This window comes from Cydia strobilella, chromosome 1 (assembly GCF_947568885.1).
Source record: "Cydia strobilella chromosome 1, ilCydStro3.1, whole genome shotgun sequence".
NCBI classification, from domain to species: Eukaryota; Metazoa; Arthropoda; class Insecta; order Lepidoptera; family Tortricidae; genus Cydia; species Cydia strobilella.
The window spans coordinates 18,821,438-18,882,385 of NC_086041.1; the positions used below are offsets into that span (position 1 = coordinate 18,821,438).

The following is a 60,948-nucleotide window of genomic DNA, read 5'->3' on the forward strand; positions in this document are numbered from 1 at the left end:
CTCGATAACGTGTGTTAGCATTGTTATGGCAGGTGTCCGGACTTCTTTTCAATAGCCCAATCTCATTGTCCACCCAAACTTCAATCCATAGACCGGTATACTGTTCACTTTTTCTACAATAGTCCCAATGCCTGCTGCGACCGGTTCATGGGTGTCTATTGTTGCACCTGTGAACGGGTTCCAGCAGGCTTTCTACATGACATTAAAGCTCTCCAAGGGGCCTCTACGTGTTGGATCTATATCCCCACGCAAGCCTATCAAAAGACCGGGATTTATAGGCCCGTGAAATCCGAGGAGATACAAATATAAGCATAGAGTAATAAATTAATAAGCCTGCAGTATTTGAAATGTCCGTAATATGTACAATTCCAAAATACGGGTACCACGGATGTTGCGCCACAAAATCTCGTATGTCAAGGTGTTTCGGCAGAAAACGCCCTGGCAGACTTATATATTCCTGAAGAGAAGGTTCATATCTACCGACTGGAATTGGTTTCATGCTGGTATCAGATGGGTTAATTTAGGGGTCCCGATGGTCACCTTTGAGAGCGTATGCCAAGCACTTCCGGCAGGAATCATACTGGCAGATTTCGCTTTTCTGTATCTACCAGTAAATTTCTAACTGATGCCATAACTATTATTGCGGTATCAGATGGGTTAAATGACCCCCCCTTTTTCGCACCGGAAGTGGCTACCTTTTTTGTACTTTCGGCTAGTTCCGCCGTGGCAGACTATCAAATTCGGACTTAGCATCACTTTTATGGGAAACCATTGTGCATCTCATCGCGGTATCACGTTGGTTCGAAACTTTACTGCCGGCTCTTCTACCATAATATTTAAAATGACAGTTTTTTATGTGACATATGTAATTTATTTTATTTTATTTTATTTTACTTTTGACTAATGTACCATAATTCTCTCATTTTTTTTTCAATTTAATTTCATTGACATTGTTTTATTATGATAGTGTTTTAATGATTGCATGTTAGTAATTAGCAAATGTACCTTATTGTACCATTATGTAAATATTTTGCATGTTGATGTTGTGTCGACTGAATACTGTGTCCAACTATTTTATAAGATCTGATTGTTACGTATTCAAGCAAATAAATATTCTATTCTATTCTATTCATTAATTAAGGGCCCTCCACACTCGTGCGCGAATCGCGGCGCGAAGCCGCGAACGCGAGTGTGGAGTCTAGTTCGCTAATCAGCTAAATCGACTCCACACTCGCGTTCGGGGCTTCGCGTTGCGTAGTCTGGAACGGGCTTTAGATTTCTATCAGTGAGCTTCATGAGGCACCTTTTCATTGTATAATACTTACTTACCCAGACTTTTTCAAGGGGATCAAAACTGTTTTGTGTTCAACACTTATTAGCTCTTCAGATGTTGTAACTACTAATAATGTAGATTTTGCTCCACTACTTATTTCAAAAATCGCATCGACTTTGTCGGTAACAGTAGGCCGAGCACATGATTGACGCGACAGTATCTCGCCGCGACATAGACTACCCGTCCTTTACTAACTGTATGAATTAAAGGGGGACGGGTAGTCTATGTCGCGGCGAGATACTCTCGCGCCAATCATGTGCTAGCCCGGCAGGGCGGCCAGAACGATCCGATCCGATCTTCATCTTTGACACCAACATTCCCGGACTGAAAACGCTTGAACCAATTTTGTGCTACTCTTACTGGCACTAATTAATTTTTTTCGCAACGTGTTGATATTTCCCTTTTTAGGGTTCCGTACCGCAAGGGTAAAAACGGGAACCTATTACTAAGACTTCTCTATCCGTCTGTCTGTCTGTCTGTCACCAGGCTGTATCTCATTAACCGTGATAGCTAGAGTATGTAGGTATTTCTTTTGCCGCTATAACAACAAATACTAAAAAGTACGGAACCCTCGGTGGGCGAGTCCGACTCGCACTTGTCCGGTTTTTTACTTATGTAAATTTACTAATCGTAGTATGTAATTATCTAGTAATCGTATAATTAAAACCTGACAAAACAGTTATGGTATAGGTACTTTCATTTAAACAACAATCATTTACACAGTGTAAAAAGTAGCCTTTGATGTTTTATTTGCGTAAATGCCGACACCGCATCGCACAAGAACACAGTAGGCTTGTCACAGACCTTTACACAACTGCAAAAAATAATGTGACAAGATAAGAATAAGACACACTAGCCCTGTAAGTAGTACCGAGCTACTAACAATGGCGATGGCGATGCAGCTCGGGTGCGCGCGACCCACCCCTCGCCCCTCGCACTTCTTCGAATGACTGACATTTGTATGTATTTTTTTTTTTTAATCTTTATTTATTTATAGAGGGTTTTAAGTTGGTTTTAAGTTTTAAACAAATGCCACCCTCATAGTGGCTCTCTAAAAAAACTACAACAGACTAACTTTCACTATTTCTAAGTTGAATGATGTCTTTGACCATATTATAAAGAAGCCCAGCCTCTTCTGAGGCTGGACAAGCCAGGATACTATTGACCCTGCCGAGGTCATAGCACCTGACATTAAGCAGTCGACGCTGCGCAGCACCTCGGCGACATTCCATTGTAACATGAAACACGTCTTCAACTACTCCGCATAAATTACATTTGGGCGAGTCAACTTTACGCATCATAAACGCATAGCTATTTAAAGGAATGTGGCCAGATCGCAATCTAAGAGCAACAATTAAATTCTGCCTGTTCATCCTACAGAAAGAGAACCATGGAGCACGAGGGAGTGTGGGTTGGATCGTTTTATACCATATGCCCTTTGTGCGAGATCTTTCGTCAAAATATTCGGACCACATGTCAAAGCACATATTTTGACCTTAAACAGAACATCAGAAAACCAAGGAACATTATGGCAATTGTCACCCATTTCGGTTGCTTCCCTAGCCAACCGATCCACCACCTCGTTCCCCACAACACCGCAGTGGGAGGGAATCCACTGTAAAATAACTTTCTTTTTGGCAGCGCAGAGTTTAAGTATTAGACGAATTATTGTGTAAGCTACTGGAATGCCCCTAAAGACGTAAGTACAGCGGTTCAAATGTTGAAGAGTGCATTTTGAATCCGTTAAAATTACAAATTTATTATGACTGTTGATGCTGTCAATATATGATAGTGACTCTGCAATTGCGATCATTTCAATAGCCATTATCGAAATATTGTCCTTAATGTGTAGTTTAATTACTTCTCCGGTTTGCCAATCTAAGAACGCTGCTCCACTACCAATATCTGTTTTAGATCCGTCTGTAAATATCTTATAATACTCATGATAAGTGTCTGTAAGCATTGAATTGCATATACTTCGTAACTGAGAACCGTCGTACTTACGTTTAGCTTTATCGATTTTATCAACATTTGATATTAGACAGTTACTTAAATCTATATTAGTAACCCAGGTATCGAGTGAAAACATTTCTAACTGGTTACTACAGTATACCGGGGTGTCCTTAAACTCGTTAAATACAAGTCCAAGTAACGGTTTGGTTTTGTTACGCCAGTAAAGGTAATCAAAAGAGTTTTTCAAATCCGTCAGAAGTCCTGGTAGGGAATTTGTACATAGAGATTTAGATTTTAACAACATTTTACCTGCAAGATACCGTCTCCGAATTGCTAGCGGAGGTAAACTCAGTTCTGATTCCATCACATGGATAGGCGTACTTTTTATAAACCCTCCTATTATTCGTAAGCAAGTGTTTTGTAGTGTGTCTAACCTAGCTAAATTAGTTGCAGCGCTGTTTCCATATAAAAAACTTGCATAATCTAGCCTACTTCTTATCATTGCTATGTACAGACGCCTTAAATGAACTTGGTGCACTCCCCATCCCCGCTCCCGCTAACACTTTAAATGTATTTATAAATTTAATAACTTTAACTTTAATTTCATTTATGTGTTTCCCCCATCGCCAGCCTCGGTCAAGCCAAAGGCCCAAGTATTTAACGGTATCCACAACTTTTAGTACTTGGTTGTTAATATTAATAGAAATGTTATCTTTTTTAAACCCCCTTTTAAACAAACAAACTTTACTTTTACTCTGAGAAATCTCTAGACCTATGTCTAAAAATAAAGTCTGTATCTTATCTAAAGCCTGCTGGATTCTAACTTCTCCCTCAGCAGGGTTTTTACAATGGCAATAAAGAACGTAATCATCAGCATATTGTGAAATGAATATCTCCTTCTCAAGGATTTTACAGATCTTCATAGTGGCTATGTTAAATAGTAATGGCGATAGCGGGTCCCCTTGGGCTAAACCGCGACCTGTCGATCTTTCTATAACTAAATCATCTAATTGTATTTTGAGGTATCTATGCTTCAAAAAATTCCAAAGGTAGTTGCATACTCTACGTCCTACTTTTAGTGAGTCCAGAGTAGAAATTAGCACTGTATTATCAATATTATTGTAGGCACTGTCAATATCTAAAAAGCAACCCAAAGTTGATGATCCTTTTGCGAAGCCAATTTGAATCCTAGTAACTAGGACACTTAAATTATCTAAGCATGATTTACATTTCCTAAACCCCATAGTATTTTCGGAGAACTCCTTATTACGCTCTAGAAGCCACTCGATTCTATGGTTGATAATTGCGTGAAAGATTTTGCATACACACGACATTAATGAAATAGGTCGTAATGATGATATTTGGCTCGGATCTCTGCCCGGTTTTGGAATAGGAATAATACCAATATCTTTCCATTGATTAGGGACAAATCCGTTAACGAAAAAGTTATTATATAGACACAACAATATCTTTTTGCCATTTTCTGGAAGATGTCTAATCATAGAGTATGAAATGTCATCACACCCAGGGGAGGTATCCTTGAGTTTAATGCACTTATTTAACTCCTGCATAGAGATATCAATATCAATGGGAGACTCATAATCCAAAAGCAACGGTGAAGATGGGACGGCGTAATCTGGAGACAGTGAACATAGTAGTTCCTCAGCTAGTACTGGGTCAATGTACTGTCTAGGAGCTCTGTAGCCCTTCATCCAGGCCATTTTCCTCCACATCTCACTCGAAGTAGTACTTGCATCGACTGAAGAGCATAGATCTTGCCAACCCTTTCGAATAGCTTCACACAGATCATTATGGGCCTTAGAAGTCTTGTCTCGTAAAACATCTAGATTACCTGGAGTAGGATTCCTACGAAACCTGGTTAACGCCAGCCTGCGTTTGGCTATAGCTTCCGATAGCTTTTGGTTCCAATAGGGTTTTGGCTTAAATGCTGACTTTACGTTATTATTAAATGTATGATATGGGATATGTATATCTGCTACTTGATTAATGAGATGAATAAATTGATTATAATTTTCTTGATGGTCACTACAGATCGTAAAATTTTTAAAGTGTTCTTGTAAACCTTCTTTATATTTTTGCCAATTAGCCTTTTTGAAATTTCTTTTCTTAACAGGGATGCTGAAATTGCATTGTTGTTTAGTTGAAAGTTTAACAAAAAAGTGATCACTACCTAATGTTTCATTAACTATTGACCAATTAAGGTCTAGAGCTATATCTGTGCTGGCCAAACTAATATCGGGAGAGGACTTTTGCAACACGCCGTCGGATAACCTCATCCAAGTCGTTTCTCCGCTGTTAAGTGTTAACAAGTCACTGTCCAAAATAGAATTATAAATTTGATTACCTCTTGGATCCGTCTTACACGACCAACTAGAGTGATGCCCGTTAAAGTCGCCAAGGACTAAGGTTTTCGGCTCACAATGACTAAAGACTTCATCCCAATCCGTTTGACTTGTATTTATTTTGCTAGGACAATAAATTGCAACAATGTTTTCAATTACTCGGCATTTTAAAAGCTTAACCTTCAGGAACTCGATACCTGCATTACCAATGACAACATTTGAAATTAGACATTGAATCGAGTTGTGTACGAGAATCATTACACCCCCGTAACCATCATGTCTATCCTTCCTGTAAACCTGATAACCATGAATTCTAACGCTATAATCTTTAGATAACCATGTTTCACTTACCACAGCAATATGAACTTTTTGTAATCTTAACAATTCTTGAAACGATTTAAGCTTGCCTAACAGACTCTGGGCATTCCATTGGATAATATTTAAACTAATGGAATTACTAGAACTAGCCATAATTAACAAACTGTAAAAAACCTTTAACTATACTTGAGTCTGAAAAAAATCCTGCCGCCAGAATCACCAGCCATTCCACACATAATTTAATAACGCCTTGAATTTTATCTTGGATACTTATACTATTTAGGAAAATCACCTCCTTTACCCGTCTTAACAGCTCGTTAAATGTCGTTTTCCGATCGTTCTCGTTCTCGTGAGGTCCATTGACATTGTCACTTTGAGCGTTAATTTCTGCATTCCACTCTATCTTGGGAGGGTCAACAGCGGTTTTCTTCCTTTTCTCGTTTTTAGTTTTAATTTTAATTTTTTGTTCTGACGATCCAGGCTTGGAAGTACCAGGTACTGGATCCTGAACTTGATGATTCAGAATAGGATTGACTCTTCCTTCTGAAAGAACATTACTGTACGATAAAATACATGGCGATTTATCAGAGCCTGGTGGAGGGCTATGCTTGACTGGAGGGAATGAGTGACTATTCATGTACGGATTTTCTTCCTCCAGTGGTCTTGGTATAGGGGCTGCGTAAAGGCTCAATGCCTTTCTGTATGTACAGTTGAATTCGGACATCAACTCCCGTAGCTTCCTCTCTTTCTGGTATACTGGGCAGATCTTCGCCATCGATATGTGGTTACCACGGCAGTTGACGCACACGAAAGTTGCAGTTACGCAGTTGGGATGATCGCCTCCGCATTTAGGGCACATAAATAATTTTGATGTACAATTTCTAACGCTATGACCAATTTTCCAGCATTTGAAACATTGGGTCACAGGGTGAACATAGGGCTCTACTTTAATTCGTAAGTCATCTACGTAAACGAAAGGTGGCAGCTTCGAGCACTTGAAGGATAGCCGTGCCACCTCACTCGGGCACCAATGGCCATCGCCTTTATCTCGACGGTTTAATCTTTTGACTGAAATGACTGTCTCAGTGCAAGACACTAACTTTAGTATATCTTCCTCGCAAAGATCAAGGTCTACGTTTCTGATGATGCCATAGCTCAGTCCAATCTCCATTGGTCTGTGTAAAACCCAACCTTGTTTAATAATGTTTTCACATTGAAATATTTGGTCCATATTTTCCTTGTCAATAAACTCCAGCCGAATTTTATAAGGGTTTAAATATTTTATTGCACAAATACCTTTAATGTCATTTTCTTTTAAAAAACGAGCCATGGCAAATTGTTTGGGTAGTTTTTCTTTATTCGAGATATACACCTGAAGGTTAGCTTTGTCGCTGTCATCTTGAGCCATTGTGATGTTTCTCTCCTTTTTTCTTTTCCTTTCCACTGTATTCCACTCTGGCTCTCCATCTTCACTCCCATTTTCCTTTTCTCTATGTCTTTTAATAGTTTGCCTGCTCATCTCCATCTCCATCAAATGTTCTTCATCATCACTTTTGTAATACTCGGAATCATCATGGGAATCAGTCGGCAGTCTTACCTCCTGTCCCTGTGCCATATTTTTAATTTTGAGGCTATACGACGAATTAGACTTTGTCTTTGGGAATTTATCTGGCAAAATATTACTAGACGTAGCGTCTTGCCATTTCAGTGTTTGGCCGAGGGCCAACTCAGAGTCCTGAGAATCAGTATCAGTATGTGGTAAACTAGAAAATGAGTTGCTAAGGGCAATACCCGCTTCCTTGTTATTTCCAGCAATCTTGCCATCTGTTTTAGACTTATATTCGCTAATGGGGATGCGGGATCTGGTCTTAAGGTCAATATCCGGCCTACATCTGCGGGCTGAAATATCGCGGCAGATATCATTCCTGACAGTTACAAACGCAGCGGGAGACGGCGGGGTCAGAACTGGAGGGTCTGTTGACCCTCCAGGATCGCCGAGGGAATCATTCTCCATTTATAAAATTTTAGGTTCAGTAATGTATGTATTAGCGTCGGCACTTTTTTTCCGAAAATTTGCAAATTAAGGATGAGCTTTTGTATTAGGTACGTTTTTTAAAAGCTTGAATTATTTTAATTCGTAACGGAAGTAGAGTTATACCAAGAAAAGTCTGCAAAGATTTGGACAGCACACGCAGTGCCAGTGTTATTTTATACGTCATAATTTAATAGAAGCTTGGCGTTTAAAAAAATACTTTTCTTGGTTTGACTCTCTTGGTGTGCACTCTGCACCTTTTCCCGGTAGTAGTAGTGTTAGCCCAGGCCCCAGTATCTGTATAAGGGAGTCGATCTACGGAAATAGAGTTAGTGGTCTTAAAATATGATGAGATTTTACCTACTTTTATGCACTAGCTATAGAGATAAGATTAAGATCTATTTTATACTTAGCCTGCTTATCCATAACAACAAACTTCTACTTACTGGAACCATGGATGGTTTCAATTTGCAATTTGTTAACCGCTTGGCCTAGTAGTAGCAAGCATCTACTGACTGAGACTCTAAAATCCCGGAGAGCTACACAACGACAAATCCACCTTCACTAGGTGGTGCCACTACTCATTGCAGCATTTGATCGATCGATTGAATTCGTTGCTCCTCCTTAGCCAGCATATTTGTTGTCTGTACATGGCACGGATTTAGATTTTAATAAACCGGATGGAGTACACGGGCCAAAAAGTGTGTCCACATGAGAAGTCAAAGTGGGCGGTTGCATCTCTTTCTAATTAGGGTGACCATAAGTCTGTGGGATATTAGGATAAGTTGGAATGTATAGTTTGGCCAAGATCTTTTTTCGTTCATGCATAGGAAGTCAGAGAGAATGGATATAGTTTTTTTCTCCTCTGTAAAACGCTTCACAAAACCTTACTTAATTTAGTCGTTATAAAAGCTGTTACTGATGACAGACAGACTGACAGACGGACAGCGGAGTCTTAGTTATAGGGTCCCGTTTTTACCCTCTGGGTACGGAACCCTAAAAATGGTAACTTTTTTTCATTTGTAGTCTGCCTCTTTCGCACTCATGGTATGTTCATATACGTAATGGCTTCTCTTTTGCACACTTCAGCTATTCTTTAAGCGTCATCGTAGTTAATTGCACCATTTTTTTTTATTTGCCGCCTTCGTGTACTGACGGAAATGTGTGTTCAACTTATAATAATATATAAATAATAATAATAAAAATGTTATTTATTTAGGTATCAACCCATTACATTAAGAATAATTATTATTATACTTATATAGAATATTATGTATAAATGTGTCTGTAATATTTAAATTTTGGCAATTATATAGCTCTCATTACGTGCACAAATAAATCATTTATCTATCTATCTATCTATCTATCTATCTATCAACTAAATAATTAAACATGCCAAAATAAAGATATACTTATTTAGGTAAACTTATTTTTACATTAAGTAAGTACGTAGGTAATAAGAACTGTAAGGCCGATTCACATCGTGCCGACATCATAGTCACCCTAATGAGTTTGACAATGTTTTCTTGTATTTTTATCGTAAACTTTAATAGTTGAGGCTTACCTGTGAAAAGATATACCACAATCAACAAAACTTTCACTTCTGCAACCTTTCACACAACATCTTTTACCCATTTTATACTTTATTTCGCAAATAAATCTTGAGCGCCGCCATTCATGTATTTTGAAAATTTCTTTGTCAAGTTGGGGATACCAATTAATATTCAAAGTTACTACAATGTCTACCATATTAAAATTAATGTATTTTTTGTTGTGCACATGCTTGGTTAAATCAGTTAATAATATTGACATTATAACTATTTACAAATTACGTAAAAGATATCAGAACCGCACTCTGAATATAGCACTTAAATAATATAAGAAGGTATTTAATTTTAGTAGTTATTGATATAAATACTACCTAAATGGTATGTTTTTAACATTGGCAACATGTGCGAGTGGGACACCGCGACCCACTTTTGCTATCTCATGTGGACCGTTTTCTCTAGTCTGGTACGAACACCTTTCTGGCTCGGTGATAAGGTTCAATTTAGTCTGGCAAAAAAAGTGACAGCTCGCTCCTGTTTAGGGTATCACTTCATGGTACATGGAGACTGTATAAAGGAGCCAAATCTCTATTTATGAAAAGTGTCCATCAAAAAACAGTAATTAGGCGGCGCCACCATACACCGAAATACTACCAAAAACAACCTGCGTAATTTGGTCGGGTTATTTGTTGCCTTATATGGTTCATGTTATACTCATGTCCCAGAGCCTAACTAGCGCCACCGGAGAGATTAGGAACTATTATTTAAAGCTGAAAGCGATCACTTTTGCAACAATTCTGCCATAAGAGATTGGCATCCTTTCTATACCATCCATAGTCTGTAGAACCCTTAAGTTTGTGTGTGTGAAATCGGTCGGCTAAGTACAATTCTGCGTTTTGATTTGTTGCTAAAATATACTTTGGCCGCTATGACCGCTCTATAGTATATATTTTCGACAGAGGGGAACGCTTAATGGCTACTGAGCTACTGCGTTTGGTTATAATATCCTCCTAGATGGCATACGATTTCTCGCCCCAAAACGTGCTTGAAACTCGCACCATGTAAACGGACCTTAAAAGACGCGTTCAGAATTCGTAAGTAAATTTATGTTTTTATAGTTTGTCAAGGGACCGTCTCATTTCAAACATAGACAGAGAGAATTATACTATCTTTGTCTTACACTAGTACAAAAGAAAAGGTTAAGTATAATTTTCCTGATTGTTACTGACTGACAAATTGGTTTGACCAACTATATTTTAATGTTCAACTTTTTGCTAACTTATTGGGGTTATATTCAATTTGTGTCAAAATTATTTTTTGTGGCTTTTCAATTATATTATAAAATGTAGTTAAATTAAACTTTAACAGTGTTCTTAAACTGATCGCTATGAAAATAATAAGTCAGAATTAATGACGTTTCGTAATCGTAAATAGTTTTGAACGTCTAAGCTAGTGGATGTAACGTAGACCAAATATAGAAAATTATTGTAAATGTTTATTTATTCCATCATCGTATTCAAATAGCTATCGAAATGTTTTCCAGTGGATGTGTGTTAACAATATTGGTGCTTTATTCATGGTAAGAATTTAGTTTTAGAAGCTAGTATTTTGCATGCTATTTGGTATTCGTGAAAGTAACCCAATCTTTACAATTTTAGCTTTGATTTTGCACATCTAAGAAAATCGGGCTACAAGGACAATACGGATCATCATTGGGACGTGCTAATTTTTACTCAACGGTGGCCAACAACTGCGTGTGAGGACTGGAAAGAAAAGAGTCCTTCACATAAATGTACAATGCCAAGCGTTCCAAATTCGTTTTCTATCCATGGGGTTTGGCCGACAAAATACAATACTTTGGGACCCTTTTTCTGCAATCGCTCTGCACATTTTGATCCTGACGCAGTTAAATCCATTGAAATTGAACTAACAGATGCATGGACCAATATTGAATATGGTAAATACTATTATTATAAAAAAAAGGGTTTGTTTTGTTGATTCACTTGCTTTTGTTTCGCCTTGCTGGTCAGTCATGCCAAATCCACATTGTTTCTGGTTATTGGGACCGTGCACGACGACAGCGCCACACAGCGGTTGCAACTATATTGTATTGTATTCATTTAATTCAAGCAACATGGCTCATAAAAGCTTTGAAACATAAAAATCTATTAAAATTAAAATACAAACTTAAAAATTAAAATATGTATTACTAAAATATTAATTAAGTTACTGGAAACATGTCAAAAATAAAAGACTATAGGCCCATATTTTGTTACAACTATTAAGCGAGAAGTAAGTAAATTGTAATAATTTCAGTGAAACTGCTGAACGGATTTTTATACAGTTTTTACCAATGAATAGTGATTCTTGAGGAAGGTTGAGGCGTATAATTTGTTAAGGTTTCGTGTAAATTGGTTGGAATATGACAATATTTGCTGATGAAGTCGGAAAGAGCTGGCTAAGAGCTTTAATTGAAAACGCTGCCCAATATGTTTGAGTGGTGGTTTTACACAATGTATGGTGGAATTGTCTTTCATTGGTCTACAAAAAAGTCCCCGATTTTAAGGATAACTTACTATACCCATTCTTATCTCCTACAAAAGGTTTCATAATATGTGGTATTTGCAAAGCTATTTACACGGATATGGTATTAACCTTTTAAACGCTGTGTCAAACACAAAAGCTGTCATCCGGATGCCACATCACCAAAGTGTCAAAACTGAAATTGAACTTTATGCATATACATGTAGGTCTATGTTGCTCTGTGGTCTATGACCAATTAATTGGTCTTTGGCGTTGAACCTATGGTGCATATATATCGGTCATTGGCGGCCAAAATGTTCATAATTATCAAATTAAATATGTTAGTTATATTAAGCATTTCATACAGATTACAATCGTTTCTTACACCATACAATTTAAATGAATATCTCAGGAGTAATCGTAAATTAAAGTTCCATTTTGAGCCATATAACTTGTATGAAATGTTAAAGACGCTAACTTCCGTTAGTTGCCTATTTTACCACCATAAGCGCTGCAATCACTTTACTTATAAGGAGAGAGAGAGCTTTGAGAGGTCATCAGTATAAGCTGGTGTCTCACAGGTCCTACAATAATCCTCATAGACACTTCTTGAGCAACAGAGTGGTCAACGCTTGGAACAAACTCCCAGGGGATGTAGTAGCGGCCCAAAGTGTCAATGAGTTTAAGAATAAATTAGATAAGCACAAAGCAAATTCTACTCAACACTGAGAACTTGGTTTATGACTCTGGATACAGGCATTATCAGTTGTTTAAACTGCCTGCCTGCATTACAAATAATAATAATAATAATAATAATATGCAATAAATAACTGAATTCTTACCCCCACCATGCACTTCGCAGGATGCCAATAGAAAAATATAACTTTAGTTGCTACAGCAGTCAAATACATAGCTTTAATTTTAAAATATTAATACATTAAGATTTAATTTAACTAATTATTTTAGGCACATCTACATACTCCCTATGGGCTCATGAATGGACCAAGCATGGTACCTGTGCTGCCGAGGTACTCGAGAACTTCAATACAGAACTTAAATACTTCACCAGGGGCCTGGAATTCTACAGAACCTACAATTTAACTAACATACTCGGTGAAGCAGACATTGTACCATCTGTGAACAAGGGTTATGACGTAGTTGATATAGTTAATGCAATTAGGGTTCACCTTGGTGTGAATCCAGTAGTGGAATGCAGAAAAGAGAAAGGTATAAGCAGCTTATTCGAAATACGTATCTGTTTCACCAAGGAATTGAAGCTTGTTGACTGTGATGGTGTGGTACATGGAACAAGTGACAATGTACTCACAAACTGTGACCGAACCCAGAAAGTCCTATTTTTGCCATACAGTACCACCTCTGGTCTTGTACAGTGGTATAAACTGATAACTTGGTTGCAATGGTTCACTCTATAATTTGTTTCTTTAATTTGGAGATGTAGTTTGCACAGCAAAACTGTTTACAGTTTGCCTGGCACAGCTACACTAGAAAGAACTGTTGCCTGCAGTATTTCTGGACTGATACAACCTTCAAAACTGCCTTCAAACTTTCAAGAAAAGAGCAGTATGCTTCTTAAAGGCTGGCAACACACAACCCCTCTGGTGTTGTCCAATGGCAACGGTAATGGCTTACCATCAGGCAATTTGTCGGCTTGTTTTCCACCTATATCATAAAAAAAGTCATAGATTCAGAGACTGAGGAACTGGAAGCCTATGCAGTGCCAGGCACCTGGTATGGGAGTCGAGCGAGGCTCACAGTTCCTTCCTCATAGTTTGTGTGCGAACTGTACATTTGTTTCATGATAAATTGAAATACATATCACTTTCTAAATCCAAGGCATCACAAAAACTGAATCATTATCATGTTTCATGTCAAATAATTATGATAAACTTTCAGTTTATGTTAGGTTTAATGTTATTTATGTTAAAAGATTAATTTAAATGTCGGAAGGTTAACAACAATATGACAAATGCTGTTATTTATTATTTTATTTATTTATGTAAATTGTATTTTTTTTTTGTCAAACATGAACTATAATCAATAGCAGAGTACCTATTTTTAGCTACAAAGATAGAATTGCACTTATAATTGCCAACTAATACTCATCTTAACTAATCAATTCAAACAGTCGATTACTAATTAGACAACATATTTCAATTTATTGCTGCAAATGGCACATTTTTGCAACATAAATTATTAATAGCAAACATAATTTATGTCATGTTTTATGTTATAGCTGAAGCTGATAAACTGACTACAATAATCGTTATAGATTTTTAAGTAGTATGTAAGAATACTAGTCTGTTTATAGATTGTATGGTTTTTCTGCTTCTTGCTTCAGGTGGTATTCCACCACAATGAGGGCTATCGTTTTTTTGCTCACCAGTTGGCGCCTCTGTTGATGGTGGTCCAAAAGACTATAGAACAGCTGTCAGTCATTGAAGTGACAAGTGACATTTGACATTTCGAACTATGGAAAAGACCACCATCTACACTAGCACCCCTAGCGGCGAATTCATACGCGTTAGCCCTCATTATGTATTTGTTTATTCTGGGACACTCCAAATGGGTTAATGTCTTTTTTTTTTTAAGTTAAAACGGCAATTAACATAAATTATTTATTTCAAGTCTAAGAAGTTTGCATTTACAACACTAGAGCAAGTGGTTCCAACTTTTTCAATTCTGGTACCTGAATGACCTACCTATCAGAGAAACAGATTTTACCCCAAATTACCAACCTTGCAAACTACAGCACGCACAGCTGTTTTTGAACCCCCGCGGGGGTAAATAAACGCAACAAATTTTTGGTTTTCAAGGTCATGTCGCTTTGCTACAGTCTCATTTAAATTAACACTGAAATGATTGTAATAATTCAATAACTTTTGTCTATTTTTATTAATAATAAATAATTATTTTTAAATGTGTTGTTTTATTTTATGTGTAGCGGCTAGTAAATATAGAAGACAATCGCCAAACAAATTACTTACATTCAAAGCACGTTCCTCAATAAGGGCTACCGTTTTTGTGCTCACCAGTTGGCGCCACTGTAGATGTAGGTCCAGAAAAACAGGTAATAATGACTACAATTTTAAATAGCGTACCTACAACTACATACTATAATATATGTAAGTATAGAAACTACGTCCTTTGAGTAACGATTAACTACGCTCTCTTGAATGACCGTGACTGGAAGACACAAGCCGCCGTGAGTCTATGAATAGGTCACTTTCAATGACATGTGGCCTATGGGCCTTTGAGTCAATCGCATTGCGAATGTTAACGGTAATTATTATTACATAGTTGATTTAAAAGGCATATGTATCTATCGCGGGGTAAAATAAACCAACTGATTGCATAAAATTAAATAGCTATTTATAAGTCCCTGCCACGGCACGGCTGACATGAATCTCACGACTCTACTTTAAAACGCATCAAATCGTTTAGGATGTAAGGCGTGAAAAAATATAAACATATGTACATATATGCGTCAAAATTCTTTTCGTTGTCTTGTTTCTGACCATTCTGTCACGCTTCTATTTTTTCTTTTATCAAATAAATAAAAAAACTTCATAGTGGAGAGGCCAAGTTGAATAAAAGCAACTTTCGTAGGACTGAAGCTTTATACCGACAAGTGGTATTATTGGAATCAGCATGGTCTACCAGGGACCGGCCCGCTATCCCTTATCGGGGTTTTATAAGGGTATTGCATAAGGCTTAACTCACCATACCCTTTGCCAGACGAAACCCTTTGTTTTGCTTTTAAAAACCCTTATATAAAGCTACCACATTTGAGTAATCGGTAGCCCAAATACCCTTACAAAACCCTTATCATTCGCTCACCAACACCTTGCATATTGCTTATAAGGGTTAGCCTTATAAAGGGCTTCCCTTTTAGCATATAAGCGTGCTAATTTAAGTCGTCTACTTTGTTCATAAAACACACATTACTTCGAAATCGAGCGATCTTCGGCGGCGACGGCGGCGTTCTTTGACTATGCACGTATTTTCTTTCCTTTTCATACACTACCGTAGATATATACTAATCCGTCTCTTTCACGCAAAGGGAAACCTTTATAAAATGCGCTTAAAGATAAGGGTAACCCTTATTAAGAGCTAGCCTTATTTTTGGTTAGCTTTTCGGTAAGGGTTAGTCAAAGGTAAGGGTATGAATGGGCTTGCCGTTCAAAAGGGAAAGTCTTTCAATGTGTTAGCCGTGTTTGTGTCGCCCATTGAAAGGGTTTTATCGCGGAAAGGGTTGTCCGGTCCCTGGTCTCTACTGATTATCAAAATGCATGTTTTTCTACTCGTCGAGTATAATCTGTGTATTACAACTTCACATGCAACACTACAACCTTACTCTTTTCAACGTCGGATAGTCTATGGCACTGCCGACTCGAGCATAAGAATTTTATCGATACGGTTTAGTCAATTATGAGCGCCGACCGAGCACAGTGGAAGAGAAGGATAAGGAGGGCCGACCCCAAGTAGATGGGAAAAGGTCGCAACAAAAGAAGAAGAAGGTTTAATCAATTATAAAAATTTTGAAAATAGAACTTCATACATTTCGAGGAGACTCGATTCAATGCATCTGCTTTGTGATTGGTTGGCCAACAAAAACATTTTATGTTGTAGTAGAAACAATTTCTTCATAAGTCAGAAACGCGCATGTGACACCCTTCATATAGCAACATCCATACCCTACGAAAACCACTTAGCGTTGCTTGTTAGTCTCCATAGGCTACTGTGGCCAAAATCGAGACAAAAACTGTCTTTAAATTGAATTTAGCGCGGAGCAGGTACCAGGGCCTCATGAGTTACGAGGAGGTGTCGTTGACCAACCCGCCGGGGGCGCCGGGCCCGGCGGCCGGGGCATCGGTATGAACTGTATGAAGGTATCGCGGGCTGCGGCAGCTTGCGTATCTTAGCTGTATACTTTTGGTTTGTTTACCTATATGATTCTACTAGTTGAAAGTATTATTTTTTTGTCTCGTAGAAAAAGTATTGTATACAATAGTGATATAATCAAGGTTTTCAATCTCGTACCTTAACTTAAGCAACTCAGCAAGCTTCGTTGCTTAAACACGGTACTCGACTGAAAAGCTCTCTATTATATCACGATTGTATAAAATACTATTTCGCTTTCTAAAGTGGTGGAATGCGTTTTTATGACGTCATAAAGTCGGCAGTACAAAGTTTTTAACTTTTTAGGGTACCGTACCTCAAAAGGAAAAAACGGAACCCTTATAGGATTACTCGTGCGTCTGTCTGTCTGTCCGTCTGTCACAGCCTTTTTTCTCGGAAACTACTGAACCAATTAAGTTGAAATTTGGTATACATATGTAAGTTTGTGACCCAAAGACGGACATGTCACGTAAACAAATGATTTTTAAACACGGGGGGTCACTTTTGGGGGGTAAATGAGAAAATTAAAAAATAAAGTTTTTCAAATCAAACTACATGGCGTTACATATCAAATAAAAGAGCTCATCGTGAGAATCTCAAATATATTTTTTTATAATTTTAAGATAAACAGTTTAGAAGTTAATATTGTCTTCGGTTACCGCGACAGTTACTCATGAAATAAAACTATGAAAACGGATTATATCGCGTATATTGAATTTATAATACATCCCGACGTTTCGAACCCTTTACAGCGTTCGTGGTCAACGGGTGACTGAGGAAAAATTACAAAGTGCAAAAATACCCACATACTAAAAATAATGAACAATCATAGACTATAAACTTTAAGGCTGGTTGTACATGCAAAATCGGTTCATAAGGCTAGTTATACACCACAATCATTTTCAAATAAAGATATATATATACACGCGAAAAAAACTAAGTCGGCTCCAACCCTACACCACGGACCCGAGAAGATTTAATAAAATCCCAATATAGAAGTTATTCAAGAAAATAGGCAAAAAATGACCCCCCCCCCCCTTTATCTCCAAAACTACTGGGTCAAAAAAATTGAAAAAATACACAAAATAGATCTTTACCTATAGATCACAGGAAAACCTATTGGAAAAGTGCAGTCAAGCGTGAGTCGGACATAATTACTTAGTTTTTGATCCGACCCGTGGCTTTTTAAAGACATTTAACATACACATACATAAAAAATGAATTGTTTAAATTGTGTAATGTACGGAACCCTTGGAACGCGAGTCCGACTCGCACTTGGCCGGTTTTTTCTTTTAAACATACCATGTGGGGTACCAAATGAAAGGGCTTTGTGAGTAGATTACAAATACCTATATAACGTAGTCTAACATTTTCACTACTTGGCCATCACTCCCGGATACCTCGGGAGAGATGGCCAATTGTAAAAAAAAATTTAAACATTTTTTCAAGCTGATCTCAATAGAAATATTTTTTATTTGTTTCATTTTCGAAAGCCAATTGATCAAAGTTTATGACGAAATAAAGATTTATTTAATGACGTGTAAACTTATTTTTCTTATCGCGTCTAAAATAACTATAGCCAACTACCCCGGACTTACCCTAAGTTACCGCCTACATACATAAATACTCAAGTTTATGTGTTTAGTAGATAAGTAGAAGTGGTAATGCTTATTATTAACAATCCAAACATGCAATGCATGCAAAACAATGCAAACATGCTTATAATTAACGCAACTTTGTAGTAGGCATTAAATTATGTTTTATTACAAAAAAATACATTGATTAAGATTAGAAACAAGACACTTTATTTACTAGTCATAGTAATAATAAACCACCATTATCTTAGTTCATATAATCCCGAATTAATACAAATGCTTTTATAAATATAAAATGAGAATGATTGTATTTAGTCATTTTATGGACCTCGAGAGACTATAATCACCGCAGATGGTACCAGTCCTGGAAGCAAAGGAAATTAGATCATTAGTTTTTATTGAACTCTGTAGCATTGCGGATATTTAAAAAACGGACAAGTGCGAGTCGGACTCACGCACGAAGGGTTCCGTACCATTACGCTCAAAAAAGGTAAAAAATCACGTTTGTTGTATGGGAGCCCCACTTAAATATTTATTTTATTCTGTTTTTAGTATTTGTTGTTATAGCGGCAACAGAAATACATCTGTGAAAATTTCAACTGTGTAGCTATCACGGTTCATGAGATACAGCCTGGTGACAGATGGACAGACAGTGGAGTCTTAGTAATAGGGACCCGTTTTTACCCATTGGGTACGGAACCCTAAAAAACAAGTGCGAGTCGGACTCGCCCACCGAGGGTTCCGTGCAAATTTAACTTATTTTTCTTTTTATTTCAATCTTTAAATTTTTTTACAAATTTAGTTTTGACATTTTTCCCTGTACTTGTAGTGTAAGACGATATTACCATGTAAAATAAGTAAAGAAAGAGTGGTAACTTCATACATCAGCTTTCTTACGAAAACGCGCCTTATTTCGTAGTCGACATTTAGCGTCAAGTAGCGGAATTCTCAGTACTGCTACACGACACTAGATGTCGAATGTGTTGCGAATGACGAAAAGTGTATTGCTCAACAATTTATAACTCAGATTCAGATTATTTATTGGTAAAAATAATACAATTTTTTACACGTCATATTTCCACGTGCTTTAAGATTAGACTTAAATGTACGATAGATATAATTAAATACAATTTCAATATGTCAGTTATTGGTTCAAGTTAATAATCATAGAATAATGTTATAAATTAATAATTAAATTACAAAATTTCAGTGTCATCGATTCGATTAAATTACAAACAAAAGATGCATGCAACAAATATCCACTACTTAATACTGCAAATTATCACTTAGGTTTTCAAATTCATTTATATCGTAACAAGCACATTTAATTAGTAACGCCTTTAATTTATTTTTGAAAATTGTGTAACTGCCTGCATTTCTTATGTCAATTGGAATTTTATTGTATATTTTGGGCCCAAAGACGCTGAGAGATGCTCGGGCCTTGGCCAACCGTTGCCGCGGGGGCGCAAGTAGATTTAGCGCGCGACGCTCATCGCTTCTAACACCGTAAGCTGAGTAGTTGTGCGTATTTGCTCTAACGTATAGGCACAGGGCGGACACGCTATACATCAAAAATTACTTGCGTTTCTATGTGTGAACGGCACGTCTGTACACGCCTCATGCGTCAAAGTGTGAGTAAGTTGCTTAAAAATAGTACTGAGCGGCCGGCAAACGGCCGTCAATCTGTTGTCGCGGGGCGAGGTAATTCGAGTCGGGGCGGGGCGGTGCGTGGCCGTTCTGTATGATAATACTATTACTTATTCTGTGGTATAAGTCAAAGTCAATATAATCTTTATTCAAATAGGCCTAGCAACAAGCACTTTTAAATTGTCAAGTTTTAAATATTACCTTAATCTAAATATCAGAGCAATTTATTGATGCAGTTATTATTATTCTTAAAAACATTGAATTATTATAGATATGTCAAACTTAATATCGTCAAACACCAAAATTGTATAAAAAATACTAGTCTAGAAACTTTCTAGAATAAAAATCTAAATGTCAAAAAATACAGATTACCTAATATAGGTATTCATTGAATTATCAATTTCATCATTATTAACACAATAATAAATAATTAATTATTTTCAATCACAATCCCACGGTGTTTCATTATTCATGTAGTCTTGTGTGCTATAATAGGCTTTAGAGATAAGTTTACGTTTTACATATTTTTTAAATTTATTAACAGATAATTCAGTGATGATATTTGGAAGTTTATTATAAAATCTTACACAGTTACCCATGAATGATTTTTTAATTTTATGGAGCCGAGTGAAGGTTACTGCAAGCTTATGCTTATTTCTAGTATTAATGTTATGTATGTCACAGTTTCTCTTAAAACTGGCAATGTTTTTATGTACATACAGAATATTCTCATAAATATATTGACAGTGCACTGTCATTATGTCAATTTCCTTAAATTTATCTCTAAGTGAGTCTCCATGGTTCATTTTATATATTGCTCGAATAGCCCTCTTCTGCAGAACAAAAATGGTATTTATCTCTGAAGCAGTAAAATACCATATGACATAACGCTATGGAAGTAACTAAAATATACTAATCGAGCTGTTTTCACATCAGTTAACTGACGGATTTTGCTCACTGCAAAAGCTGCAGAACTCAGTCTATTCGAAAGAGTATCAATATGGGGACCCCATTGGAGTTTAGAATCTAAAGTTATACCAAGAAAAACTGTACTATCAACCAATTCCAATTCCTCGTCCTTCACAATGACACTTGTTTGCACATGCCTTACGTTACTACTAGTGACAAACTTAATACATTTAGTCTTTTTCTCATTTAACAATAAGTTATTAACATTGAACCAATTTACTACTTCTTAAATAGCATCGTTTACATCACTGTAAGCTTGCTGCTGTCGTTTGACTTTGAAAATAAGTGAGGTATCGTCTGCAAACAATACTATATCATGGTGGGTCTTTACAAGGTATGGCAGGTCATTAATGTAGATAAGGAACAGGAACGGCCCCAATATTGATCCCTGCGGTACACCCATAGAGACCAATGACCCCGGTGATCGTTGTCCATTCACATCGACCCTTTGTATTCTACCGTGTAAGTAGGACTTAATTAAATTCAGTGCCGATCCTCTTACTCCATAAAAGTGCAGTTTCCTGATCAATGTTTCATGACAGACGCAATCGAAGGCCTTAGATAAATCACAGAAGATACCCAAAGCATCATGCGACTCCTCCCAGGCATCGAAGATCTGTTTAATTAGCTCAACACCAGTGTCGGTTGTTGAGCGACCCCGTGTAAAACCAAATTATAGGCAAGCGGTCAGTATGTATACACTGGGCAGCGTCAAGATTTTGTGGTGTCTAAACAGGTCCCTAGCCGGGTGATCGGCCGTTTTTCTAGCAATGATTCGTAATGCTCGCTTTTGTAGTTTAAATGGTCTATCTCGATCAGCGGATGTGGCCCATAGATAAGGTATCCTTGTATGAGGATAGAGTGAAAATATCCAAAATATGCTTTTTTGAGATTGTCAGTAGACAACGTCGGGGCAAGCCTAGACAGAGCAAAGCACGCCGAGGCCAGTTTATTACATAATTGGTCTATGTTGGGAGTCCAGGTCAGCCCTGAGTCGATAATAAAGCCGAGGTACTTAGTCTCCTTGACCTGTGGGACCATGACGTTATTTATTGATATGTCAAGTTGAGTGTTATCATTATTATTTTTTAGTTTAAAGTGTATTATGTTAGTTTTGTCAACGTTGAGTAACATCCCGTTAGCGGAAAACCATCTAGACATTTTAAGCATTATCATGGATAACGTGGATTTTAATTGATCAATGTTGTCAGCGTTAACAATGATGCACGTGTCGTCGGCGAACATTACGTACTCCGGATCATCGCAGGCAGATGTGATGTCGTTCATTAACACTAAAAACAGGTTATTGCCCGTTGAGGAGCCCTGGGGAACGGAGCTACTGCCTATAGGTTCCATTTCCGACCTCGCATTGAGGACACACGTGCATTGTCTACGATTTTTCAAAAACGAGGCTATAGTATTATAGAAACTGCCAGTAAATCCGTAGCGTGACAACTTGTCTAGGAGAAGGGCGTGATTAATCATCTCGAAGGCACGCGACAAGTCGCAGAATACGGCTGCGACTTGTCGCCCGTCTTCGAGGTGCTGGAGAACGCGCGCCACCACGTTGCGCGCGGCGTCAACCGTCGAGCGCCCGGGCTGGTAGGCGTACTGTTGGCGGTTCAATAGTTGGTTACATGTCATATGTTTTATTATTCTATTACATAGCAGACCTTCAAAAAGTTTCGACACTACTGGAATTAGCGATATAGGCCTATAACACTTAGGTGAGTGCATGTCGCCTTTACTCTTATAAATGGGGTGAACTTTTATTTGTTTCAGGGCATCAGGGTAGACTCCAGCGATAACGCATCTATTAAATAGTAGTAAAAGCAATGAGATTACGCTCGGGGGCAAACTATCTATAATACGAGTCGTCATGTCATTTATGTCCTTTGACTCTTTGCGCTTTGTCCTTTTACATACTAGTAAGATTTCGAGCGCGGTGCGATTACATGGGGTGGCATTGTTTACGTTTGCTTCAAGATAAAACCGGTTTAGCCGTGCGGCGGCGTCGGCGGCACGCGCATCTGTGCTGTCACCATTGTCACCAGCTGATTTGTTAACGAGAACGTCAATTGCGGTGCAAGCAGTTTTTTTGTTATTGCATGTTTCCATTGATATAACGCGCCATACCCTACGACACATATTATCCTTACTGCCAGCTGAGATCAATTTGTTGACGTAGCCGCAACGTGCTACTAATATTAAAAGCAGAAGGAGTTGAAAATAGAGTACCGGTTACTCTGGCTGGTTATAATATTAGCTGAAATTCGTTGAGCATTAGACTTTTTGTTTGCCGCGTCATCTATTGTGGAGTAGCAGTACTGAGAGTTCCGCTACTTGTCGACTACGAAATAAAGCGCGCGCACTGATGTATGGAGTTACCACTCTTTCTTTACTTATATTTCTCTATGATATTACTTGCCAAAATTCATAGTTCTAGGTCAACAGGAAGTACCTACCCTATAAATTTTGATTCCCTTGAGAGTGTTGAAATAGACGTTTTTTGCGGCATAAACGGCATATTTTTTTTACGTTAACTTAGAAGTTTAATTATTTTACGGCTCAAGGGATCGTAGACTTGAGTATATGGTTTTAATTCCAACTTGATACCTCCACGCGTTCCCGAGATAAATTAAAGGGTCTTGACAGACAGACGGACGGACACAGAGCAAAACAAACGCAAAGCCGGCAAGCTTACGTTTTATTTTATCACACCGTTTATTTTACGGTCATTTCCCGCCATCATTATCAACAGGTCTCGGTATATCAAGCATTTGCTTCAATTTTTATTTCTTTCAATATGTAGTATATTTAGTATTTACATAATACATTGCAACTTGCAAGTTACTAAGAAACTTGTAAAAGAAAGACCATAATATATCGCGTCTTACCTAGTGACTCGAGCGGTTTCTCATAGTCTTCGGGCGTAAATATTTTCTTGGGGAAAGTGGTCATGAGCTTGAAGCTGTCGTCTGCGGCGTACCCCTGTGAGTTCATCTGTAGGTACAGCCTGCAACATGTACAAACTTAATGTTCATTGAAATGACTTAGTGCTCTTCCCTTTATAAGTTTTTTTATTTGTGATGTATAAAGGCAAAAACTGTATCTCAATTGAACGTCATCATAAGTTCAAAACATACTAGGTATACCCCGATTTTACAGTTCAAAGTTTATTATTGTATACATATAAGCTGTATATAAGAATCAGGTTACATTGCAGGTCGAATATACAATTACACATTCAGTTACACTGAGACTTTACCTTTTCAGGTGTGCATACATTTGCAACATATATATTTACATATTTATCTAAATACTACAAATACTTATGAGTAACTTAAATAGTCATTACGGCCGTTCCATCGGTTCGCCGCTGTCTCTGTCACATTTCGCAAGAAAGAACGGGAAAGATCATGCGCGCCAAGTGTCAATTTTGATCGAATTTTGTCGATTTTTATTTATTTTAAAAACGTTACCCTACAATATCGAAATTCGAAAGCTATGAAATTATTATTTAAGTTAAGATTGTTTTTTCTTCTTTTTTGTTTATAGTATCACATAATAAATAACCGAGTAAAGTTGGATTAAAAGTCCGAGTTAGAGGTTACTTTGGGAATTAATTGTATCGAGCGAAGTGTCATAATTCGTGTATCGGAAGTTAGTATATTAAAGATAATATAGTCAAGAACTACATATATTTTTTCCACGTCTACGAATATCAACGCCTGGGTATGGGTAAAAACATTTTTCTACGAGCCACATTTTTGTGTTTGACTTGAATAGTTTGACATCGGTAACTTGTTATAAATTGTGATACACATAATATAGCATTATTTTTAGCATTAGAAAAAAGGTAAACAATCTTGACGTGTCTTTAATAGAAAAACGTTTTTTAAAAATCCGTAACTATTAATTTTTACTTATGAAAGAAAATAATGTAAATGATCGTATTTGATATATAATTGTTGCATATTAGCCGTGACTTATTTTTCAAAACTGATATTCAACAAAAAGACACGTCAAGTTTGTTTACCTTTTTTCTAATACTAAAAAAACGAGGTATAGGTAAACAAAACAGACACAGAAAGTACATATCTGTCATAAATTTAATATCGTACAATGTTGTAACAGAAATCTAATTATTTTAATACTTTTGCAGCGCTTTTGTTATCTAGTAAGTACAGCGAGCTGCAAAATTCACACATTTTGGTCCCATATTATGAATAAATTCATTAATAAAGTGGCCATGCAATTTTGCCATCTTTCTCTTCCATCCATAATCTCCTATTATACAAGTCTACAATAGGAATAAACTTGACTGTATGCGCGCCTGCTCGTAGCTCGGGCGCGGCACGGACGCGGCCGGCGCTTCCTCCGGGACTGGCTGTCCTATTGCTGTAGTTTATACTATGGCTGTAGTCTACAACTCTACAGTGAGAGCAACTTACTTGACGGCGGCGAGCTGCTCCTTGGCGCCGAAGGTGTGCGCGAGCGCCGAGCCGTCGGGCAGGCGCAGCTGTATGCGCGCCTGCTCGTAGCTCGGGCGCGGCACGGACGCGGCCGGCGCGGCCGCCGGTGACGGCGCCGGCGCCGGTGCCGGTGCCGCCTCCGGGATAGGCTGCCCTGATGCTGCTAGTCTGAAATGAGAACAAACAAACACTGGTTGAAAGATCTACCAGAAAAATATTTTTTTTAAAAAAAAATGGATGAACCAGCAGTTTTTGAAAAATCTGCGCTTTTTTGGATCGTAATATGGTTTCCAAAAGTTATGAATAGCAATCTTGAGGCCTTTCTCTAGTAAATTAACTGCGACCGAAAACAACCTATTCAGTACTACCCCTTCCTCCAGTACTGTGAAGAAAATTGATATGGCAGTAGGTACTCTTTATGTATAGTTGTCTTATAGGGGTCCCTTTGTTTGACATAATTATTAAGTCATAATGTAATGATTGTCATATTATCGTTAGTCATAATTCTGAAATCGTTAACTTTAGGATTTTCCTCGGGTTATCCTATCTATAGTTAGGTTAGGTTAGGTATGTTTTATGGCAATCCTGAAAAGCTAACTACAACTAAACCTAAAAAAGACAAATTTAATTCAATTTCGACCCCATCAACGAACCCCATTAAATTTTGATTTCACTTACCTAGATACCCAAATTCAACCAATAAAGCACTGCAATCTCCTCGGCATAGTCATTGACGAGAATATCAATTGGAAAATGCATATAGATAAAATTAGCTTGAAAATATCATGCTTTGCTCTGCACTCAGAAATATTTAAAAAACCACAGGTTTAAAAACGGCTCTTAGTGCATCATGCATTTACACAGACATGGCTCCAATACGGGATCAATTTGTGGGGTAATAGCACAAATAGTACAGATTTATTCATATTACAAAAAAGGTGTATTAGAATATTAAGTAATATAAAAAACCAAGAAAGTTGCCGACCCTACTTTAAAAAAATTAATATTTTAACTCTACCATAACTCTATATATTAGAAACATGTAAATTTGTAAGAAAACATCCTGACCTATATTTAAAAGCTAAAGATCGTCATAATACTTGTACCTTAAATTTAAGACACCAAAATAAAATAGCCCTTCTCGCCAGTAACTTACAAATAAGTAATAATAGCCCCTATAATATGTCGATAAGAATTTTCAATAGTCTCCCAAAGGAAATAGCGGGAGAGCAAAAATATGATAAATTTGTTAACGTTTTTATTCTATACAAGAATATTTTGATTGTAATAAATACCATAAATAGACATATAAGTAATACTTACATAGAACTTAGGTAGGTATATCTTTTGTGTAATGTTATCTCTGTGTTTAATTTAAGTACATATGTGTTAGTTTAGAGTAGGTAGATAAAATTGCAATACCCTTACAGGGTGTCATGTTGTGATACATTATCGATTAAGAACATCTGTAATACCAATGTGAAAGCAATTAATATATTATATTACGCGTTTCTGAGAAAAACCAAATTATGAGTAATGACATAATATGACAATCATTACATTATGACTTTCAATAATTATGTCAAACAATAGAGACCCTCATGAAATAAAACTATGAAAACGGATTATATCGCGTATATTGAATTTATAATACATCCCGACGTTTCGAACTCTTTACTCTTTCTTCGTTTTTTTTTTTTTTTTTTTTTTTTTTTATCGCGTATATATATATATCTTTACTTGAAAAATAATTATAGTGTATAACTAGCCTTATGAACCGATTTTGCATGTACAACCAGCCTTAAAGTTTGTAGTCTATGATTGTTCATTATTTTAGTATGTGGGTATTTTTGCATTTTGTAATTTTTCCTCAGTCACCCGTTGACCACGAACGCTGTAAAGAGTTCGAAACGTCGGGATGTATTATAAATTCAATATACGCGATATAATCCGTTTTCATAGTTTTATTTCATGAGTAACTATCGCGGTAACCGAAGACAATAGAGACCCTGTCTTATTACTATTGCACTTTATACAAACTTAAAACTTAGATAACTTTTTTCGGTTTATACAATTTATACAAATGTATATGTAATGTTATATTTTATTTTATATTATCCTTTATTTCAGACAGTAAAGTAAATTTCATATTTTTACATTTCTTACATATTTTATTGCTGTCTGTGTGCCACTTATTGGCAAAAGGCCTCCTCCACTCTTCTCCATTCCTCTCTATCTTTGGCAACTCTCGTCCATGTGCTTCCTGCTATGGCTTTGATGTCGTCCACCCATCTTGTAAATGGTCTACCTCTTTTTCTTTTCTTATGGCCTGTGAACCAGTTCATTATCGATTTCGACCATTTTTCTTTGCCTCTAATTGTATGTCCTGGCCATTTCCATTTCAACTTTTTTATTGTTTTTGTGACATCTTTTGTTTTGGCAAGTTTCTTGCTTCCTAATGTGTGTTTTAGTGAGAGCCCAGGTTTGGCAGCCGTAAGTGAGTACAGGAAGTATGCTTGTATCAAAGAGTTTCCGCTTGATAGTTACATTGATATCTTTAATTTTCATTATTTCCTTTAGGCTCCAATGTCTTCCAAGCATTTCCAATACGTCTATCTATTTCTTTTGAGGTTAGATCTACCGGAGAGATTATCTGGCCTAAATAGATGTACTCATTGACATATCCGATTTGGTTATTATTGATGAGAATAGGTTCTTGCTTGTCGTTAGTCATAGCCTTGGTCTTTAGTGTGTTCATAACCAATCCCACCTTCTCACTTTCTCTAACCAGGTCATTCAGCATTGTTTGCAACCCTTCGCTTGATGATGAGAGTATTATCAGGTCATCTGCAAATCTCAAATAGTGCTAAGACGGGCGTACCGGACTAGGGTCGCCGAGGCATGGTCGATCATGTCAAGTTTTTCGTCAAGCGGTTTGCCGTACGCCCGGTAAGAACGAACTATGAGTGTGAGCGAGAAAGAGATATGCGGATCGGACCAAGGTCGCGGTCCGGTTCACCCGTCCATTAGCACTAGGTATTATATTAGAATACTTATACATATACAATTTTGTACCTACCTTTTTTGAATTTTCAATTCAAAAGGGCCTAGATAAATTCTTAAGTAATGAATGTGAGCTTACTTCCGAGCCTGCTTGTCTGCTTCTATCTGTGCCCGCACGCGTTCGCGCGCCTTTTGGTCCTCTATCTTCTCGCGCCGGCGTTGCTCTACCAGCTTCTGCATTTCCTGCTCCTGCAGGCGCAACCTCGCATCCTGCATGTCTTTGCCGGACTTGATGCGCAGTCGCTCGCGCTCTAGTGTTTCAGCCTACAATAAAGACAAGTAAAATACAATGGCTAGATTCTAGAATTGCACAGGTGTGGTACTAGACTAAGTACCATGAAAATAGTCATTATTATACATAGATGGTTCACAATGTCAAAGTTAAAGTGACAAGATGGTTGAATACTTTATCTTATGCTGAGACGGAAAAACTGACAACGAAGGCTTAACCTACCCACATAATACAAACCTGCAAACATGCACACACTCCTTTTTGGCACACTCACCACCACCCACACAAACACACGCTCACACCCAAACTTGAATATCATGTTTAGATCTTTTAGTTTAGTTTCTGTATTCTTTAGCTTGTATTGTAGTAATTACTTTTAGTATTAAGATATGTATAATAACATTAATAACGTGGACATAATTGTCAATCGCTCTCGCAGACTTCCAAGATACAGGCTCAGCCTAGTTTGGAGTCTGACTGACGGATATATCGATACACATGTAAACAACTTTTATGATAATAAACTATTTGTATTTGTATTTTTGTATTTGTAGATAAATTATTATACATAAATAGTCATTGTATATCTTCCTAAGGCCCAGCCATACAATAATTAAACCCAAAATTTGACAGACAAATTTGAAGGTTTTGGTTTGGGTGAAAATTAAACAAAACAAAAGCTACTCTATTCCAATTGAAAATGGTTTGAATTTCATCAAACTTAATAAGTACTATCAGTGGCGGAATTGCAGTCTTGGCTGCCTTAGGCCCCCGGCCCCGTAGTAGCCGCCCCTTTCCTCCTCACGAAGATATAACACGTTTTTTTTATTTTATATATAAGCCTATTTTGGTGTCCCACTGCTGGGCAAAGGCCTCCCCTCGTTTTCTCCACTCGACCCTGTCATCGCCATTTTCCCATCATTTGGGGTAGAATGCGTCCAAGTCGTCCCGACATCTCCTTTTTGGTCTGCCTGAACCCCGGCCTGCACCGTCTATGGTGCTCCGTGGGTCCCACTCAGTAACCATTTTGGCCCACCTTTCCGGGTGCATGCGACAGACATGTCCCGCCCAGTCCCACTTAAGCTTAGCGGTCTTGACGCCTACATCTGCAACTCTAGTTCTGGAGCGTAGTTCTGTGTTTCTGATTCGATCAGTTCTACGAACACCTAATACTACGCTCCATAGCTCGCTGGCAAACCTTGAGTTTCGATTTTAGGGCCTCAGTTAATGACCAAGTTTGTGCACCGTAAGTTAGGATGGGCAGGATGCATATGTCAAGGAGTTTGCGCTTAAGACACAAGGGAAGGTCACCCTTCATTAGCGCTTTCATGGACCAGAAGCTCTTCCAGGCGTTCTCGATACGTCTATCGATTTCGATAGACCGCCTGTTCTCGAAGGATGCTATCTGGCCCAAGTAAACTCGTCGACATATTGTATATCCTGCCCATCTACTACTATACTATGTTTAGCTTGATTGGTCATCAACTGAGTTTTCGCTCTATTCATTGTAAGTCCAACAATAACACTTGTTACAAGCTCAAATATTTACGTCCCCTGTAGTGTACAATATAATAATTCATTACTTACCTATCTAATTTTCTATTTTAATTATAAGATGAGATATATAAAATTTTCATAATGGTGAATAGTTATCACAAATAAAATGTGAAGATAGTTCATTGAACCACTGGAGGGCTTTGTCACTTTTTCTTTATTATATGACATCCATTACAGTTTATAATTTATATATAGTAGTGTGACTACTTAAAAAACACAAATCAGAATATTTAATAAAATAATTTGATTTGTTTCCAAAATTGAGTATAGATGGCAGCACCAGTCTCTCTCGCTATATCGTAATTCCGTAAGGAATTCGTATAGAAGGTACAAGTGTTACTGCTTGCCCTTAGAGTTAGTCATAGTCGAGAAATTCGGACGGGTATCACCGTGGCGGGGTGGCCTAGGGGTTCATGGCGTTAGCCGCGACAGCTAAAGCCGCCGGTTCGAATCTGGCCTTCACCACTGGAGGGCTTCGTCACTTTTTCTTTATTATATGACATTTATTACATTTTATAATTTATATATAGTAGTGTGACTACTTAAAAAACACAAATCAGAATATAAAATATACCTTATCCCTTTCCTCTCTTTCCTTTCTCTTCTGTTTCATTCGCTCCTCGAGTAGTGCAAGTTGGGCCTTCTTCTCTTCTTCCGTGAGGGGTTTTTTTTCCTCAGTGGACTCTGAGAAACTGCTATGATTGGTCTTCGCCGCATGGAACTCCATTTCGTCCTGATTCTTAAAAAGTTTCCCGCATTCATCACATTTAAAAGACTTCGCCTCAGCCGCCAGGGCTTCAGACGCCGGCGGGGCCTCTTTGGCCGTCGCCGGTTCGGCGGCAGTCGCTTCTGGCTGTGAACTCGAGCCAATCGTATGTCCAACGCTTTCCACAGGGTCATCAGCATGTGCTAGCAGCCACTCCATAGCCGGCTCAACACCCTTGAAGTTAGTAACCGCTAAAGCCTTCTCCCTAGAACACAACAAGCTCCTTGTATTAGTCTGCAAATAATAACCTATTTGAAGTAGGTCGTGTCATACGCCTTAACTTACGCTCTTTCTTTTGGGAAGCCCATCTCCATAAGGGTTTGTATTTCTGCCATATTTGTGCCCGAAGATTAACAATACATAAAATAAACTGAATCCCTTTTTATCAGCTGTTTTCAGAATTCGTTTCTAACAAATCCGACTCCGACTATGTCCGGACTGTCATTATGCAACAGATAAAATATATTCTTTGAGACATGAAGATTGTCAAGTTAATTTAAGATCCAAATAAAAACACTTAAAAATCGTTCAAGTAATGTCAATAAAACTCGTAACCAAAATGGGAAATACATAAAATAATACCTACTGAAACGTTTTTACTTTATTTTACTCTAATTTCAAACAATAATTATGATTTGAAGTAGTGTGAAGTGAAACTGAACGTGTTTTGAAACACCGATCCTCAGAATCATGGAGACTATATAAAGGACCCAAATCTCTATGTATGAAAAGTCCATCAAAAAACAGTAATTAGGCGGCGCCACCATACACCGAAATACTACCAAAAACAACCTACGTAATTTGGTCGGGTTATTTGTTGCCTTATATGCATGGAGACTATATAAAGGAGCCAAATCTCTATGTACGAAAAGTGTCCATCAAAACACAGTAATTAGGCGGCGCCACCATACACCGAAATACTACCAAAAACAACCTACGTAATTTGGTCGGGTTATTTGTTGCCTTATATGGTTCATGTCATACTCATGTCCCAGAGCCTAACTAGCGCCACCGGAGAGATTTACAGTGCTTTTTTTATTTATTCCAAATATTAAATCAAAAGTCAAAATTGGGCCGAACCGACATCAAGAGAGGAACAAATATGGCTTGTGACCAGTGCCGGCCCGAGTCCTTGGCAAAAGTCCTTGGTCAGGGTAGAGCGAAATCGGGTTTTGGCGCCCTTCGTTGAAGCTTTTTACCCAAAAGCAAAACGAACCGTATTTTGGGCCCGCGTGACACTCGCGTCTTTTAAAACTTTTTTTTTTCTCATTTCTTGCTATCCGGCGCCTAGAGCGGCCGCTCCACTCGCTCTACCCTAGATCCGGCCCTGCTTGTGACAAGCATGAGTGACGTCACAAGCGTCACAAGAACTGTAGATCCGTTTTGGCGCGAAAGTTTAAATTGTCATTGTCAGTTTGTAACAGCAATTTTTGACTACAAATTACAGTATTTTATGCTGGCACCACACTTCGCCATATTTGGCAAATATTCGTGTTGCATCTCTTTCCTTTTAGTCATACTTGTTATGGCCATTTTTTGCCCGGATGCTGCACTTCATGATAAAAGCAAGCCGCTTTGCACAGTGCTAGTAGGGACCAAACTGAGTGATTTGACCCGCAGCAGCGCAAGTTTCACTCCTTAGGAACAGAGATGGCGCCACTTCTTTAAAAAATATTTCAAAAAATTCTACAAGCTAAACCAATGAACCGATTTAAATGTTTAATATCTCAAATGAAAGCTCATTATATACATTACTTTTAAAAAAATACTCAAAAAATATATACTGATTACTTTCGACAAAAAACGGCATCTTAAGTTTTTTTTTTTACTCGATTGATAGTTTTTACTTGGTTTCTCAAAAAAAATGTATGAAACATGAATAGCTTAATGCATGTATATATTACTGAATCAATAACAAGTATTATAAAAAAAAACCCGACACCGATACCTCTCATACTTCACGAAATATAAAAGTTTGAATGTGAGTGTAAATTTCTTCAAAATATATTTCAAAAAATTCTACAAGCTTAACTATTTGACCGATTTCAATGTTTAATATCTCAAATAAAAGCTCATTATATACATTACTTATAAAAAAATACTCATAAAACATATACTGAACCCTTTTGGCAAAAAACGGCATCTTAAGTTTTTTTTCTTACTCGATTGATAGTTTTTACTTGATTTCTTTAAAAAAAAAATATGGAACATGAATAGTTTAATAGATATATATATAGTACTGAGTATATAAAAGTATTACAAAAAAACCCGACACCGATACCTTTCATTCTTCACGAAATATTTAAGTTCAATTATGCACGTTCTTACAAATAAATCCTTTAAAAAAAATCTTCAACCGCAGTAAGTGCACTGATTTTAATATGAAATGTGTCATATGAAAAGAAATCACCCAATTTATTTTAATAAATAAAAAAAATATAAATAAAAACTGAATAAAGTTTTTTCCTGGTGGTAAATTACAAAAAAAAAAATATAACAAATCTAAAATTAGGAATTATTTTTATTTAAAGTGACTACATTTGTAAACAAAAAACTTAAATGTCCTCTTCGGGTTCATATTTCATATTTATTTATTGCAACCATGGTTTTATAGGTATTACAAATTCTTGGTAGTTCCACATGGACCCCGTGGGGGCATACCAATATTACATGCATACTTAGGATCTAATCTTAAATCTATGTGTATAATATAAAAGTAGGTCAATCTAGTAGTTTTTATACATATAAGCCGAATTGAATCAGATAATTTTCAGATAATTGTCAGTGTATTAAATACAAAAATAAACGGGCAACTAATTATTATTAGGTGATGTCAAATTATATGGTTCACCGGTAGATGTAAAACTGAAAAAGAATAGTCGTTTTGAAGTACTCGTACCATTCCAATACTACAAAATCACTGATCATACATGAACTGGTTGCTGTAGATTACTGTTGAATTATTTTTGTGCCTAGTTGATAACCATTAAACCTATAATTTTGTGCCAGACCTATAATTAGTGGTCAGCATGCAAAATAACCCTGGATTGAAAATTACATTAACTTACTTTTGATTTGTACAGCCACATTTGCATGATTTACACTGGGCTGTGCATGGCCAGCTGACGCGACGACACCCACAATGCATAGTTTCGCAGCCAGATTTGCAGCCACAATGGTCCAAGAGGCTTAATTGAGACCAAATCGCTGTAACTGCCGATCATTCCGGAGTCCAACTCTCTTTTTCCTCAGTCCATCCCCGAAAAGATGTACATGGTATGGAAACTTCTGGTTTCAGAGCGTTTCCCCATATATGACCCTCTTGATAAGCTGCTCGAAGTGCATGTTTATAGAGAGCAGCTGATGTAGGTGGCAGGGTTGGCAGGTTCTAATTTCTCGGCTAAATCAGATTTGTTCCCTGAACGACGCCCTCCATTGACTGACAACGAAGGTGGACAAATTTGGTTTTCGTACTGGAAGAATTCGTTCAGATCAAGCTGCCTTTCTCTGGCCACTATAAAAAGACGGGAAAATAGGAGTATGACAACTTTTAAGTTTTTGATTTTGTCAGTTGTCAGGTGTGTAACTACATATTTTAATTTTAGTATAAAGTTACCCTAGATTTGTGTTATTGTTTGGCCAAACGGAACACATAAACGTAAATGAAGTTCACAAATATTTGTTTGCTTCAAAAAACAAGCTTGTGACAAGCCTGCCACCTACATCAGCTGCTCTCTATAAACATGCACTTCGAGCGGCTTACCAAGCGGGCCATATATGGGGAAACGCTATGAAACCAGAAGTTTCCATACCATGTCCATCTTCTTGGGGATGGACTGAGGAAAAAGAGAGTTGGACTCCGGAATGGTCGGCAGTTACAGCGATTTGGTCGCAATTAAGCCTCTTGGACCATTGTGGCTGCAAATCTGGCTGCGAAACTATGCGTTGTGAGTGTCGTCGCGTCAGCTTACCATGCACAGCCCAGTGTAAATCATGCAAAGGTGGCTGTACAAATCAAAAGTAAGTTAATGTAATTTTCAATCCAGAGTTATTTTGCATGCTGACCACTGATTATAGGTCTGGCACAAAATTATAGGTTTAATGGTAATCAACTAGGCACAAAAATAATTCAACAGTAAATCTACAGCAACCTTTTCATGTATGATCGGTGATTTTGTAGTATTTAAATGGTACGAGTACTTCTCAAAACGACTTTTTTTTTCAGTTCTACATCTACCGGTGAACCCGAAGAGGACATTTAAGTTTTTTGTTTACAAATGTAGTCACTTTAAATAAAAATAATTCCTAATTTTAGATTTGTTATATTTTTTTGTAATTCAGCACCAGGAAAAAACTTTATTCAGTTTTTATTTTTTTATTTATTAAAATAAATTGGGTGATTTATTTTCATATGACACATTTCATATTAAAATCAGTGCACTTAATGCGGTTGAAGATTTTTTTTAAAGGATTTATTTGTAAGAACGTGCAATTTCGTGAAGAATGAAAGGTATCGGTGTCGGGTTTTTTTGTAATAGATTTATATACTCAGTACTATATATATATTTATTAAACTATTCATGTTCCATAATATTTTTTTAAAGAAATCAAGTAAAAACTATCAATCGAGTAAGAAAAAAAACTTAAGATGCCGTTTTTTGCCAAAAGGGTTCAGTATATGTTTTATGAGTATTTTTTTATAAGTAATGTATATAATGAGCTTTTATTTGAGATATTAAACATTGAAATCGGTCAAATAGTTAAGCTTGTAGATTTTTTTGAAATATATTTTGAAGAAATTTACACTCACATTCAAACTTTTATATTTCGTGAAGTATGAGAGGTATCGATGTCGGGTTTTTTTATAATACTTGTTATTGATTCAGTAATATATACATGCATTAAGCTATTCATGTTTCATACATTTTTTTTGAGAAACCAAGTAAAAACTATCAATCGAGTAAAAAAAAAAACTTAAGATGCCGTTTTTTGTCGAAAGTAATCAGTATATATTTTTTAAGTATTTTTTTAAAAGTAATGTATATAATGAGCTTTCATTTGAGATATTAAACATTTAAATCGGTTCATTGGTTTAGCTTGTAGAATTTTTTGAAATATTTTTTAAAGAAGTGGCGCCATCTCTGTTCCTAAGGGGTGAAACTTGCGCTGCTGCGGGTCAAATCACTCAGTTTGGTCCCTACTAGCACTGTGCAAAGCGGCTTGCTTTTATCATGAAGTGCAGCATTTTGTTCATAACAAGTATGACTATTTGACATACAAAAGGGATGCAACACGAATATTTGCTAAATACAGCGAGGTGTGGTGCTGTGCTGGCATTCATTTTGGTTAGGTCTATTCTATAGCTGGTCAAGCAAATCTTAACAGCAGAAAAAGGCGGCAAATTTAAAAAATGTAGGCGCGAAGGGATATGCCATAGAAAATTTGAATTTCGCGCCTTTTTCTACTGACAAACGTTTGTCAAGGGACTGTCTCATTTCAAACATAGACAGAGAGAATCATACTACCTTTGTCTTACACTAGTACTAGCACCCAAAAGAAAAGGATGAGTATAGTTTTCTTTGTTCCTATTTACTGACAAGATTTGCTTGACTATATACATCGCTATACATGCAATTCTTTCAAATGAAACCAAAAATGAAAATATTGCATCCCTCAGAATAATGACTAAAGCATAGAAGTCGGGCAAAAATGCTTCGCAAATATGTATACCCGTACTTTACTTCCTTACGAATTAGATAATGTGCCGAAAAGAGATGCATATATGCTTGTTATTTCTCATTTACGTACGGTGTCATAAGTTTGATAATTTGCTAGGGATGTAACTGTGTCGACTTTTTATATCGATAAATTATGCATAAGTTTATGTGCCGTGTAAAATAATAATCACGAAATTGGCAAATTGATAATAGTCTGGCTAATGAAAGTTGAACCTGAAAAAACGCGGCAATTTCAAGAAATCTGTAGCAGGCGGCTCGTTGAAATGAAATGAAATGAAATGCGTGGAATACAAGGATTGCATAACTTTTACACTTTTTATAATTTTCATATTCTAAAAATCATTAAAAAGTATAAAAATTATGCAATCCTTGGAATCAAAGAGCCGCCTGATATGAGGATTAATGCATGTACCTAATATAGCTTTTATCTCATTTGCAGTCTACCACTCAGAACCGTCTAACTATACCTCTCGTTTTTTTATCATTAGAAAGAAGGCAAGCGATCTTAACGTGTCGTTTTATCGAAAAACACTGAAAATAAGTCACAACAAATATACGATCATTTACATACTTTTGCTTTCATAAGTAAAATATTGTTATATAGGTATTTATAAAAAAACTTGTCAATAAAAGACACGTGGAAATGGTTTACCGTTTTTTCTAATGCTAAAAGACTAAGTATAGTTTCTAGTCATGTCCAGTCAGCTGCAGAGAAAAGGCACCCCCCTGCATACAAAGTTCTGTAAATTAGTATGGACGTGGGGTACCTTTTCTCTGCAGCTGACTGTACCAAATAGGAAATAATAATAAAAAACGTTCGTGTAATATTTTTTTTATATTTAATAATAGGGAATATTACGCGAAACTTGGCGTAGGTGGCGCCAATATCACAATCCTGAGGGTCTATCGCGAAACAAGAAAATCGAACTTTCGTTATCTAACATCTCTGTCACTCTTGCGTATTCGAGCGATAAAGAGGCAGCTAGATAACGAAATTTCGGATTCGAGTTTTCCGGTAGGTCCCCTGAAAACTTGACAAAAACCTGTTAAAGGTACAGTATGAATAAGTTACTCTACAGTGCACTAAAAAAGCTAGTGCTGCACTCTGGTGGCAGAACATTGCAGTAATATCCCCTATTCCTCGTCCTTTGGAAATCTGAAATAAAAAGTTGAGTTTTGTGACCAACAATATTAATAAAAGGAACATTCATCAATGATCATTAATGTCTTTTTTATTAGGGTTCCTTACCCAAAGGGTAAAAACGGGACCCTATTACTAATACTTCGCTGTCCGTCTGTCTGTCACCAGGCTGTATCTCATGAACCGTGATAGCTAGACAGTTGAAATTTTCACAGATGATGTATTTCTGTTGCCGCTATAACAACAAATACTAAAAAGTACGGTCCCCTTGGTGCGCGCGTCCGACCCGCACTTGACCGGTTTTTAGTATTAAACTATAGTCTGGCAAACACAATCTGTCAGTAAGTAAGAACAAAGAAAACTATAGGTACAGTCGAAGGCAAAAATATCGATCCAGACAAATGGCTTAAAAATATGTGAACACGATTTTATTGTCTGAGCGTACACATATTTTTGACTTTGGGAATGTATATATATTTATGCCCTTGACTGTACTCATCAATTAAAATGAGACAGTCCTGGGCCAAACTATTAGATAGCTGTAAATGTCGATAGGTTATTGATCTGAGGTCGATACATCACTATGCCAAAAATATAACCTTTCATACTTAGCAGAAAAGTTCGAAAATATATGCAAAAATCTATATAGACTTGAATGCAAGTAATAATTACATAAACAACATATCGATTTCTATGTTTAGGGTCAGGTCCTATAAATAAATTTCTTCAAAATTGAACAAAACTCACCGATTAAAGGTTATCGGTTCGTGCGTATTTTCTTTTCTTCCTGTATGCTATTTACAGCCCTCGATCACACAAGACATTATCACAAAGGGAACTTCAAACCATTACAAATAAAAACTCAGCACGTTTTCCAACAATCTTTCAGGAATAGCAAAAATATAATTAAAATAAACCAAGATGACCGCTGAAACATCCCGAAATATTTCAACTAAAATAATACGACTATGTCAAGTTGTTACAGTTGACACCTACCTGTGAAATAACGAACATATATTTTATTTGGCTGGATTATATTATAGAACCACATAGGACCATTTGACATTTCCCTCAGTTTATCTTATGACAATACTGAAAAAAACGAAAGAACTTGCGGATTGTTGTCTCACTCACTCATAGACAAAAAGTAATAACGTGTTGTGAATACGATATCTTTTACCAAGCTTTTATTTTTGCCCGGCTTCTTTGCTTTAGTCATTATTCTGAGTTGCATCCTGTCTATTATGACGTAGTTACTGGCAAGTAAACCATGTACTGTTGACAGATTGTCATGGCGGTAAAATAAAATAAAGTTGTGTTATTGCAATATTATTTTATTAGAATTTAACATGACGAGTATCAAAAAAACCAGTCGTATTCAAAGTAGCGACCCCGGGAAAGTTCTAGACTTAATTATAAGTTTGGAAGATGACGCTTGTTCTGAATTGCAAACTAAAATAAATACTTACGTATGTATACGTCTATATTTTATTTAACCGAGTCCAAATAACCCACTGCGGCGTAAGGTCACCCTTCGTACATATTGGCTCCGCATCGTATCAATTCTTATCAGAGGCGCACAATTAGAGTAGGTATCCGTAGACCGACTGACATGCCCGAGCGTTAATTAGCGGATCTCCGATTGCTTTCGTTTGAGAGATTTTTCGTGTAGGGCTGACGTAAAAGGTGATAGACTATTACAAATAAAACATTCTAATTTTGATCGTTCTGTATTATATAATAGCTGGAAAACTGGAGAGGGATGATCAGCACCCCTCTGAATTTTAGACCAACTTTTTTAAATTATTTACAGGATACAAATCCGTGATGTCCAAAAACAAAAAGTCGTATGCTTATTTTAAAGACTATCAACTCTAAGTACTAGGAATAAAGTAGAATTTTACTAATGCTCAGAGGATATAATAAGATAGAGCGGTACTGTCATAGTACATTTTGTAACCACAGTAAATACACTGCCATCTATCGACACACTTTAAAACTAAAAATGAAGATTTATAAAAATACGATAAAATGTATTTAAATATGGATAAATGATTTTTTTTATTTGCATTAATTATTTTTATGATTTTGACCCATGTTCTTTCACTGATATGCGTTAAAATTGTTAAATAACAAACGAAACCGTCAGCGCCCTCTATAAAGCCAAAGGTAGTGGCGCCATCTGAACGAGAATCAAATTTTCGTGATTTTCGAGGCACGTTTTTTCCTTAGACTGTTTCCATCTATTACGGAGTTACCTATATCAAAGATAGATATGACTGTAATATATGGATACAGTATAAGGAAAAAACGTGCCTCGAAAATCAAGAAAATTTGATTCTCGTTCAGAGGGCGCTACTAGCTTTGGCCTACTGTCATATAGATGGCGTTGACGGTTTCGTTTATTATTTAACAATTTTAACGCATATCAGTGAAAGAAAATGGGTCAAAATCATAAAAATAATTAATGCAAATAAAAAAAATCATTTATCCATATTTAAATACATTTTAGCGTATTTTTTTATTTTTAGTTTTAAAGTGTGTCGACAGATGGCAGTGATTTTACTGGGGTTATTTACTATGACAGTACCGCTCTAGTATAAGTTACTCTATGCCTATATCTATCTTTGCTAATGCTGTAATGCATCACGCAATATATGCTAAAATTAAGACAGCCCAAAAAAATTTGGGACGATAGAATAAAACTTTAAAGAATGCGGAGCAAATCTTTCACGGTGAAAGATTTGCTCCTTTCACCGTCCTCCATTTGTAAACCACTGACATTTTCAAAACGGCGCCATAACAGAACGTGAAGTTAGTGTCGATTGAATGAAGGTTGCTAGAGTAAAAAAATGCATCATGTTTGGTTTAACTTGAAATGAAGATTATCTAGTGTCCCCTAGGGATCGACCCTCCCCACCTTCCCCTATCTGTCACATTAGCTGGAAAAAGGATCATACTAGCCCCCTTGAAAATAGGTACTTATCTACTACTACCTGGGCTGCCGTATTTAATCTCTTCTATTTGATACAAAGCTCAGCGAGGAATGCGACGCGGAGCTGGTGTTTGCAGTGGTAGTAAACGGCGAGCGCGCGGAAGCCTACATCGAAGCCGTTGGCAATAAAGCGCTAGGGAAGAAAAATAAACTTTTGGTTCGTATGTTTCACCTATATTTACTAAACAATCAAAACATTATGTAAATGTTGTTTTAACTGTGAGCTCGTCGAAGCCAAACCGGATGCGTATGCAGCTTGTCTCCGCATGCAGCTCCTACAAAATGGAGATGCGCTTGCATAAGACGAGAGAGACAGGAGGCGTCATGTATGCATATATTATTCGAGCGGTAGAGTGCAGCAGCAGTGCGTTCGCACTGCAGGGCCGGATTTAGAGGTGTGGTAGCCCCTGGGTAACAAAGGAGTGGAGGTCCCCTGGCCCCAAATAATTTTACTGAAGTCTATTGTGGGGGCCCCTCTTTTGTGGAGGCCCGGGGCAGTTGCCCCGGTAGCCCTCCCCTAAATCCGGCCCTGCCGCACTGGCAGGATCTCCATGTGATGTGTGGGAAGTCAAACGGCTGCTTATTGCTATGATCTGTCAACACTTACATGACCTTAGGTCCACTTGTTCAGACTGAACAAAATAATTTAACCAATAATTTTTACAAAATAATTTCTTAAGCATTTTTTTCAGGATTGTCATAAATTCATAAATGTTATTAAAAATTCGTATCAACAGTCGATGTTATTCAGTGATTTCTATGATGATGTTAAAAAAATAGTTTCTCCTGTAAGTATATTTTGATAGATTTCGTAAATTTCAAATGTTTGCTTATTTAATATTTAACTAGGGAAAAAATCAATTATTTTTATGAAATATTTTGATTTGTTTTTTGATTCCCGCCTCGGCCACCGGTGGATTTGATCACTTTTTCTTTAGTGTATGATATCTATTTCACTTTATTATTTAATATTTACCTATTAACTAATGATTAGTGTCGAACGTTTATCTGGGCGCCGTCCACGGCAACGGCACGTTTTACCGCCATGATCCATGATAAAGCAGGGGACCATCCATCCATGAGATTGTATGCACGATGCAGTCACTTTTAGTTTACACCTGCCGTGGACACAGGATAACAGAATATCGTGGATAGTCAACGTTCACGGTAAAGTGTAAAAGCGCACAATGTCTAATGTTCATTGGTAAAACTATGTAAAACGTACCTACCTACAAAATATTTTTACCTAGATAAAAATGAACTCTAAGAATTGTTTTTACTGTGTCAGTACATGCGAGACAGCGGTAAGAAGCACATCACAATGGTCCCGGTGGTAGGCAAACCGTTCGCCCTTGTCGTGTGCTTGGTCTCGCCAAAGGAACAAGAAGAACATGTTGTCACCTACGTCTACGAGTGCTTTCTGTAAGTTGTACTCGTGTATATACATTTGAAATCGGTACTAAGTAATATTACCTACTTATAAATACGAAAGTCCTTAGATAACCCTGTTTATATGTTACCTTTTCACGTTAAATCGCTTAACCGATGTAAAAGAAATTTGGTATGGAGATAGATATATAGGGAAGGACAAGGGATATTTTTTACCACGGAAATCATTATTCTTCGCAGACAAAGTCGGGAACAGAAGCTAGTAAATTAATACCTAATGGAAAAATCACTAAGTCGACTCAGTCACAGAATAAGTAATAGTACTACCGTAAAGACACTTCCTACAAACCCGAAGTTTGACAGCGATTCACGGTCGAATCATGTTGTCCCTTTCTAATGTATGGCACTATCCATTTCGTCTATTTAGGGTTATCAAAATTCAAGTCATTATCTTATCTGTGGTCTTGCACGCAAAGGGACGCCAAGTTGTGTCAACCCTAATCTTCTTCTTCCTGCCCTTATCCCACGTTATGTGGGGTCGGCACAACATGTTTTTCTCTTCCATTCTCCTCTATCTTTCGTCACCTCAGCACTTACTCATTTCTTTCTCATATCATCTTTCACACAATCCATCCATCGCTTTTTGGGTCTACCATTCGCTCTCCGTCCATCAACATTCATCCCTAACATTCTTTTGCCTATATGGCATTCATCCCTCCTCATCACATGCCCATACCACGCTAACCTACTACTTCTTATCTTCTCCGTTACTGGTGCTACTTTCAAACTTCCCCTAATATACTCATTCTTAATCCGATCCTTTCTCGTCACTCCACACATCCATCTCAACATTCTCATTTCCGCTGCGTGCACTCTTCTTTCACCCGTCACTTTCATCGCCCAGCATTCTAAACTAAACATTACAACAGGTCTCACGATCGTCCTGTGTTGTGTCAACCCTAATAATTGCTCGAAGCAATGCTGAGCCGAGCGGAGCCGAGTTTGCCCGAATGGAGGAGTGTCCCCCCACTGACTCAGTGCAGAAACAACCCCCCCCCCCCACTCCCTAGCACACTCAAATTTAAATATGCACCGCTCATCTATTTCACTGTTTACGTACGTTCGTTTACGAGTACGGTTTAATTACCTAATTAGGCCTTTAAGAGGACGACAAGAGTGTCGCCTAACTGCATCCTAGGAACTTCTTTACAATAAGGGTCGGTTGCACCAAACCGTTCGCTAAATTTTATTGTATGGAAAGTTTCATGTTAACTCTGGTTGGTGCAACTGGCCAGATAACTGCACCCACTTGGAAGCGTATAGGTACTATATAAAAAAACCGGCCAAGTGCGAGTCGGACTCGCGCACCGAGGGTTCCGTACTTTTTAGTATTTGTTGTTATAGCGGCAACAGAAATACATCATCTGTGAAAATTTCAACTGTCTAGCTATCACGGTTCATGAGATACAGCCTGGTGACAGACAGACAGACGGACAGCGGAGTCTTAGTAATAGGGTCCCGTTTTTACCCTTTGGGTACGCAACCCTAAAAAGCTATACTTTCATAGGACATATCCGGGTCCGGACGCAGTTTAAGGAAATACCCGGGTCCAAGGACATACCCGGGTCCGAAATTTTGTCGTTTATTGCCGTTCCACACCCTGTCAGGGTGAGCTTGGACGGACGGTTTGGTTCTGCTCGCTCAGAAACAGTTGCCATTGATCGCATGGTACCAAGTGCACCAACATGATGTATTTTGATTTTGCTGTGAAGAGTTATTACCTACTTTGCTTGATTATTCCCCAGGCTATGCTGGCCAACTGTAAAGAAGACTATTAATCTAGAACACGAAAAGTCTGTGAAAAATAGGTGCCAGCAGCTCCTACGTGTCGCGAAACGTTTGTTCACTCAGGTAAATACAATTTTAAAATTTTAATCATATTGTATGATCTACTGTCGACACGTACGTGTACAGGTCGAGGAAGTGGGAGGGTGTGCGCCGCGCCCGTACGTCGCATCACACCCCGCACTCGCCCGTAACCAGTGTTGGCAACGATAAGAAATTTAGAATGCAAGTTTATCGGGTCTTGTCGATTCAGTCTACTAATGTAAATTTGCTTGTAGCTACAATAATAATGTGTGTTGTTAGTTTTTAAGTTATTTTTAATACTTATTCTAGTTTTAATGTATTTGTCTACAGGGCAATAATTGCCTGACAATCAATATATTCCATTTATTTTCACTTCATTATACAAATTATATAGAATTTAGTAAAGTGTATTTATTTTTATTTTATCAAAAACATATTAGTATATTTACAATATTTACGTACCTACTATTTAAGTGTTTTATGATTGTTACTAGCTGTGCCCGCGGCTTCGCCTGCGTGGAATTCGGTCTGTGTCAGTAAGCGGCTATAATGCACCCCTAATTTATCTCCTTCTCCCCTGGAGGCGGAACTTGAAGTAAATTTGACAGATGGATACGCTAGCTAGAGGACTGTAGTCCGGATAAAATATTTTACAATTAGGTATCACTAAATAAAACTAAACTCCAAAATCAATATTTTTTTGCCCTTATTCAAATTTTTGACGTGATTTAAACGACATAGAGAAGTAGGTGTATATTATCGAACGATACAGTACCATTTTTGTAGTTTTACGTCCTTGACTGTACCTATCCAAATCATGCCCATGGCAAATATCATCCAAATCGGTCCTCCAGTCAAATCAGTCTAAGCATGACGCCGGCGGCACGCAGCGTCTGCCCCTACGACTTGTTGATGGTCATGGCGAAGCAGACGCTCACGGGGACCTGTAGGCATTTGAAGCGGAACGGGAAGTTGCTCGCGATGAGGGGGATGCGCGGGATGAACACGGCTTCTCCGGCGCCACACTCCGTCAGGACCTGCGCCTACATATGTATTGCGTACGATGTCTTTGGGATCACAATCGAGACTCGCGCTGGCATGGCATGCCGTTCCAGTCGAAAGCGAAGCGACCTGCCTGGCTAGAGCGCCACTGAGTCTCACCGTGGTCTTTCTCAGACTCCTAAGACCGTCTCTCTTGTAGCCTCAATGCCTTGCGAGACTTTCGCGAAAGATTCTATTTTTTTCGGGAAGGCATGGTAACGGGTACACTACATAATTCCGATAATTTTTATTCCGAATTTCAGAATGTCGAATTTTATCATACCGATTTTTAAATGCTGGATTCTTTCAAAATTCCGGCCTGTCGTAATTACGAATGATGAAAATCACGAAGATTTATATTTCCGAAAACCCAAAAAGCCGAATTTTGAAAATTCCGAACTACATAATTCCGATTATAACAATTCCGATGGTGGTAAACACCGAATTTAACAATTACGATTTTTGAAATCACGAATTCCGAATTGCCATTATTCCGAAATTTTAAATTCCGATTATAACAATTCCGACAGTGACAAACGCCGAATTTAACATTTACGATTTTCAAAATCACGAATTCTGACTTGCCCTTATTCCGAATTGACGTGATTCTTATTTTAAATATCCCAAGTTTTAAATTTCCAAATAACGATATTCCGAATATATTGTTAAAGTTCGTTTTCCCCTCACTAGCTCGGAAAGCCGTCTATTATCCTTTAAAACAAGCGGGGAAAAACGCATTTTATCCACTAGTGGGGAAAGTAATTTGACCTTGGATGGAGCGTGTTTAGGTAGCTTGACAGATAACAAAACGTAAAACGCTCATAATAATGGTTGGTTCGATATTAATTATCATTCAACAAATGGTTTGAGAATCTAATAAAAAATACCAAATTTAGCTTTATTTAATAATTTTAAGTCATAAACCTTAAAATTCCATAAGAAACGTTAGATTTTTTGTAATGATGTTAAATATAATTCTGAACGCACAAGTTGAGTCGATGCAATTTCAAAACGCATCGTTGACATTTCATACGTCAGAACAGAAATGTCAACATTGTCAACAAAATTTTTACTGTTCTTCTCACCGACTCACGTAAAAATCAGAATTTCTAGTGTTTTCTGTTATAATATCGTAAAAAAATTAGTGATTCCAGTGATGAAAATGATCTAACGCCTGTGGATGTTGCACTTTCCTCGCTATAGTGAGGGGAAAAGTTTTGTGTTACACACGGGTGCAAATGTATTTTACTTCTCGTGTGTTGAAACACTCGCTACGCTCAGGATTCTATTTTAGAACCACTCGCTTCGCTCGTGGTTCAACTATAGAATCCTTTCGCTTGCTCATGTTTCAATTCCACACTCGCGGGTAAAATACAACTTTGCACCCTTGTATAACAAATAACTATTTCTTGAGGGTCGCAGTTCTAACCTAACCTAATCCACTTTTCTGGCAACAGTTCGTTTTCTTGGGGGTCGTAGTTCAAACCCAACCTAACCCACTTTTCGGGCAACAGTTCGTTTTCTTGGGGGCCGCAGTTCTAACCTAACCTTACCCACTTCTGGCAACAGTTCGTTTTCTTGGGGGTCGCAGTTGTAACCTTTCTTTTTTTTTTTTTTGTTTTTTTTTGATGACCCAGGGGGAATCCTTTATGGATCCCACTGGCCCGGGAGAAGCCTAGTGGGTATGTCCGACTCCCACGGACTAAACCCCCTGGGGTGTTCCGCCGCGCGCTTTGTAGACGGGGTTTCGGGAACTCGGTTGTAGACCTCCGATACCCCGTCGGCGCGCAGTTGTAACCTAACCTAACCCACTTCTAGCAACAATTCGGGTTCGCAGGGTCGCAGTTCTGCCTAATTTATTTATGCCGAATTTTTGTGCCAATAATATTTTATGCCGAATTTAACATGATGCGGCACGTCAGGCACCCGTAATAATTACTTAAACGTGAGTCTTCATTTGAATATAACGGATTTCATTTTTCCGACCTTACAAAAAACGGAATTTCTGAATACCGAATCACTAAAGTAAAACGTGAGTCTTTATTTGAATATCACGAATTTCATTTTTCCGACCTTCCAAAAGACCGAATTTCTGAATACCGAATTATTTCATTTCCGATCGGATATTGACTTTTCGGAATTTAGGAATTTGGAAAAAAATATTTTCGGAAAAGTGTAAAATCGAAACTTTAAGCTTTCGGTCAAGTGACAATCGGATTTTGAGTTAGCTTAAATGATATAAGTAGTTATCAAGATAAAGTTTCTAACCCCTTTTTCACCACGTTGGGGGATGAATTTTTAAAAACGCTGAAAGTAATTTTCTTGCTTTTTAATATAATACCTTTTTGCAGTTTCAAGTTCCTAGCTTAAAATAAAATTTGCACCCCAAGACAAACTTTCATCCCCTTTTCAACCCCCTGAGGGGTTAAATTTCCAAAAACGTCGAAGTTACTTTTTTTGTAATCGTCTATTATGCCTTTCTAAGAAGTTTCAAAGCATTTGTAATGGATTCAAACTTTTAACCCCCTGTTAACCCCGTTAGGGGACGAATTCTTGAAAACGCTGAAATCACTTTTCCTGTATAATAATAATATGCCCATATACAAAGTTTCAAGTAACGCACTCGAAAAAAAAATTGATCTCCATACAAACTTTCAACCTTCACCTCCTTAGGGGATGAATTTTCAAAAACGCTGAAATAAGTTTTCTTGTATTTCAATAGTATATCTTTTTACGAAGTTTCAAATTGCTACCTTAAAATAAATATTGAACCCCATACAAACTTTCATCCCCTTTTTAACCCCCTTAGGGGTGAAATTTCTCAAATTGTTATAGCCTATAACCTGGCCGTGGATTTTTGTGACAGATTAGTAAAGTTTGCATCGAAATCCGTTCAGCCGTTTTCATTTGATGCGCGGTCAAATAAACAGACAAACAGACAAAAATTCTAAAAACTGTTGGAACGTGTTCTGTTATCGATTCTAAGTATCCCCAGACAATTTTTTTTCGAATATCTTCCATGTACAGACTTTCGACCCTCTTCCGCTTTATTATATGTATAGATAATTTTGGATATTTTTAAATGAAATAAATATTATCCTATCTTTATTATCTTTATATAATAATTAGTTAATCTTTATTTTTATAATTATGTACCTACTTTAGCTTGCGCGCGGCGGCAATACAAGTTGCATATTATCGATAACGTAATATCGACAAAAATTACACCACTCGGTCATGACGCCCAACATTTCCCGCGCGGACAGAACCTATCTATAATATAACCAATCATTTATGACACGCAAAAGCGGAACACATGCGGTTGGCCGGTCGAAATAATTAGCAGATGGCGCCAGCATAGCTTGCCCTGTCAATCCCTAGAATTGTGTCAAATTTTTGATTTTTTAATGCCCTGGATGCCAGCCCTTTAATCTCATTGAAAAAGGGGCAAGCTATGATGGCGCCATCTCTGCAAACCTTTGACAGTTGCCAACCCCTTTGTAAAAATATTGGTGCGGAAGCATGATCACTTATAACGATTTGATTTTGGCGACTATAGCTAGTGAACCGAATAAATGGCTAGATTTTTTTTACAAAAGGGTAAATGTTCGAAAAGGTGGCGTCACTGGACTCGCTGATGAGACTGGCCACCGACCAGGGTAAGCGCGTGGTGGACGCGGAGCTTTGCGCGCTGATGATCGTCGACCTGGACCGTATGGAGCTCGTCGAGACCTGCTACACCAAGGTATCAGTATATTTTGACAACATTATGAATACCCAAATCAAAATAGGCTTGAGGAGTGCTATGTTACCAAGTAGTTCACTGACCCATGACAGAACTGAATTACGCAGACGCCCATGGGCTCAAATACAATGCAAACAAAAGCGAGTTTATTCGTGACACTTTGTGGAACTCCTTTGGCACAGCACAAGTTACATTAAGCATTTTAAGTATTTGGGCCACTGGGTCACTGATGACATGTGTGACAATATATGGATATTGAGAGGGAACGCAGAGCGCTGGCTGTGCGCTGCAATATGCCGGCTCGTAGGTTTGCACGATGTACTGAAGCTTTTTAAAGCATATTGCCAGTTCTTTTAAACGTGGACACAATTTTTTTTTCTTTTGGAGCGATTATTTCTGAATTTATTCACTTTATCCAAAAATGTTTGGTGAAGATCCCTATTCGTTTTGACAGACCTATCCAACGATATCCCCCACTGTAGGGTTGAAGCAAAAAAACCCGGCCAAGTGCTCGGACTCGCACACCGAGGGTTCCGTACATGACACAATTTAAACAATGTATTTTTATGTGACACGTATGAGTGAAAGGTAAATTGCGGTTTACAATTTATGACGTATCAAAAATAAACTACTTACTAGATCTCGTTCAAACCAATTTTCGGTGGAAGTTTGCATGGTAATGTACATCATATATTTTTTTTAATTTTATCATTCTCTTATTTTAGAAGTTACAGGGGGGGGGGGACACACATTTTATCACTTTGGAAGTGTCTCTCGCGCAAACTATTCAGTTTAGAAAAAAAATGAAACCTTTTAGCATAGAGTAACTTATACTAGAGCGGTACTGTCATAGTAAATTTTGTAACCACTGTAAATTCACTGCCATCATACTTTAAAACTAAAAATGAAGATTTATAAAAATACGTTAAAATGTATTTCAATATGGATAAATGATTTTTTTATTTGCATTAATTATTTTTATATGATTTTGACCCATGTTCTTGTTTCTTTAGGGTTCTTAGGGTCGCTAATCAGCGAACTAGGCTCCACACTCACGTTCGCGGCTTCGCGCCGTGATTCGCGCATGAGTGTGGAGGGCCCTTTTCACTGATATGCGTTAAAATGATAAATAACTTACGAAACCGTCAACGCTCTCCATACGAGTAGGCCAAAACTAGTGGCGCCATCTGATCGAGAATCAAATTTTTGTGATTTTCGAGGCACGTTTTTTCCTTAGACTGTATCCATCTATTACGGAGTTATATCTATCTTTGATATCATTTTTGAAGACCTAACCATAGACTAGACGTACGGGTTTGATAATTTTTTTTGTGAATTTCAGTTTTAAGACTTAAGTATGGGAACCCCCAAAATTTATTGCTTTTTTTCTATTTTTGTGTGAAAATCTTAATGCGGTTCACAGAATACATCTACTTACCAAGTTTCAACAGTATAGTTCTTATAGCTTCGGAAAAAAGTGGCTGTGACATACGGACGGACAGACAGACAGACATGACGAATCCATAAGGGTTCTGTCTTTTGCCATTTGGCGACGGAACCCTAAAAAATTCCACCCCCACTTTACGTCAACTGTCAACTTTTGACACTCAGTTTTACCGCAAAATGTATGGAGCTGTACAGCGCCATCTCGTTTGCCAGTCAAATTCGAAGCACGAAATTGTCTTAGATTTTACGCATCGTACTCAACCCAATCAATGTATCTTTGAAGCATAGTACCTATAAACAGGGCAAAGTATGTTATCTTCATACAACGCACCGCGCGCGACTTGTATGTGTGCGCGACTTGTATCTATGGTCGCCGCACGCACACTCAAACAAGATCTCGACTATTCTCGATCTCGACCCGCGTTTCTCAGTGCGCATATATATTCTCTTTGGTAGGAGGTAGGAGTAAGGTTGTAAACAATTAGGTACCTATACCTAACTACCGATAGAAAAACATCAGAACATCATTAATTAAATATCATTTTCGTAATGTGTTGGTATTTTAAGCTCGGAGAATATATTATTTATTAATGTCTTTCACATAGGTACCAATAGGTACCTAACCGATTTAAAACGATTTTGAACAGTATTTATCTAAGAACTTATTTTATAGGGTACAGACGAAACGTACGAACGACGGTTTCCAATGGACCACGGGATCGCAGGGCACGTGATCCAAACCGGCACCATCATGAACGCGAGGAATGCTGCACAACACCCAGCTTACGACCCAAATGTCGACAGTCGCCCGGGGATCGACATAAAGTGCGTTCTCCTTCGTTTTTATGCCAATGACATGCAGACAGCATCAAAACCTGCTAATTTTATCATCACCATCTGTGTGACTTTGTCCCATTTAATGATGGGGTATATAAACCACTAGCTTTTGCCCGCGACTTCGTCTGCGTGGACTTAGTAACAGCAGCTAAAGTATAGCGCCTGGAAATATTCTCATAGCAATCATTCAATTTGAGCATATTATGCACACAAATTAGCAGGCACTTCATTAATTATCTCAATTCCACCCCGCTTTTTACTTTCTTAAGGGATGATTTTCGGGATCGGGAAAACTATCCTATGTCCTTCTCAGGGACTCAACCTATCTCTATGCCAAATTTCATCTAAATCGATTCAGCGGTTTAAGCGTGAAGAGGGAACACACAGACACAAAGACAGACAGACTTTCGCATTTATAATATTATAGTACTAGCTTTTGCCCGCGACTTCGTCTGCGTGGACTTAGTAACCGCAGCTAGAGTAAGAATAGCGCCTGGAAAAATTTTCATAGCAATCTAAATTTGAGCATATTATGCACACAAATTATCAGGCACTTCGTTAATGATCTCAATTCCACCCCGCTTTTTACTTTCTTAAGGGATGATTTTCGGGATAAAAACTATCCTATGTCCTTCTCAGGGACTCAACCTATCTCTATGCCAAATTTCATCTAAATCGGTTCAGCGGTTTAAGCGTGAAGAGGGAACACACAGACAGACAGACAGACTTTCGCATTTATAATGTTAGTATGGATATGGATGGATCAGTGTCATTCTCAATCAAAAGGTAGGTACCACATTGTCGCTTATGGATTCCGAGATATCAATGATTGACGAAATTGACGAAATTTTGTTTTGTTCAGAAACAGTCTCTAGACACTTAAAATAATCATGTGTATTGTACAAAAGTTACAAATTCCATCGGTTACTTGAAAAAAAAACACGCTTTAAGCTTAATGGCTAGGGTACCTCATTGTCGGTCGTCCTTACGATCGACAATCAAGTACCCTTTAGTCTACCTACCCTACTTATAGATCGACAATTTTTAACCGACTTCAATTTCATAGAAGGAGGAGGTTCTGTATTCGGTTGTGGCAATTTTTTTTTTTTTTTTTTTATGTATGTTCACCGATTATTCCGAGACCCGTGGTCCGATTTGAGTAATTCTTTTTTTGTTCGAAAGGAGCTACTTCCAAGTTGGTCACATATTAATCTGGTTCTGATCTGATGATGGGATCCCTGAGGAATTGAGGGAACTCCTCAATTTTTAAAGGCACATGTATGGTGATTTGGGTGTTTTCATAAGCAACTTGAGCATTTTCTCTCGAAAACGACCAATTTGATGAAGTGGACCTGATGATGATGATTGATTTGAAGATAGTGATGATGATTTTTTTAATGTAGGATGTTCAGCGATTACTCCGAGACCCGTGGTCCGGCTTGAACAATTCTTTTTTTGTTTGAAAGGAACTACCACCAAGGTGGTTCCACATTAATCTGGTGCTGTTCTGATGATGGGATCCATGAGGAATTGAGGGAACTCCTCAATTTTTAAAGGCACATGTATGGTGATTTGGTCGTTTTCTTAAGCAACTTGATCATTTTTTCTAGAAAACCACCAATTTGATGAAGTGGAGCTGATGATGATGATTGTTTTGATGATAATGATTTCAGCGATTACTCCGGCACCCATGATCCGATTTGAGTTATTCTTTTTCTGTTTGAAAGAAGTTACCTCTCCAAGGTGTTTTCGTAATATTTTTGGTTTTGATCTGATGATGGAATCCGTGAGGAATTGAGGGAACTCCTCAACTTTTAAAAGGCACGTGTATGGTAATTTCGGTGTTTTCTAAAGTAACTCAATCATTTCCTCACCAATACCACCAATTTGATGTAGTGCAACTGTAGCCTAACCACGAGTTTGGCACTAAATATTCTTCGTAACTTACTTTGTACACTAATACGCCAGTACGAGCGAGATGCATAAACAGTAAGTTACGCACATGATAGCGAATATATCAATGTCAAACTCGTGGTAAGGCTACTGATAACTTCCCTCGTATGTGTATTATTTTTGATGTAGGTAGTGTTGGAAACAACCAAAGAGACAGAGAGGTGAAGGTAGAGGGTATTAGTGTTTGGGGGGTTTGAGGTTGGGGGTTGAGGGGAGGTGAGTTGATGGGTCGGAGACTGAGGGGTTGGGAGTTAAGGGATTGGGGGTTAGGGTTAGGAGTTTAGGGGTCTGGGGTTAGGGGTCGGGGAATGGCGGTTGAAGGGTTGGTTGTTTAGGGTCGAGAGGTTCAGTGATCAACTGATCAGGGGTTGATGTGCTGTGAGGTTGAGTGATCGGGGGGTTTGAGGGATTGGGTCAGTGGCGGGGCGGAGAATGGATTTACTGACAGGAATGATTTCCCAGACGGACTCGAGGAAAATTCTGATTATTTAATAAAGTTTACGAATTTACAGATAAACATGATTATGTTTTTCATTCATGCGTCACGCTCTTAACAATGTCTTAAAACTAAAAATGGAAAAATAAAAACTTTTATAAAAAAAAGATAAACCGACTTCAAAAAGGATGAAATAAAATATTATCCTTTTTAGGGTTCCGTGTTTAAGTATATGCGTTACCAACTGATATGTTTGAAGTCGGTGCCAAGCCAAGTACTCCAAGTAGTAACAATACCAGTCAAAAATAATCAGCTTTATGTCTATAAATCCCATTACAACTGTACAAATGTTATAAACGTGAAAGCAATTATGTCTGCCTCTTTGCTACCTTTTCATGGCTAAACAACTGAACCGCTTTAGCTGAAATTTTGCATGAAGGTTTCTTGAATTGTTTTATATTTTGAAATGTAGTCCTCTGGATAAGCGACAGAAAATAACTCAGTCCCAATCCCACACTTGCGTGCGATGACTGTTTAAGAATTAGTAAGAAATGCTCTTTAAAAAATACGACGACAAAACGTATTAGATTTACACTAACGTGCCGACAAGCATGGTACGAACTGCGCCAAGAAGGTTCAACCGTGTGTTCTGTTCTGAGGTGTACAGGAAGTTCGTTTATTGTCGTCGTGTAACGCTGCGTCTTACATAGGCGAACACGAAGCGAAGCGACGCGGCACGGCGCGGCCGGCCCAATTCGTTCGCGTTCGCAACGAGATCGCCCACGTAGGACACTTCTATATAGGTATCAAAGGATTAATTAAGGCGCCGTGCCGCGCCGCTTCGCATTCGCGTGTTGTTCGCCTACGTAGTACGCTGCATTAGGTAATCCAACGTACATACTTATATAGCCGCATTTTTATCGAATTGCACCAAAATCCCTATGAATATATGGTTTAAAATTTGGCTTGGCACCGACTTCAAACATATCAGTTGGTAACGCATATACTTAAACACGGAACCCTAAAAAGGATAATATTTTATTTCATCCTTTTTGAAGTCGGTTTATCTTTTTTTTATAAAAGTTTTTATGTAGGTATTTTCCCAAGGGTAGTCACCAAACAGAAAGGTATATGGTACCTAATTCAAATCAGTCATCCACTTCTAATAGAACTGTAACTTGCTCGGTAAGTACATAAATAATTGATGTTCAAAAAGTCATGGACACTAATTAATTGCCTGTCGTGGTTTTATCATCTTTATTATTGCCTTACCTTCTTCTAGAACCAGTCTGACTTTTCCGATTCGTGAGCAGCAAGGGATCATAGGTGTCGGTCTGCTAATCAACAAGATAGGTGACCCGTACTTCGACGCCATGGACGAGGAGATGGCACTCTCGTTCAGCGTGTACTGCGGCGTCTGCATCATACACTCGGTGGTGTATAAGAAGATACAGGAGGCGAGCATCAGAAATATCCTGGGACATGAACTGAACATGTATCATATTGAGGTAAAAGGCAAACGAATATGTATTATATGTACAGTCAGCAATACTATTCGCTTAGCACCTTTGTATACAAACTTCTATCCAGGGGGCGGGGTACCTTTGTTCTGCAGACGACTGTACCTAATAGCTTAACGTCAGAACAACTACAGACGTTCACTCGGAGTTATAATAATATATCCCTGCTTTCATCTGCTTCAAGTGCCACTGGTGCGGTCCTAACGGAACTAGGACAAACTGAATTCTACTTGCTGAATAGCTTCGGTTGGTTGCACTCTAATCAGCGCCAATTATCATATAGTAATAGAATATATATAGTATTATTTAATTTTCGTTTGTGGAGAGCCTTTCCACAAAAATTTAATAAGCTAAAATTTAGATAACTACCTAGGTATTCGATTCAACAGGTGAACGAGGCAGAAATGTCAAAAGTGCTGGAGTGCAAGGGATTCCACAACATTCCTGAGTTCTCAACACTGCACTTCAACACGCGAGGTCTGCCTCTCAGAGAGCTTCCCTGTTTGGTCGTCAAGATGTTCAGTGATTTGGGATTTATACGAAAGTATAATCATTAGTGCATTATCTTTAGTAGTTATCGTCTTTCTTGAACTGTTTTGTTTTGTTTTTACACGGTATCGCCTTCAGTATGGATCAAACGAACTACCGATTAAATTAAACTAATGATTCATGACCCTTATGCCTACATGTTCAGCAAAAAATAATTATATCGGCGATATTACTGAACGCGACACACTGTATACTTACCTAAGTACATCGTTGAAATCTAAGCATAAGTACATTATTTTAGGTTCAACTTGAAGCAATCAAAGCTGGTCCGCTTCGTACTTCAAATAAGAAAGAGTTACCGAGATGTGCCGTACCACAACTGGTACCATGCCTTCAGCGTAGCTCAGTGGGGTTATGCCGCGCTGATGAACTTTCAGTTGGTGAAGCGTGGATACTTCAAGTAAGTTGAAACTTGAAAGCAGCTAGTGAGCTTCAGAAGTAAAGATAAGTACGTACGACTTATTAAAAAAAAGATGTTGTTAAAATAGTATCAAGGTAATACAATATGTGTTTCTTTATCAGCGATCTTCAAGCATTAATGTACCTGATAGCGTGCCTAGTCCATGATCTGGACCACCGTGGAACTGCTAGTAGTTTTCAAATTAACGGAGGTAAACAAAGATTATTAGATTATTATTAGCAAATAAACCTAAGTCTTGAATTATAATTATAAATAATTATCATTATCATACTTATAAACTTGTTTAGTTTTTATAAAATTCTTCGTGTCGTCATAATGTTTGTCTGCGTTCTGAGCAGAAATTGCCCTAGCTGCCCTATATTCGAGCGAGGGTAGTGTGATGGAGAGACACCACCTCGGACAGGCTGTGAGCATTCTCAACACGGAGGGCTGCGACATCCTCGAGCCTCTGCCGAGGCGCGACTACGACCGCGCGCTGCTGCTGCTGCGCGACTTCGTGCTGGCCACTGACCTAAACAACTATTACAAGTCAGTTACTCGACAGCTGCTGACATATCACTCAATCTGCTCTGTACACCCAGCCGCAAAATTGCATGGCCACTTTATTAATGGATTTATCCACGAATTAATAAACTAGTGGATGTGAAATGACTCCTATTTAGTATGAAAACCAGTGTCGCTAAACTCACACATTCATAGCCACGTTAAAATACGTCACACACTTACAAAATTGCTCTGATTCGTAGCAACTTTCCATACCAAAAAGTTATTACCAGTGGACATTTCTCGAACGAATATCAACTGTAGGCTACATGAGTGACGGTTTAAATTATAATGTCAAAGCTATATGACATACGACTCTTTCATTATCTCATTCATCTCACAAAAGCTCGCTCAACGTTCACCTAATACAACTACTCAACACCAAATGGCGTTATTTTATATAATTTTAAAATCACTTACTTATTACAGGCGAGAAAAGGGCTAAAAAACCAGTATAAGTAAGGTCTAATTACGCATGGTTTGTTACGGATCTCACGGTCACGTTACACTGGTGTTTTCGAGACCTCTACACGCCTGCGAGTAGCTAACCGTTGGAACTTCTTTCCATTCGACGATATAGGGAGGGGACAGTGTAATCGGAGTGTTTTATCGATATTTGTGTGTTCAGTTAGGTATTGATATTTCATTACCGTATGTTTTAACACATTTAGATGATACTTTATTTATGATTATAATATAGGTAGTGATAATCGTGATTGTATGAAAAATAATATGTAGTACAGTACAACAAATATCTAACTAGAAATTTGTTTCTTATTAATTGACCAACTAGGTTGTTAATGTGAACATTAAATATATCTTAAAGTCAAACAGATAAAATCATAGTTCTTTAAAGGTCTATTAACTCGGTATTGCTGTTATTTTGTGATCACAAATCTGCAATTACTTACATAGGTAAGTATTCGTCTTTAACAATATATTTACTTGTAGCAGCATTTAAGGCCAATCTAGACGGGACAACCTGATTAAATTGTCAAATTAATTGTATGGTGTGAAAGCATACATGAAACTGGCTCATCGATCCCACTTGATTTGATTGTAAGATTGTGACCTATCAAATCAGGAAGGGGGGCGGCAAAATTCCAATATTTCACGCTAGTTTGCGTGGTACGGAACACTTTTTATTAATTAAGTGAGCCCGAATGTCACTAATAATTACTAAATTAGTAACTAAGTTTTAGGCGTGTGGACGCTAGATGAGATGTATGGCAATTTTATCCCCAGAAATCTTTCTCTAAGAAATGCTCCTAGCAAATGGTGCTATATTTTTGCGGAAACTAATTTTCTTGCCCAGTAGCATTGACCCATTTATTTTTAATATCGGCATCTTGTGGTAACCTACAATAATTAATAATAAAGAAATAGAAAATATAAAACGTTTATTCATGGCACATTGCATGCATTGTACGCATAAGTGCATTAAGTACCTAGTCTAATTATATTAACGATGAAAATATGATGGGTGTAAAAAACAAAAACGTATGTAAAGGAATACGAAGGTTTGAAAGGTTGCCATGAAATGACCCCGACTTAACTTAGTGCTTGATGACCAGAGCTGCCATATTTACTAAGACATTGATTATCCCAAATAATAATTAGAAACGTGTCTAAAATAATAATTTATTACCGAACTACCAAACATCAAACTTGAAATATCGTAACTTTAACTTTATCGATATAAATATCGACATTGCGCAGCATCTGAGTAGCGAAGTTATTTGACATTTAGGATAGCGAATATTCCAGATAAACGTAAAGAATAGTGACAAAGGATTGTGAACTCTAAGTTCTAACTGATAAAATATAGATTTACTTAACGAACATTCGTAAATAATGCAATAGAAACAGATTTTTCGTATTTATCGGATTATATTTAAATAAATAACCACCGGTGCTAGGAAATACCTCCACGTGAAAGATTTTTTAAACCGCTGTGATTTCTGCAGCTTAATACTGCACAATACGGCATTTTAAATTTAATTATCAATTTTTGTTAGACGAGCGTACGTACGACGTGAATGTCATTCGAGCATGAAGTTTACACAACAACTGAGCATAGTCTGTGCATAAAGTGAGTCGGTCGCTACTAACTGTCGGATAGACGGGAACGCCCACTTGCCATCTCCATCCTACTCCGTGGATTTATCCAATACGGAGAGACACCACTTGGGTTCCCAGTACCTACCTAGGAACTTCATACCCAACATCCTTGTGAGCATTCTCAACACAGAGGGCTTTACCGAAATGCGAGTATCTACAAGATTGGCCAGCACAAGTACCTATACTTATTTGTAGATTATTCATAATGCAGTTTGTGGAAGGTACAGTACCTACATACGTATATCTACCTACGGAATGAAATGAAATCTCTTGGTTTTTATAAATGTCCTGATTCCTTTCCTTACTCGCGTTGGCGTCTGTCGGCGCTCATTTAATTGCAAGTGATCTAATAGCCTTCTAGAACTTACGAGGAACTTAAGTTGACAACACACAATGTGTCTAATTTTTTATCAACTGCATGTTCTTCTCCCAGAAAGCTAAACGAATACAAGATTATAGTTAGCGACTACCTCATCGGCAACCACATTCACATCGCCGCTCTGCAGGCACTGCTGATGAACGCGGCGGATTTCAGCGATCAAATAAAAGACTGGGGCTCCGTGAAGAAGACTGCCGTGAGTCTTTTTGTCAGCTTTACATTTAAGGATACAACATAACCCCCGACTCATTCATTGTCATAATCATTTCTACGAGAAGTGTTCCTTCAGTGCCTTACCGTTTATCATATTCAGAGGTGCTCAAAATTTATACTATGCGGCTCAAATTTCATTTTAAGTAATACATTTTGAGACAGAACTTGAACATCTTAATACCTTCGCTGAAGACAATCAACGTACCATGTGAATTTCAGGCGGAGGTGTTAACAGAGTTCTTCAACCAAGATGAGTCAGAAAAGGACCGTGGAGATGCGCCTCCAATTTTTGTGGACCCAAAAAACAAGACCGTCATTCCTGAACTAGAGATAAAGTTTATCACTGACACTGTTATTCCGATTTATAAGTAAGCCATGTTTTTTTAAAGCTTTGTGAATTTTTAAGTGTTTGGAACTCCTTACGGTGATGAAGTTATGCATGTCACATTTTAATATACCTATTTTTTATAGCATGCTTGGACAAATATTTCCCGTTATTGCGCCCGCTACACAGATTCTCGAAAGCCACTTGGTGCTTTGGGATGGATCGAAAGATATATTCATTGAGGTAAGGCATTTCTGTGTTAGGAGTGCCTGTTACCCGCAGAATTGGTCTGTCCATAAATATACAGTAGCTACTTTGGTTCTGTCCTAGGGTATAGACTAGAGTTCCTAGTTCGTATCGTAACGTATTTATTAGGTACGACCCAGACTGTATTTCCTGTTGTCACAGAATAAGTAATAGTACTATTGTGCCTAGCCCAGTTACAGGTAGATGGAACATTTTTGTCACATTTGCTCCCATTGCGGACAAATGGGAAAAGGCAATCTAAATGTGGATACGAAAATATCTAATCTTCAAAATAAATATTTATAGGTGTCGCCACTTGTTGCGGGTCTATCAGTTCTGTTAAGTCCAGAACTCGACGCCCTGATCGAAGCAGCGTTGAACGAGCGCGAGAGATTGCGGCTCGAAGCCGAAGCGTTGGCGGCCGAGGAGGCGGCGGCGGCGGCGGCCGCGGCGGCAGCCGCCGCGGCAGAGGAGGATTAGTGGCTGTTACGGGAAGATGTGTTAACCATACTTTGCGAAGTGACTGACGTGTAGCCTGGCAAGCCAGCTTTGTCAGTATGATAAAGGCGCAAAGTTTAAAAATAGAATGGAAGCTCGATGTTTTCTCAATATGGCTTATTAGGATTTCGGACACTTCTCACTTCTGCTACGCGACTCTCTTAAGGCGTGTAAACAAAAAAGGAAGTGATGAAAAGATTCACTAACGGTCGAGCAGTTTAGGTAGCTCAGTTGGTTACTATGCCAGGCA

The 60,948-nt window shown here is 37.8% G+C and overlaps 3 protein-coding genes across 3 annotated transcripts; 2 read left to right on the forward strand and 1 right to left on the reverse strand.

Moving 5' to 3' along the window:
• Window positions 1-10,968: 10,968 nt before the first annotated feature.
• Window positions 10,969-15,001, forward strand: LOC134741655 (ribonuclease Oy). Its single transcript, XM_063674518.1, has 3 exons — window positions 10,969-11,125; window positions 11,205-11,503; window positions 13,036-15,001. Exons 1-3 carry the CDS (start codon window positions 11,079-11,081, stop codon window positions 13,500-13,502), a joined length of 813 nt encoding a protein of 270 aa, XP_063530588.1. The 5' UTR covers window positions 10,969-11,078; the 3' UTR covers window positions 13,503-15,001.
• A 3,772-nt stretch (window positions 15,002-18,773) lies between these two features.
• LOC134741665 (UBX domain-containing protein 1) lies at window positions 18,774-31,731 on the reverse strand. The gene is made up of 6 exons (XM_063674530.1): window positions 31,579-31,731; window positions 31,102-31,498; window positions 28,818-29,002; window positions 25,655-25,843; window positions 24,098-24,216; window positions 18,774-18,948 (listed from the first exon to the last, which is right to left on the reverse strand). The coding sequence occupies exons 1-6, from the start codon at window positions 31,626-31,628 to the stop codon at window positions 18,905-18,907; spliced, it is 984 nt and encodes a 327-aa protein (XP_063530600.1). The 5' UTR covers window positions 31,629-31,731; the 3' UTR covers window positions 18,774-18,904.
• A 7,744-nt stretch (window positions 31,732-39,475) lies between these two features.
• On the forward strand, window positions 39,476-60,715 carry LOC134745759 (cGMP-dependent 3',5'-cyclic phosphodiesterase-like). The gene is made up of 16 exons (XM_063679842.1): window positions 39,476-39,641; window positions 41,208-41,324; window positions 41,860-41,955; window positions 42,456-42,589; window positions 44,362-44,467; window positions 49,083-49,211; window positions 51,331-51,482; window positions 55,166-55,391; window positions 55,793-55,947; window positions 56,194-56,352; window positions 56,475-56,563; window positions 56,712-56,901; window positions 59,471-59,612; window positions 59,849-59,997; window positions 60,101-60,197; window positions 60,507-60,715. Exons 1-16 carry the CDS (start codon window positions 39,522-39,524, stop codon window positions 60,678-60,680), a joined length of 2,235 nt encoding a protein of 744 aa, XP_063535912.1. The 5' UTR covers window positions 39,476-39,521; the 3' UTR covers window positions 60,681-60,715.
• The last annotated feature ends 233 nt before the right edge of the window (window positions 60,716-60,948 follow it).

Excerpts from the sequence above, each read along its gene's own strand:
- LOC134741665 (XM_063674530.1), bottom strand. The coding sequence starts at position 31,628 with ATGGCAGAAATACAAACCCTTATGGAGATGGGCTTCCCAAAAGAAAGA. Across the intron at positions 31,499-31,578 it reads GGCTTCCCAAAAGAAAGAGC|GGAGAAGGCTTTAGCGGTTA; the intron begins GTAAGTTAAGGC and ends GTTGTGTTCTAG. Across the intron at positions 25,844-28,817 it reads GCAGACAAGCAGGCTCGGAA|ACTAGCAGCATCAGGGCAGC; the intron begins GTAAGCTCACAT and ends TTCTCATTTCAG.
- LOC134741655 (XM_063674518.1), top strand. The coding sequence starts at position 11,079 with ATGTTTTCCAGTGGATGTGTGTTAACAATATTGGTGCTTTATTCATG. Across the intron at positions 11,126-11,204 it reads ATATTGGTGCTTTATTCATG|CTTTGATTTTGCACATCTAA; the intron begins GTAAGAATTTAG and ends TTACAATTTTAG. Across the intron at positions 11,504-13,035 it reads ATGGACCAATATTGAATATG|GCACATCTACATACTCCCTA; the intron begins GTAAATACTATT and ends TAATTATTTTAG.
- LOC134745759 (XM_063679842.1), top strand. The coding sequence starts at position 39,522 with ATGACGAGTATCAAAAAAACCAGTCGTATTCAAAGTAGCGACCCCGGG. Across the intron at positions 41,325-41,859 it reads GGAAGAAAAATAAACTTTTG|GATTGTCATAAATTCATAAA; the intron begins GTTCGTATGTTT and ends CATTTTTTTCAG. Across the intron at positions 59,998-60,100 it reads ACTGTTATTCCGATTTATAA|CATGCTTGGACAAATATTTC; the intron begins GTAAGCCATGTT and ends TATTTTTTATAG.